Consider the following 72,089-nt stretch of genomic DNA (forward strand, 5'->3'; position numbering starts at 1 on the left):
GAACAAAATTATCTTTATCTTTAATTGCATTCCCTTCTATCTCTAGCTATACCAATTTGCCACTGAGTGATGATTATCTAAAACTATTTCACACATTAGTTCTATCTTATGGCCAAAATGATACAGGCTGTGTCCCCAAATGGCACCCTTTTCACTATATAGTGCACTACTTTTGACCAGGGCCCATAGGGTAGCCATTTGGGATACTACCACAGTGAAACATTCCAGTGAACATTCCACTCACGCCAAGCAATATTCATGTCCCACTTTGTTTCATGCTAGGTCTCGAATGACATACAGGGATGAGTTTGAAGGACAAGCCCTCGAATAGAAAGGAGAAAAACATCTTCCAAGAACAGGAAATGACTGTAGTATAAGTAAGACAAAATGGTGAGTTTGAACATCCATATAGTGTATTCACTGCCGTTGTTCTGACCTGTGGTGCCTGTAACATGCTAGTGTAACATGCTAGTGTAACATGGAGACCTTCTTTTTCCTTTTTAAAGTGCAACTGGGGTTGAGTTTTTTTCTTGAGTGTTTCTTTTTTAAATTACTGATCTTCCATCTCCTAAAGAAACAGCAGAAACCTAGTTTCAGAAAGCCAATTTGCATGATGATTCTTCAATATATTGGAAATTTATTTCTAAAAATGTCCTACAGTATATTAGAACAAAAGGACGTTTATTGATTAACAAACACTGTTCACAAAACCATTAGGAATAAATCAAAAATAATTATTTAGCAAATTAATTGATTTTGTACAGTGTATATAAGATATCAGTGTGCAGACAAAGGGCACATTAACTTTCAAACATGGAGAATTGGGGTGAAATATTTATAAATATCTGATCAGTATTTACATTTTAAAAAATTGCAATGTCTTATTATACCAGATATGAGGAGAGTTTAGAACTATTGGTTATATGGAAGCTGGTATTATTTTATCTAGAATCTAGATAGTAAAACCATTTGAAGGAATTTGAATCTTTGTCAGGATCTAGTTTTTCATATCAAGTTTGCATAGCTCAGATAAACTACAGTGAATGATGGGTTCATGTGTTTTTCACACTCAAGCATTGAATTGAGGCTGTTCTGTTAGGCTCTCTCATCTTATCGTACATACATTTTCTGTGACCGTATGAATGATGTTTTCAGTGTTACATGGTTTTATGATATCCCTGTTGCAAAGCCAGGTATGTAAGTGAAACATTCCTCTTGTTCTTGATGCTGTTTCATTTTAAAGTTGTTGAGTTCACGGTGTTTCCCCACTCTTAAGCAATCTTAACTATTGAAAAGATAAAAGCAATTCCTTATCAAGGGTCTCTACAGTTGTTGTTTTCATAGTTTTATTTGATAGCATTCCGTCAATACCAATCAGCATTCATTCAAACCATTCATCAGGACCAACTATCTGCCAGATGTTTCACTTTCATATGTAAAAAGGGATGGAGTTGAACCAAAGTATCAGACAATGAAGGATTAGCCTTGGAATATGTATTGTTGTGATAATAGATCCCCTTTGCACGTGATCGGAATGGTATAAGGACTGTGAAACGGAACTGTTGGAATGGCATGGCCTTGGAAACAGAACAGTTGGAATGATGTGGGGACTCTGAAACGGAAATGTTGGAATGATGTGGGGACTCTGAAACGGAACTGTTGGAATGATGTGGGGACTGAAGCGGAACTGTTGGAATGATGTGGGGACTCTGAAACGGAACTGATGGAATGATGTGGGGACTCTGAAACGGAACTGTTGGAATGATGTGGGGACTGAAGCGGAACTGTTGGAATGATGTGGGGACTCTGAAACGGAACTGTTGGAATGATGTGGGGACTGAAACTGAACTGTTGGAATGATGTGGGGACTCTGAAACGGAACTGTTGGAATGATGTGGGGACTCTGAAACGGAGACAGTTGGAATGATGTGGGGACTCTGAAACGGAGACAGTTGGAATGATGTGGGGACTCTGAAACGGAACTGTTGCGTTCTATGGCGCTGTGACTGAGCGACTGGAGTGCAAATGTCTTCGGGCGAGAAGAAACCGGCGTTGTCGTGAGGAGACAGTAGAGGTATTTTTAAGATTGTATATCTTATTTATTGTATGTATGTGTGTGTGCATACAGTCTGATGTTGATTTCTAGAAATGAAAATGAACTCATCATGCTCTATGGGCCCGAGCCTGTGGTATAACCTAGGCTAGTGACTGGGGTGATAGTCGTGTGCACTAGACTCTACCTCTGCATAGAGTTTTTACTTCTTCTACCTTTTCTCTTTCTATCTCTTCTACGACAATGTTAGGATTTACCAATGCAACTCTCAGTTGTCAATGATTTCCTGTGCTAATGAAAGAAACTGCTGTAGTTGTGTGAACTCTGTTTTTATGTTTTGTTTTATAGTTTATTTCTGGGATTTTATTGCTGTTTTATGTTGTTTGTCCCTGTTCTCAGTTTGCCCAATGTGGTTAGTCTGTATCTTTTTGAGTACTAATCTCTTAGTTAATTGTAGCCTACATTCTAAGAAGTGATCCCAGGACCAACAACCCTAAGGGACTGGAGTCTGAATAAGCCCCGGTCTCTCTCCCTATATGGACTGTTCTAACTATGATTTTAGTTTAACTGATGTGCCCAGTTCAGAAGCAATGTTTAGAAACCTGCACAATAAATAAACGTTTAAACCTTGCAATAAAAATACCATGGTGTCACTTTACTTGGGCGTGACAATGTAGCATTCGTAAAGTCTTCATATGCATATGTCAGTCCCTGTGTTTTATATCATCTTTTATAAATACTTAGTTGTTGTTTTTTGCTGTACTTGAACGGGATCAGTTCCATTTTCAATGGGGGGGCCGTACTCCTGTTTATGCTGTACGCGTCTCCAAGTCAACTGTATACCACAGTGTCCCTCATTTGACTATGAACCTTGCTTTGGTTCTGTGGTGGTCAGGGCTACTTGGCACGTCTATCGGTGTCTCTGATTGAACAGCCCTGGAAGAGAGACGATGATTATGTCATGTCGTCCCAATGTAAAGGACTGGGTCAATGTCGGTGAAAGAGAGACCGTTTTGAATGAGAAATATGAATGTAAAGTTCAATTAGTTGGCCGCTAGACTATCTTCCTTCAATGTTATGTCCTATTATGCCATTCAAAGTTGGTCACTCACAACGTTAGGTATCTGGAGTTCAAGCAGGGCTTATTCTTTTTTTTTTTAAAGAAGATCACCACTACACATGACTTCAGGCCAAAGTCAAAGTAGTTTTTTTTTGTTTTTTTTAAAGGAAAAGTGAGTCGTTTCTATTATTCTGCTAATGTAGCCTATGTTGTGATCGGTATGCGTGTTTTTTTTCTCTCTCCCTAAGAAACAAAGATTTAAAAGCCAGAAAAGCTCTCTGTTTACACTCGCACAGTCACATTGTCACTAAGGACCGTGGATAATCCTCCATATATTAGCCCAGATTTACATTTCAAATACTGAGTGGTAATTGCTGCGCTAGTCAATTGATTCTCTGCCGTGACATTTACTGAAGGAGAGCTGTAGGCTAATGAATAACATGCTGCCACATTTCTTATAAACACACACCTGCAGGACCATCTCTGCGCACAACCAGCCAGGAGTACTAATATGTTACACAGGGAAATGCTTCATTTGATGAAATATTGGTTCAAGTGATGTGTGGGTATGATATTAATAAGTCTACCAAGCTGAGGGAGAGATGATAATCAGTTAAAAAATCCTACATTTATTACAAGCCAATGAGGTTGAACAAGGACCAAAGCACTACAATCTGTTCAACTGACTGGTGATGCCCATCACAAAGTAAATGTTTTCCTTTGGTCCATTTCTTTTAGTATGGCCATTGTGTATCCTTAACTTGCACGTTTGCTGATCGAATGGAGCCATTCAAATAGCAACGTGCTAACCTGTTTCCCAACCTTTTTCAAATAAGTAATTATCCGTGTTTTACAGACATTTACAGCAAATCCACTGCAGTCCTCAAACACACATACAGACACACATGCAATGGGCCCCCACGCTCAACCTAAATCCCCCTGGGTATTTTCACCACAGCCCGTAACTTAATCCCCACAAAGCAGTCTCCACACATGGAACATGTTTCCACACAAGTACATGATAATAACTGGAACTCTTTGTTTATGTTTATTTATTTTAATTTCACCTTTTATTTAACCAGGTAGGCTAGTTGAGAACAAGTTCTCATTTGCAACTGCGACCTGGCCAAGATAAAGCGTAGCAATTTGACACATACAACAACACAGAGTTACACATGGAATAAACAAAACATACAGTCAATAATACAGTAGAACAAAAGAATACAAAAAGTCTATATACAGTGAGTGCAAATTAGGTAAGTTAAGGAAATAAATAGGCGATGGTGGCGAAGTATTTACAATATAGCAATTAAACACTGGAATGGTAGATCGGCAGAAGATGAATGTGCAGGTAGATACTGGGGTGAAAAAGAGCAAAATAAATAAATAACAGTATGGGGATGAGGTAGGTAGATAGATGGGCTGTTTACAGATAGGCTAAGTACAGGTGCAGTGATCTGTAAACTGCTCTGACAGCTGGTGCTTAAAGCTAGTGAGGGGGATGTGAGTCTTGCTTCAGAGGTTTTTGCAATTTGTTCCAGTCATGGGCAGCAGAGAACTGGAAGGACAGACGACCAAAGGAGGAATTGGCTTTGGGGGTGACCAGTGAGATATACCTGCTGGAGCGCGTGCTACGAGTGGGTGCTGCTATGGTGACCATTGAGCTGAGATCAGGCGGGGCTTTACCTAGCAGAGACTTGTAGATAACCTGTAGCCAGTGGGTTTGCGACGAGTACGAAGCACAGGTCGCAATGGTGGATAGTGTATGGGGCTTTGGTGACAAAACGGATGGCACTGTGATAGACTGCATCCAGTTTGTTGAGTAGAGTGTTGGAGGCTATTTTATAGATGACATCACCGAAGTCGAGGATCTGTAGGATGGTCAGTTTGGCAGCAAGAATGAAGGATGCTTTGTTGCGATATAGGAAGCTGATTCTAGATTTAATTTTGGATTGGAGATGCTTAATGTGAGTCTGAAAGGAGAGTTTACAGTCTAACTAGACAACCAGGTATTTGTAGTTGTCCACGTATTCTAAGTCAGAGCTGTCCAGAGTAGTGATGCTGGACGGGCAAGCAGGTGACTTTATGACTGCTTATTGCCTGGCATCTGCCAATGCTAATCAGCATAAATCTCCAGTCATTAATGGGGCAAGCCTAGTCTGTACCCCATGCTATGTGTCCAGTAAAGATGTGCTTCTCTGAGAGGATGAAAGGATTTATGACAGCAAGGCAACAATGCAGAGGAATACCAATGTGGGCCTTCTTTCCCATGGCAACGGTTAAAGCTTCCATCCTTGCTTTTCGTCTATCCTTTTGTTTATGATATATAATTCCCAAGTTTTTTTTTTCTTCAAGTCTCACACAAAAGCCATTTTAAAACTTGCCATGAATTATCCCGATTCAATACAATTCATCATTCACCATGGTATCCAGCCAACATGACAATGTGAAGAAGATGCCACATGGACCCTCGATGTCCTTGGCAGGGATATACATTGGGACTAGCTTTGCAGTGCTTTCCATTGTGCTTGAGAACTTAATACGGCAACTTTAATGAGTAATCCTGCAGCTTGTTATTCTCCTGGAAGGACACCCAGCCAGCCACCAAAATATCTCAGCAATGCCAGGATGGTGGACATGCCTCTCTTAACTGGTGGGTAAGAATAACCCTTACAATGGGGCTCACTCCCATCTCCTGTTCTGTTGTCTGAGGACAGTGGTCGCTGGGACAGGACAGACGTTGGGAAGAGACCAGAGGCAAGACGGGACTGACGTTGGGCTGACGTCAGGCACGGTCGACTCCACGGACTCTGGAGGTGTACGGACTCTGGAGACTCAAGAATTTGGGAAGATGTTCAGATTTGTATCCGTTGTGTTAGGAGAAACTAGCCACCTATTCTATCTGATCACCTGGAGCTGACTGGCTGATGTAGATTCTGGAAGAGTGATTGTGCTATTCTAAATGAAGAGAGATTCATCTGTTCGAACTGGACTCGAGTGTCTCGTTAATCTGCTCACCTGGAGGTCACTGGCTCCTGTGGAACCATTTTTGCCTTGGTGTGGAGGCGGGTTAGGGTGGACAGTGTCCTGGTGATCGAGGAGGAGAAGAGGCTCAGACAAGCCTGGAGGGCAAAAGCGTGGCTTCAGAGGGCCTTCATCATCTGCTAACATGGGCAGACAGAGCGCTTCCGAGGTGGTCTTCATCTGTCTAAACCACAACATAACGCTTGTAGGTGAGTATCTTGTGGATCTTTCACTGAGCGGAATGCGGACTGGATTTGTCATTGTAAGCGATTGTCAGTCAGAAAATATCAGAGAGAACTTCAGTTTGCTTTGCATATATGATTATGTATGTTTAATGCAGTTCTGTCAATTCTGGAAGTTATATCCTTCCATTGGTTTGATTTGACATCTGACAAGGGCTCATAGAATAGATCATCAGAATGCCAATGTCTGTCAGCCTGTCTAAGCTCAAACTCAAGGTGAGAACTTTCCCCTATCTGTTAGGTATGAATGATTGACAAATGTTTGACCCATATAGGTCAAATAAGTGCAACTTACTAAACTCCCTGTCAGACAAAATTCTGTTTTAAAGTTTTACATTTTGGGATATTTTCCATTTAGAATATTTTGATATTCCCCAAAATACCTAACAATTTTGATCAAAATGTACAGGCAAGATATATTTTCTTGGTAAGCTTATTAACACATTTATTATTAGCAGTTAAAAATAATTTAAGACTTTACCAGTCCTGCAATATGAAATTAAATTAAACTACGTGATTTCAACATATCTGTAATATTTATTGCAATATAAATAGCAAGTGTGAGTAGTTGTGACTAACTCTGACATTCTTTACTTCACCTTCACTGTCTTCCAGGGAAGATATGGTTGATCCTGATGATTTTACTGAGGATCCTGGTCCTGCTCTTTGCAGGATACCCCCTCTACCAAGATGAACAGGAACGCTTTGTGTGTAACACCATCCAGCCGGGCTGTGCTAACGTCTGCTACGACATCTTCGCTCCTATCTCTCTGTTCCGCTACTGGCTTGTTCAGCTGCTCGTTCTCTGTCTCCCATACATCATCTTCGTTATCTACGTCATCCATAAAGTCACATCACGCCTCACCGTCGACACTACTGACCCCTCAGATAGAGTTAGAGCTGAACCGCTCTACCAGATCCAGCAGGAGTCATTCGGGAAGATGGCCCTGGCCAAGACAGCTGGCAGGAGTCAGTGCTTCACAGGAGCATACACCCTCCATCTTCTGTTCAGGATACTGCTGGAGGCCGGGTTCGGGGTGGCCCACTACTACCTGTTTGGGTTCTATATCCCCAGGAGGTTCCTGTGCCAGCAGACTCCCTGCACCACTCAGGTAGACTGCTACATCTCCAGGCCCACGGAGAAGACCGTCATGCTTAACTTTATGCTGGGGGCCGGAGCCCTGTCGTTATTACTCAACTTGGCTGATCTCATCTGCGCCATCAAGCGCTCGGTGATGCAGAAGACCAAAAGGAAGATGTTGGTGGAGAAGATGTACGAGGAGGAGCAGTACTACCTCCCCTCCAGCGGGGGGAGCAGAGGCGTGGAGGCTAACATCCCTCTACTTCCCCAGAACCCGGTGGTGGAACCTATAACCTTCCGGAAGAGAGGGGCCAGTAAGTCCAGCACTGCTGACCAGGGAGCCTATCCCCATCTGGGGGAGGCTGAGAACACCTCTGCCCTTCGCTGTGGCTCTAGTTTCTCCTTGGGGCATCCAGGCGCCAACACCAATGGGAACAACCTCTACCCTGCAGCCCAGGAGGAGGGCCCCGAAGCAGAGGGGAGCGAGGTGGCTCTGTGCCCTGTAGAGCCCATCGGGACACCCAGGTCCATCAGGGTTTGCAAACGCAGTCGCCTCAAACCGCCCCCGCCCCCACGACGGAACATGTGCCCCCCAACGGCAACCGCTGCGGGCGTCCCACCAGGAACAGCGGTGTGCACCAGGAGAGTGGGTCAGTACACCCTGGTAGAGATGACAGCCTCGGACTTGCAGTCCAACACCAGCGAGGGCCAGGAGAAGAGGTCTGAGTGGGTTTGATTGGACTGAGATGATGCAAGAGCTGCAGCACTGAGGAGAGTGATTTTATTTATTTCCATGATGGAGACGTGAGAACCAGTGTTGGGGAAGCTACTCTGAAAATATAGTTTACGAAGTTAACAATTACTTCACACTGAAATAACTCAATTAAGCTACACTAAAGCGACCCTTAAAAATATAATTAACTTAACTAAAGTTACTTTGAAGAAGTAGTTCACTACATCCAAACTACTTCATGATAAATCATATCTAAATATGAAGTATCATAGACTACATATTGCAAGAACATATCACTCTGGAGTCAGATAATAACACAAAAACAATGTTTCAAGTGAGAACTAGAAAGTTCTGATGCCAAAAAGAAAGGAAATGATTGCCTACTTAAATAGTTAACCACTACATGGCTAAAATGTAATACAAAAAAACACTGCCAAGATTTGAATGTAGTTCAACTACCACTGAGCTACTGCAAAGGGTAGTTACATTACTAGTTGAACTAGATGTAGTTCACTACTCCCAAACGCGGGTGAGAATGTCAGGATCAAACCCACCTGCCTCTGTGGGATGTGGTGACAGATTCTTATGTGGCTAATACAGCAGCAACTGTTGGAGAAATGAAATCCTTTAGGCCCATTTTGTGCTGTAAGACTGAAGTTCATTCTGACATTCAGACTACGCTTTCACACCAGGATAATTACATGGAATACGTGTCTGTCATTTCTATCTGACCATGTGAAAAATGCACATAGTTATGGTGTTATTATACCATCAGTGCGTTGGCATAAACTGTATAATGTATATTCTTTTAGGAGGACGCAGAGAGAAGATAATCCAGTCGTGGATACTATCTTACTGCCAGGGACTCACTGCCTTGGTGCCTATCATTATAGCCGAGTGTCCTTCAGTAAAACCTTTAGTAAAAAGCTATAACTGTTCTGCCCACCTGTTCTCTCTGTCTACGTTAGATCCCCTATCACTGTCAGTAAACAAAGACAGGCCTTGACCTGTCCTTGTCCTGCCCCCAGCTAGGTCAAAGGTCAAAGATGAGTGTAGAGCCTAGCTCTTAGCTCTGGGGTCAAGGTGGACATGTACATATAGCCTGCGGATGGAGACGTGTTTGGATGGACACAAGGTCAGGTGGTCAGGTCGAGTTAAAAGACAATGACCCTGTAAGGTGCTACTCCTCCAGGCCAGGGTCTTCAGTAGGGAATGATATACCAGACCTGGCATCAAATAACATTCAAAGTCATTTCAAATACTTTCTGTGCTTTATTGAGCTTGACTGGCTTAATAGAACCAACAGAATAGTCCCAAAACTTCAAACCTTCTGCCTCTGGCATTTCAGGCAGGCTCAATGTATTTGATTTAGAATAGAATTTGAACCCAGGTCTGGAGGATATACTTCCCCTCAGATATGGCCCATCCACAGTTGGAATCTGCCACAGTTGGAATCTGTATTTATGGAGATAGATTGTCACTCTATTTCAAGGCCTCTGAGGGCTTCAGACATATACAGAGTCTGGAAATAGAGTGAGGTGGTGCAGGGTGTAACTCAACTATACACTAGAAGAGCTGCATCCCAAATGGAACCCTACTCCCTATACTTAGAATGTTTTTATTTAACCTTTATTTAACTAGGCAAGTCAGTTATGGAAAAAAATATTATTTTCAACGATGGCCTACCTCGGCCAAACTCTCCCCTAACCCGGACGACGCTGGGCCAATTGTGCGCCGCCCTATGGGACTCCCGATCATGGCCGGTTGTGATAAGGCCCGGGATCAAACCAGGGTCTGTAGTGACACCTCTAGCACTGAGATGCAGTGCCTTAGACCGCTGCGCCACTCGGGAGCCCTATATATAGTGCACTACATTTGGCCAGAGCCCTATGGGGTAGGTCGAAAGTAGTGCACTAAATAGAGAATAGGTTTCCATTTGGGATGTAAACTTGATGTGGCCTACCTAGCTGCCTTTTCTGGTGACCTAGTATGTCATTGTAGCATTTGTTTCACCTCGACGGTCAGATTAATTTGTGAGAGTCGGTGTGTGCACGGTGCAGTGTGCCATTACTTGTGGCTGACTGTCAATCGTAGTATGTCATGAAAGAAGCATTTGATTCCTTTTACACGTTGTTTGAACCCTGTCAGAGCATGACTGTTTAGTGTTTTATTAGTCTTTACCTTGGCTGACATGTCCTTTGGTTTAAAATAGTTTTTGTTGAGATGTCATTTATTTTTTTCTCTCGAAAGGTTATATTTCATTGTTTTGTTATACAATGATTTATTTTCTAGGGCAAAGAATCCAGTCATCGTCATTGTGACTGTCAGATACAGGTCATAAACACTTTATGCATATTTCTTAACATATCTAAACATGTATTTAACCAGTGACTAACCAACAAAGGATTGCACTGTATACCACCGCCCAGTTATAAATGATCCCCATAGATTGGGGTACAATCTGATTTGGCCATGGGGTGAACCTCTGTGTAAAGGGATAGCTCTTGATCTTGATTTGCCATTATGTCTCCTCCTATGGTCCCTTTGAAGGTGACAACAAAGCTGGCTCCTACCTCACTGAGTCTCTAACGACACTGTAATGTGAGTGAACTGAGCTCAGCGCCATAGGGCAATAAGCTCAACTCCTCTCTGGTGAGATGCTTGATGTCATATGATCTGTCTTCGTCTAGGGTACTTGTTGCAGATAAATGAGTTCTGTGAAACAGGATGTACAATTATAAAAGTGTTTTATTTGTTTGTATTAGAGACGAAACGGACGTTCAATTCCTCCTGTCTTCATCTACTTTTTGCAGGTATCTGATCAACTTCTTTGAAATACGACGCAACATTTTTAAAATAGTTTTTATTTGTTTGTATTAGCATGAAAGCAGGCATCCATTCCCCTCTGTTTCATTGGCGTTATGATTGGTTGGGTGAAATGGGTTTGGAGGCCATTCAATGCAATGAAAAGAGTCTGTGAAGTGACTACTGCAGGTGATTTGGGGTTTCTACAGATTACTATTTATTACTGTGCTATAACTACTTTATTGTCCAGCCACATTCTTTCAACAATTGATTTCCTAATATTTGTTTCATTATCTGTTTTGCCATGGTCAACTGAAGAGCTATGCCCTGGCCTAGTATTTGTATCTTAATGTTTACACTGAAAGTCAGCTGACAAAAGTTTATTAGAAATATCAAAACATGAGGTATCCTTTATTGAAATAAGGTCTGTGATAGAATGGAATAATGTTTTTTTTTTAAGACTAGATATAGAATTTGTTTGGATGTTTTCTTGTAACACCCCACTGCCCCCCAGTGGTATGAACCATGAAGTCTTTTTTTTCATTTACAATCATACCAATTTGGTATCTAACCACCTCATAATACTTTATTTATGATGATAAATATCAATGTTTATATAAATGTATATTTATATTTCATGAACTCTATGGGTTCAGTTCATTCAGTCTGAGTGAATGTGAGACAGTGCTGCGTTGATAGAAGATCAAAGCCTTTCTTCCTCAGCTTTCAGATTCAGAGTATATCTATCTATCTATATCTATATATATATACACTGCTCAAAAAAATAAAGGGAACACTAAAATAACAAAATACTTTTTTCTTTACATGAATGTGCTGACAACAAAATCACACAATGATCAATGGAAATCAAATGTATCAATCCATGGAGGTCTGGATTTGGAGTCACACTCAAAATTAAAGTGGAAAACCACACTACAGGCTGATCCAACTTTGATGTAATGTCCTTAAAACAAGTCAAAATGAGGCTCAGTAGTGTGTGTGGCCTCCACGTGCCTGTATGACCTCCCTACAACGCCTGGGCATGCTCCTGATGAGGTGGCTGATGGTCTCCTGAGGGATCTCCTCCCAGACCTGGACTAAAGCATCCGCCAACTCCTGGACAGTCTGTGGTGCAACGTGGCGTTGGTGGATGGAGCGAGACATGATGTCCCAGATGTGCTCAATTGGATTCAGGTCTGGGGAACGGGCGGGCCAGTCCATAGCATCAATGCCTTCCTCTTGCAGGAACTGCTGACGCACTCCAGCCACATGAGGTCTAGCATTGTCTAGCATTAGGAGGAACCCAGGACCAACCGCACCAGCATATGGTCTCACAAGAGGTCATATATATATATATAGTACCTGTCGACAATTTGGACACACCTACCTATTCATTCAAGGGTTTTTATTTATTTGTACTATTTCCTACTGTGGTAGCCACCATGCTAGTTAACTGTGCCTTGAATTCTAAATAAATCACTGACAGTGTCACCAGAAAAGCATCATCACACCACCTCCTCCATACTTCACTGTGGGAACCACACATGCGTAGATCATCCGTTCACCTACTCTGTGTCTCACAAAGACACTGCAGTTGGAACCAAAAATCTCAAAGGACAGATTTCCACCGTTCTAATGTCCATTGCTTGTGTTTCTTGGAACAAGCAAGTCTGTTCTTCTTATTGGTGTCCTTTAGTAGTGGTTTCTTTGCAGCAATTGGACCATGAAGGCTTGACCCACGCAGTCTCCTCTTAACAGTTGATGTTGAGATGTGTCTGTTACTTGAACTCTGTGAAGCATTTATGAGGGCTGCAATCTGAGGTGCAGTTAACTCTAATGAACTAATCCTTTTCAGCAGAGGTAACTCTGGGTCTTCTTTTCCTGTGGCGGTTCTCGTGAGAGCCAGTTTCATCATATTGCTTGATGGTTTTTGCTTCTGCACTTGAAGAAACTTTCAAAGTTCTTGAAATTATCCCGATTGACGGACCTTCATGTCTTACTAATCCTTTGTAAACTTCTGGAAAAAATTGTGATTGACCAGATACAATGCTATTTCACAGTAAACAAATTGACAACAGAATTTCAGCATGCTTATAGGGAAGGACACTCAACAAGTACAACACTTATACAAGTGACTGATGATTGGCTGAGAGAAATTGATGATAAAATAATTATGCGGGCTGTCTTGTTAGACTTCAGTGCAGCTTTTGACACGATCGATCATAGTCTGCGGCTGAAAAAACGTATGTGTTATGGCTTTACACCCCCTGCTATAATGTGGATAAAGAGTTACTTGTCTAACCGAACACAGAGCGTGTTCTTTAATGGAAGCCTCTCAAATATAATCCATTTAGAATAAGGAATTCCCCAGGGTAGCTGTTTAGGCCCCTTGCTTTTTAAAATTTTTACTAACGCATGCCACTAACTTTGAGTAAAGCCAGAGTGTCTATGTATGCGGATGACTCAACACTATACACGTCAGCTACTACAGTGACTGAAATGACTGCAACACTCAACAAAGAGCAGCAGTTAGTTTCAGAGTGGGAGGCAAGGAATAAGTTAGCCCTAAATATTTATAAAACTAAAAGCATTGTATTTGGAACTAAACACTCACTAAACCCTAAATCTCAACTAAATCTTATAATAAATCATGTGGAAAGTGAGTAAGTTGAGATGACTAAACTGCTTGGAGTAACCCTAGATTGTAAACTGTCATGGTCAAAACATATTGATACAGTAGTAGCTAAGATTGGGAGAAGTCTGTCCATAAAAAAACCAATGCTCTGCCTTCTTCACAACACTATCAAAAAGGCAGGTCCTACAGGCCCTAGTTTTGTCACACCTTGACTACTGTTCAGTCGTGTGGTCAGCTACAACATAAAAGGACTTAGGAAAATTGCAATTGGCTCAGAACAGGGCAGCACGGCTGGTCCTTGGATGTACACAGAGAGCTAATATTAATAATATGCATGTCAATCTCTCCTGGCTGAAACTTTTATTTATGAGAGCTATTGGCATGTTGAATGCACGGAGATGTCTGTCTGGAATACTTGCACACAGCTCGGACACCCGTGCAGACCCCACAAGACATGCCACAAGAGGTCTCTTCACAGTCCCCAAGTCCAGAACAGACTATGGGAGGCACACAGTACTACATAGAGCCATGACTACATGGAACTCTCTTACACATCAAGTAACTCATGCCAGCAGTAAAATTAGATTTTAAAAACTGATTAAGGCCTCCCGGGTGGCGCAGTGGTTAAGGGCCACCAGAGACTCTGGGTTCGCGCCCAGGCTCTGTCGACACCGGCCGCGACCGGGAGGTCCATGGGGCGACGCACAATTGGCCTAGCATCGTCCGGGTTAGGGAGGGTTTGACCGGTAGGGATATCCTTGTCTCATAGCGCACCAGCAACTCCTGTGGCAGGCCGGGTGCAGTGCACGCTAATCGAGGTCGCCAGGTGCACGGTGTTGTCTCCGACACATTGGTGCGGCTGGCTTCCGGGTTGGATGCGCGCTGTGTTAATAAGAAGCAGTGCGGCTTGGTTGGGTTGTGTATCGGAGGATGCATGACTTTCGACCTTTGTCTCTCCCAAGCCCGTACGGAAGTTGTAGGGATGAGGCAAGATAGTAGCTACTAACAATTGGATACCACGAAAAAGGGGGTAAAAATTCAACAACAAAAAAATAAAACATTTAAAATCAAATAAAAACGTATTAAAAAACTCCTTATGGAACAGCGGGGACTGTGAAGCAACACAAACATTGGCGCAGACACATGCATACACACACACGATAACATATGCACTATGCATACACATGGATTTAGTACTGTAGATATGTGGTAGTGGTGGAATAGGGGCCTGAGGTCACACAGTGCATGTAGTGCATGTATTGTGAATGGATTGTAATTTTTTTTAAATTGTATAAACTGTCCAGGAAGAGTAGCTGCTGCTTTCGCAACAGCTAATGGGGGTTCCATAATAAATACAAATACAAATGATGAGGTCGTTTTTCTTTGCTTATTTGAGCTGCTCTTGCCATAATATGGACTTGGTGTTACGGTTTTCTAGGTGTGAAGGATAGTCGGACCAAAATGCAGCATGTAGATTGCGATCCATGTTTAATGAACAACGTGAAACACGAATAAACACAAAACACTACAAAACAAAGAACGTAACGAAAACCGAAACAGCCTATACTTGTGTAAATAAATAAAGAGATAGGAACAACGACACTAAGGACAATCACCCACGACAAACTCAAAGAATATGGCTGCCTAAATATGGTTCCCAATCAGAGACAACGATAAACACCTGCCTCTGATTGAGAACCACTCCAGACAGCCATAGACTTTGCTAGATAACCCCACTAGCTACAATCCCAATACATACACACCAAAACCCCAAGACAAAACACACCACAATACAAAAACCCCATGCCACACCCTGGCCTGACCCAATACATGAAGAAAAACACAAAATACTTAGACCAGGGCGTGACACTTGGTCTCTTACCAAATAGGACTATCTTCTTTTTTGGTTACTACATGATTCCATATGTGTTATTTCGTAGTTCTGATGTCTTCACTATTATTCTACAATATAGAAAATAGTAAAAACATAAATTTAAAAAAACTTTGAATGAATAGGTGTGTCAACTTTTGACTGGTACTATATATATGAACACTTGGCCATACGGTCTGTTCACAGTTAGGCATCCCCCTGCAAGATGGTATGAGATGTATTCTTCATGTAGCATGTCTCCCCTCCTGAATATCGTAGTGGTCCGGCTATTAACTGTCCTTTGTGGAAGAACGTCTGGGAAATAGCTCAGTCCTTTAGATAAAAGGAGAACTTTTCCTTTTGTGTGTGTGTCAGTCACAGGGGGACCGAGGGAAAGGAGCACTGTGTTCCTCCTTGCCGTGTGGGGGACAAGGGGGTTGCATGGGAACTCTTGAGAGGCAGGATGTTGTACAGACCATTCTCCCTCTGCAGGGTCATTGTTGTCATGCTAACATGACATCTTTGTCACACACAATAACAGTTCTGCCTCTGCTGACACCTGTCCTTAAGTTAGAGAGGTACTAAAACGGCAAACTTCTTAGTTGGACTGTCGGACCACTTATCAAGTGGTCTTTGAAGTTTAAATCGCTTAATTGGATCAGAGGATACTTTGAAGAAAGGATGTGTCACAAAGATAGAATTTCCCATTTGGGAAAACAAACTGGGTGTGGCAGGTGGTAGAGTCAGGTGTGGGGGAAGCCTTCTTCTATGTTTCAAAATCACAAAGCAACTTTAATCCCAAGCCCAACTGTAACCGTTTCTGTGACGTTTATTTCCCTTGTGGTGTAACTCCAAAATCTGAGAGAACACAGATGTCGCTGAGCTCTTTATTTCTCAACATCTGCGTTTTGAACAGGCCTGTTGGGAATATGAGCATAAACCAGTCTACGGGGTCATGAACCCTCCCACTCCATATGAGCAAGTCACAGAGCACAAGGGTCAGGGCATGCTCTATCTCATACAGTAGATGTAGTCATACACTCGGATACACAGCTGTGGGGTCTTTTTTATTAAGTTGTAAATGTTGTCATCTTCACTGTAAATGGAAGGGACAGGGCAGCAGGTAGCCTAGCGGTTAAGAGCATTGAGCCAGTAACCGAAAGGTTGCTGGTTCAAACCCCTGAGCCGACTAGGTGAAATATCTGTCTGTGCCCTTGAGCAAGGCGCTTAACCTTGCTCCTATACGTCGCTCAGGATAAATGTTTTCTAAATGACCAAAAATATATAATTAAAAAAATATCCAAATGAGTATTCAACAAAGCTGTGGTATAGTCACGGATCACTGCGGTGAAATATTAATCTAATACCTAATTATATTTGTGTCCCTTTTACTCTTTTGTGATTTTCGCACACCACAACGTGTTGTTTGGGGTTGGTGACATATAGGCTGATTATAGCCAAGAGAACCGTTTAGATTTCTGGCTAGCAAATTATCTGAGGTTGGTGTCATAGTTGCTGTGTGTCCTCCATCCTCACTAAGGCTTTGTGCTAATGTATAGGCCTACTCCACTCCGCATCTCACCTCACGCACTAGGAGATGAAAAGGCTGTGTGTGTGTGCGTGCGTGCGCATGCTTGCGATCGATGGCGTTTAATAAGCATAACCTGGCTCTGACCCTCTGCAGTCCTCTGTGTTGCTCCTTCATCAAACACTGTGATTAATATTTAATGGCCTAGCCATGTCAGAATGCATGCATCTCTTACCACGTACGGCAGAAAAAGGAACAACATAAAGGCTACGAATGCTTCGCTTCACTGCATCCACTGATTAGGAAATCAGACAAGTCAATCGCTGCAATGCAATGGGAGGTTGTTTCTTGCCTCGCTGCACAAAGCTAGAGGATTCAAGATGAGTTCTTTAATCTTGTTGGTGAGGATTTCACTCTGTTAATAGTTGATATTAGGTGGAAGGTTAGGCTAGCTACCTTCTTCTCTGTCTGATACCACAGTGGTGATACATTGTAGGCTATTCACACTGTATATTGATTTTTTTTATTGACTATGTTTGTTTATTCCACGTGTAACTCGGTGTTGTTGCTTGTGTCGCACTGCTTTGCTTTATCTTGGCCAGGTCGCAGTTGTAAAGGAGAACTTGTTCTCTACTGGCTTACCTGGTTAAATAAAGGTGAAATAAAATAAAAATAAATGTGCCTATTATTCTGAGTAGAACACCAAGGTTATTTCCACAAAAAACACATGCATGCTTTAATAAATACAGATTTGAAATGGATTCCGGTAGCAATCCAATGTGTGAAGAAAAGTGTCATCTCAGAAAACAAAAGGGAACTATATGGAATCGGTAATTTGGCTTTCAGCAACCAGAGCCCAGTGTAAGGTCAGAGTGGACAGCCATTTGAAATGTTGGAGTCACTTCTGATTACGATGTGAAGCTCATCTTAACGACACTCCCAGGGAGTCGCAGGGTTCAGCTTTTACTTTCTTAGATAACATCCCAAGATTTGGGTTACGATCCTCTTAAGAAACAGACGGCTCTCCGATAATTACATCGTGTGACAATCAGCCAAGCCAGGGCTTGCCCCGTTGCCCTGAACCGCCCGCTTGCTCAATAGACGTGCGTGTTAAGAAGAAATCAGATGCACAGCTTTCTTTTTACCACTAGGCGGGAGTATGAAATCATGTCTGCGTCAACAAGGACTGGTTTTTAAATTAAACCTAAGTTACCTCTGCAGGGTAAGTTTGGCCAACTTCATGTGCGTAAAGTTGATAGTAACACAAATTAATAACTGTTTCCTCAAAGCTGATAGTTGAAGCTCCAGGTCAGAGCACAGATCCAGGTAAATGAAAACAAAAAGTGTCATAACTTTGTAATAACAGTGTTATAGCTGTAGGCTTAGTTGTTAGTTAATAGGCCTATCTTCATTCCAGACATTCTGTTATGGACACACCTCATTTAGGTCCAATGTTTTGACTCACAGAAGTTCGCTTTAAAACACTCTCAATTGACATCTCTGTCCATTGCATGGATCTTCATCCAAATAACGTTTAGCTGGGCCACAAAACACATAAGAGCCTTGAAAAATACCTCAAACATCAGAGGATCACAGTCACATTTGATATTTTGCTGAAAGAAATGTGCACCTTTTATGTGGGGTTATATTGTATCATCTTATGCCAATGCATTGGGGTTACTTGGACACAAAGATACATTTGCTGCAAAAACGTCTGTCCCGGGGCGTCCTAAGATGTGACATGATGTGAACAGACCAGCTGTGGAGCATTCACTGCCATTTCAATATCATGTCAAAACCCTACGGTCTTCATAATAGGCTACATAGAGAGTTGAGACAGAGATGTTTTGATTCAGCTTTATAAAATGGGACGAGTTGCAGCTTCAGCAGCTCTGCTCTGACAAAAACCAAAGCGAGAGAGGAGCCCTAAAGTTCTTTTAATTCAATAACGGCGTCCATCAAAGCAACAACAGCCGCGCAAATTGGACATTAGGGGATCCTTGGCGCATCTGAGGGACACTTCTAACTACATGTCACCTTTATCCTCTGCCATTAAAAAGTGAGATCAAAGTCTCCGACAGATGAAAAGAACCCATTCCCTACATTTAAACTCTATTCAACTTGGTCCTCTTTTAATCAATTAAGTAGCGGGCCTATGCAAGCATGTGAAGAGTTTAAACCCCTTATGGAGAGGGGATGCTTCAACTCAACCCCTGCCTCTAATTACGAGGCCGATGGTTAAAAGGGTTCTCTTTGCTGCTCAGATTCACAAAAGCATCTATTACAGCGGTCTTCAACATGGTGACTGACTGACCGCAAGGAACCATTGAGTACTGAGTACCAGTAAGGAGTGATTTGTAGAAGAATTAAATAGCTTTAGAAAAGTTACACGGAAGTTTTACATTTATCAAAATGTTTATTTTTATTGTCAAAATAAAAGTCATATTTGCTTTTTTACAAAGAGACATCTTCTACACTTTATACACATTTACAATAGCTTATACATTTTCTTTTATACAGAATTTACAAGTTTGTACATAACCATTATATAAATACATCTTTATAATTAAAAAAATGACACGTATAATATTTGGGCACTATTAAGGCTTAATTTAAACCATCTTTGATATTGTTCTGATTGATTTATACAATTACATCTGACTGGCACTATGTTAAGGTTATCAATCAGTCCTTATAGGGTTATGAACTAAATGTTTCTTTGCGTAAAAAGAAAGAACACATAATGCCCATGTGCCCAGAAATGTCAGTCTGCTCGTTCTATACATATGAATGGGTAGGAATGAACTCTTGTTAATGCCAGGTAGGCTACAATGTTATAACCAGTTCTTCAACAGTATGTTAAAATGCTAACTGGTATAAAAAAAGAGTGCTAGCCAAGCTCCGGAACAATTAGCCCATTAGTCCATCCATGGGTTTCTCTTCAAACCTGTGACAATGGCATCTGTTTTGGGCAAGATACAGAGCTGGCAGTACCCGATCTCCAGGTTAGTCCTGTGCTCACGTCACTGTACATTGAGCCACTGGTGCCTTTGCTACCCCAACAGCAGCGCGTGCAGAAGGTCCTCCATGATTCCAGGGTCTTCCCCGACCATATCCACACGCCGGACGTAATGCCCACCAGAAGGCACATAAAGTACTTCAACATGAAGACTGCATAGTCCGGCTTGTTCAGTTCATGCTCCGACAGACAGGAGCAGTTGTGGGTGATCTCCCAACTCTGTCTGTTGTGCTGCTCGTAGAAGTAACAGGCCACTATAATAGTGGCAGGTACGGTGTACAACACGGTGAATATCCCTATCCTTATCATCAACTTCTCCAGCTTGTCTGTTTTGGTGCCACCCTGTTTGATCACGCTGCGTATCCTGAACAGGGACACAAACCCGGCCAGGAGGAACATAGTGCCGATAAATAAATATATGACCAGGGGGGCCAACACGAATCCTCTCAGATTGTCCAAGTTTTGATTGCCAACGTAGCAGATTCCAGCCACTGAGTCCCCGTCCACAGAGCTGAGGGCCAACACAGCAATAGATTTCATACTAGGGATAAGCCAAGCAGCCAGGTGAAAATATTGGGAGTAACTGGCTATGGCTTCGTTTCCCCATTTCATCCCAGCAGCCAGGAACCATGTCAAAGAGAGAATGACCCACCAGATAGAACTGGCCATGCCGAAGAAATAAATCAAAAGAAACACAACAGTACAGAGTGCAGGGCCAGTGGTCTCATAGTGAATGTGTTCCACGTCATACTCCCGGTTGCAGGCCACCTTTTCGTGTCCAGCGATTAGTCTGACGATATACCCGATGGAAACAAACATGTAACAGGCAGAGAGGAAAATAATGGGTCTCTCTGGGTACTTGAACCGCTCCATGTCTATGAGAAAAGTGGCAACCGTTGCGAACGTGGACACAAAACATAACACGGACCACAGACCTATCCAGAACGCGGTAAACGTTCTCTCGTCTTGCGTAAAATAGGGGTTATGGCAGGGCATGGCGCAGTTTAAAAGCTGCCCGGTCTTCACCCGGTTGTAGAGGTGATGCCGGTCAGTGTTTACCGGGACCATGGGCGAAAGACACTTGCACTGCGGCTCGCAGGGAGCCGGCGGTTTGTATTTACCGGGAACACCGGGTCGATTGTGTCCTTTGTTGTTTTTATTAGGGTTAAACGCCTTACCCGGATAGTTGGTAGGCTTAGAAAGGACCGGTGATACTGTGGTCGAGTGAGTCCTATTGTAGTCCATACATAACATCTCCGGATTGCCTTGAACCGGTAGCGAGTCACATTTCATTCTGTCTGGCCAGGGAAAACCATACTGCCTCATAAGAGGCGCACAGCCTGCCTTCGCTCTCTCGCAGACGCTCCGGCACGGTGGCAGTGGTTTCTTATAGTCCTCTAGGCAAATAGGAGTGTACATGCTGCAAAGAAAGAACTTGAGGTCCGGCGAGCACTGGATTTCAACCAGAGGCCAGAACTGGTGTACCTCCAAACCCGCCTCGTCCTGGGTGTCGTGATTGAACTGGTTGGGCATGTAGGTATAGTTGTAGCCGATCCCCTTGCACAGAGGCACGGCAATCTCTTGGCAGGTGATCTCCTTCGCCGTGGTGCCGCTGGATCTCGGTAAAATAGCAAGTGAGAGAAGCAGGTATATCCCCGACAGGTAGCACTCCATCCTTTATCGGATCCCTCTCCTCTGTTGATAAAACAGCAGTACAGTAGTCCTCCTCTGCCTGCTCCTGTCTCTTGCCAGAGCCTGCGCAGTCTAATTAGATCGTGTACAGTGAACCCATCTCGCTTACTCTTTTGGCACGGAGTTGCAAGCGATTTGCAAACCGTGTATACTTTCAGAGGAGGAGCGGGAGGAGAAAATATAGCCTTCAGGCGAGCAGGAGCAGTCAAGATGGCTGAGGACTGAGGAGAAGCGAGAGATGCAGAACACCCGGCTTTATTCCCTTGTAAAAAAAAAAAGGGTGCTATGGTTATCCTGTAGCTTATCCTCGACTAGGCCTCTTTCCCCTGAATTGGTTTGCATGCTCCGTTTAAAACGACTATAGAAGTTTAAAAATCGTGGCTACTGTTTCTCGAAAAGCAGTGGCTACATTCGTTGTGTGTGCTCTATGTTCTATTGCCCATACAATTCGTTGTGCCACGGACGCCACGTTCAGTATTTATATTGGAGACGTGAAGTCCTCCCCCCATGCTCCGTTGACAAATCAGACAGCAGGGGCGGGACTTTGGGATAAGTCAATCAAGTTTTCTCTGAGCGTTTTGTTTAATAGCCTTAGTTTGTTTTTCAGTTGCCTACGGTAATGTTTGACCAATTCCATTAGAAATGCGACGGAGTGTTCGTGTAACACAAGGCGTAAAGGGAGGTGAAAAGGTTTACCAGGTGTAGAATAGCAATACCATAATAGTAACACAATAATAACACAATATTGATCACATTTATATAGGCTACTGTAATTTGTATGACGGTAGAATGAAAAGTAGCCAGTAGCCACACTAAAAGTGAAAATGCACAAAGTATTTTCATTTTATACCTTTGTCAATTTTCAGTAAAAAAAAAAAAATCACTATTCACACTGATAAAAATACGATGTTCAACAGAATTAAAATACCACTACGACCCATAATGGAATGGGAGCTCTTCTTCGGCAGGTTCATTTGCGCATGATAGGGCTGCCCAGGGGGTTGTCTGTCTGTGAGAAAGGGGTATTTATTGATTAATTGAGGTGCTGATGTTTTGTTTAGCGGTTGTATAGGGCTCACGCAGGGGGGGTAATTGCGTGAACGCCAAGAACAAGCACCACAGTTTGTAAAACACTGGCAGAGCACAACGTACCCCCTGCTTCCAACTAGTCCAGTCCAGTTTACTCTTTGTAAAGTGATGGTGTAGTTTGCTTAAATTAACTTACAGCCTACTGCAATAAACATTTACGACTTTGTTTCATGACAATTCAGTTTTTTTCGACATAAGCTGCCCTGATTAGTGTCTAGCTTTGTTAAGGCAATACAATTCATTAAACATTATATGTTAATGTGACAAACAATGGATAAATCAATGTATTTTTACAAAACATATTAAAGGTGTAATATGTTTATAAATAGCCAATGACTCGCCTGCCTTAGCCATATAGCCTACTCCTGGCACCGTCCTTTAGTATCTATTAGTATTGAATGCTTGCAGAACTAAAAACAAAGCCTGTTAATGGTTAGAGGCTGACAACAGGTGTTTGGTTTCTGAACAGACCATTATGAAACAAACTAGCAGAGAGCGAGCAGATGACTATCAGAATCACTTACACTGTGATAGGGTATTACTGCTGAACACATATTAATTAACATGGAAACGGGGGCTATGTGTGTTCCCTCCAACCACCAACTGGACCCTCACCACTCTGGCCCAGGATTTCATCCCAAATGGCACCCGACTCCCTTTATAGTGCGCTACTTTTGACCAATGCCCTACAGGACCTGGCCAAAAGTAGTGCACTGTTTCGGGAATAGGGTGCCATTTGATACAACCCACATCCGCAGACTAAATCCAGAGTTGGGTTACTCACAGCTCCAGCATTCCAAGTTTGAAAGGGTAGAAATGTGATTACTGCATCTGTTCAGAACTTTATTATTTTCAATTCACTACTGAGACTCTCGGGTGGTGTGGTTGGGTTCCAAAGGGACTTCAATGCTTCCCTTATTCCTTTATACTGCACTTCCCGCGTGGCAGACCCAGTGTAGAAGAGCAGAGCCCCTGTCTGAGGGGACACAGAAAGCATTCTGTTACCTAGATATGCAACCTCTGAAGATATTTTTTTTTATGTGGCCTGCATTTGGCTTTAAGTGTTTGATAAGCTCAAAAAAAAATTATTAAAGCCAAGTCAACTCAAATTGCACATGTTGACCTACAACTAGAGTAATATTAAATACAACGTTTATTTACACATAAGTCAAATGTGGTATCTTGTCGCGTTACGTGATGTTTAACAAGGATGATGAAAGAATCAGTGTATTTTATTCTCCCGTTATCATGTCCAAGAATTATGCCAGAGCTTGGGACTATAAGGTATTTTTGTCAAAATTGAGTTATTGATATAGCCTTGTTCTGTTCAATGTTCTCAAAAGAATATAAGATAAAAAATAACTGACATCATTCAAACCAATGAGGGTTCAGAACTTTCAAGCGAATCATCTTTTTGCAGATGGAACCTTATAGTCCCAAGAACTCGAAGGAATGATTGAAGCAGAAAAGTAGTGGCGTTAAGGTTGAGTAGTATTGTGTTTGGGTTGGAGCCAGGTCTTTGTCATGTGAGGGAGTTTTCACATGCAGCAGACACACTAATCTAATAAAATAAACACACTTTAATTCATCAGTCTGCCTGTGTGTGTAGAGAGATGGTACCTACATGTTCTTTAAAGACATAGTGTGACTGGGATTAGATCTGGTTTACTATATGAGATAAGAACAGTGTAAATGGGTGTTTACCTTTGATTAGGCTCAGAGGCAGAACAATACCAACCAGACGTGTGTGTGTGCGTGTGTGTGTGTGTGTGTGTGTTGGAGGAGAGATACCCATTACTCTTCCAGAAGCGCCAATAAACACCAATGATTGAGATGTGTGAAAATAACACACACACACACACACACACACACACACACACACACACACACACACACACACACACACACACACACACACACACACACACACACACACACACACACACACACACAATAACAATAAGGAGGGAGGAGGAGGGAAGGCATGGTCGAATAGGCGTGAGGTGAGACAGTGTGTTGTTGCCACTGTACTCAATCTGTTCCAACAACAGGTAATGATTCACTGTGTGGTAAAGGGTTCAGTCCTGATTTACAACCCAGACTGAGACACAGAGTTACTCAGTGTCAGGGAGCATGTGAAAATTGCCCCTATAAGACCTAGTCAACCAAAATACAATTGAACTCATTAAACTAATGAATGTGTTGACCCAAGCAGTTTTTTCTTCACATTGAAAACAAGACAATTTGTGTGCGTGTGCGTGTTGTATGTGTGTGTGTGTGTGTGCACATTGACTTAACCCATAGATGGTGGGAAAGATACGGTAATACAACTTTATCTTGTAAAGGGCTAAGCACTCAGACAGAGAGATGCTAGCCCAATCTACCAAACACAATTCCAAGAACCTATACGGCATTTAGCAGACTCGTGCTAAACCAGCAGTGCTTGTTAAGTCTTAATTAGCTGTGTTTGCTCAGCCTCTCCTTTCTATAGAGATGGAGGAGGTGGCTGGAGGCCTCAGTGTGCCCGGTCGTAGCCCCACTTGGAGACTCCCCATATGGGTCTGTGTGCTCAGGGGTTGGCCTGCTAATCAGTTTCAGGTGGGGCTTGGGGTGAGGCTGGGGTTGAGGCTTGTGGCTAGAGCTGGGGGCAGGGATGGGGGTGGGTGCAGGGGTTCGGGGTGGGGGCTGAGAGGGCTTGGTGGCTGGGGGTGGTGGTGGTGGTGGTGGTAAGGTTGAGCCTGTGGCTGAGGCTGGGGGAGGTTGAGGCAGGGAGTGGGGTGTAGACTTAGGGAGTGGGTGTGTAAAGTTGCGGGAGAGCCTCCTCCACTGTGGAACTCCGAGGTGTCGGAGTGTGTACCCTGTGAATTACCTCACCTTCGGTCCATTACCTTAACAAACATGGCCAACCCCTCATCCCCTCCAATCAGTCTACTGCTGTGAAGAGGCAGGGCAGGAAATCCTCCCTTAGCTACCTGTGTGTGTGTGTGTGTGTGTGTGTGTGTGTGTGTGTGTGTGTGTGTGTGTGTGTGTGTGTGTGTTTGTGTTCATTCACGCTATGGGCCATTAAATGCTGTCAAGGGAACTCTGGTGCACAAATCAACAGGGTTCATTGTTTACAACTATGTACTGTCAAAAAATGTTCAGGCAAGTAAACCAATTATGTTTAACGGAAGCTGTTTTTTGTTATAATCTTGGAACCACTGTGTGCTGTACGTTAAATGAAGCGTTGTGCTACATGACTATTCCGTTTCCCTATGTATTCTTCGGTATGTGTCTGGCTGGTATGGGCTGCTATTTGACACCCAGGTCAGATTTACCGCTCCTCTTGTAAAAGAGAATGCATCTTGTTCTTTCTTAGTGAGCCCAAAGGAAGTTCCCTTCCTCCCTCCAGGAAACACACACAGTGAAAAGCTTTTTTAACCTGGTCCGTAATTGGAGAGGAGGCCTAGTTTGCCTGACACATGGGGAGCGAAGTTGCCTTACAGGTAAAGAGAGAACAGATGGAGGGAATACTAACCTAGAGAACGCAATCCCATAATTACTTTTCCTGGCCTCAGTGTCATCATTATACCATAGATAGACATTAGACATTCTGGAGGGTGATATATGTTCTACCAGAGCTGACCCCTGACCCTGTCTGGATGTCCGGGTTACGTGCCTGGGTGTGTGATGTAGTGTCTCCTCTTTGTAGGGCTAGCGAGCTGGGGTGGGCTGGACAGCTAAATAACTTTCCTTTTTCGTATGCATCCAATTTTAGAATATTTGATAAATTCCTCTCTCAGTAGACAACACCTTTACCTGGGTGTCTCATAGTGTCAAAGGTCGCTGCTGAATAATTTGATTATTGTTTGTTTGTATCTCTCTCTCTCTCCCCTATCCTGTTAAGAACTGTAAAGATATCAGGTCCTCTCTCTCACTGTTTCCTGTCCCAAATGTTTGTTAATGGACTGAGCAATACCTTTCACAGCAGTGGTCTGCCGGTCCACTTCCTCCGTCTCTCTCTCTCTCTCCCCATATTTATGTGTCGACTGCAGAACAGATGGCGAGGGCAAGGATGACCACCAGACGGAAAACTACTATATAGAGGAGAGAACGTCAAAGCGGAATGACGGGAACCAAAATTCGGTTAGCGAAAGAGAGAGCAAGAGCAGATGTACAACACAACAACCTTGCAGACATTTCACACACACACACACACACACACACACACACACACACACACACACACACACACACACACACACACACACACACACACACACACACACACACACACACACACACACACACACACACACACACACACACACACACATACACACACATGCACACACAAACATATCACACAAACATATCACACCAACATATCCCAGGCAGGCAGACACCTCAAGCGAACCTCCCTGGGCACCTGTAATGCTCATTAGCACTCGGATTAAGCGATGTTTATTTATATAGAAAAACAGTGTGGGTAAACATCGGCTTATTTATTAATTTTGCCTTCATATCCAGTTCATATGATGACTGACTGAATTGGGGAATTGCAGACGAGGAGAGATCTGTGTTTGAAGTTCTCCTGGTGAACATCTGTAGTGAGTTGGGGTGAGCAAAGCAGAGAGGAGACTCTTGGTTGGGTGGGTGGTATTGGAGAAGGGGGACCATGTTCCCTAAGAGAGAGAGAGAGAGAGAGAGCTGGGGGAGAAGGAGAATGAGAAGGGTAGAGGAAGTGAGAGAGAGAGAGAGAGAGAGAGGGGGGAACATTAGGAGTGAAGGATCTGTTTCTCCCATCGGCCCAAACATAGGGACATGGATGACCTGAGACTACATGTGATCATGTGTTACACACACACACGCACACACACACCATGTTCCCTGAGAGAGAGAGAGCTGGGGGGGAGAAGGAGAATGAGAAGGGTAGAGAAAGTGAGAGAGAGAGCTGGGGGGAGAAGGAGAATGAGAAGGGTAGAGAAAATGAGAGAGAGGGGGGGGGGGGGGGGGGGGGACTTTAGGAGTGAAGGATCTGTCTCTTCCATCGGCCCAAACACAGGGGCATGGATGACCTGAGACTACATGTGATCATGTGTTACACACACACACACACACACACACACACACACACACACACACACACACACACACACACACACACACCATTCATCTCTCCATGGACTGGTAACACCCCCACACTTCAAACTGGTTCATCTGCCCCCTTCTACCCAGAGTGGCAGGCATGTTGATGCCATACTGAATAATGAATGATGGACATGATAATGAATACCACAATTACCTATGTGGCTTGGATATGTTTACCATATTATTATAGATGAAATACTGTGGGGGACTCACAACTAATGGTTGACTGCCTGGTGTTGATGGTGATGCACTCTGAGGTTGTTGAAATTCTGCTCACAGCTGTGTGTGTGTATTGCTTTCTATTGCTGTGTGTGTGGTTGTGTGTGTGTGAGTGTGTGTGTGTTTATGGCTCCCTGTAGCTGATGTTAACCTTTGAGCAGCACTAGTAAACCAAGATTTCTTTATTTAACCTTTATTTTAACAGGGAGCCATGCTAAGACCAAGGTCTCTTTCATAGATGAGCCCTGTAGATAAACCTTGACCTCTTTCTGGTCCTCCCACAGCAGTTGGCTGTGTCCTCTCACTGCATCCACCATGAAAACATTACAACCCTTTTACTTTCCTACATTCAATGTTATAAAGGCATTGAATACAGTTACACATTCAGAGCCCCTGGGATTTTAATGGAATCAAGAAGGGGTTATCTTTATTGCACAGTGCAAACTTAGTAACACATTCCAATTACAAACATAACGTGCTGTGCTCCATAAAATGTCCTTCTGTCGCTGCATATCTCTCCTGTTGTAAGTTTCCGGAACACTGAGTGTTACTTTTGCAGCCGGGGACACAGGGATAGATAAAAATGGGATACCACTAACTCAGCTAAAAGGTCACATAGGGAATATCAGTTTGTTCTCTACAGATAAGTAACATTTTACCAAAGAGATGATGATTAGACCAACCAGCCTGTGCAAATGTAAAATGTACAGAGTGAATGATTTGGATAATTATAGCATCAGATCATTAGACATGTCTTTGCCCCAAATGGCACCCTAACACCTTTACAGTGCTCTATGGGCCCTGGACAAAAGTAGCACCCTATAAAGGGAATAGGGTGCCATTTGGGATGCTGGCCACTACTGTCCTGATAAAGCCCGCATGACTGTTCGGTATCAGAAGCCGTGTTGGTGGTGCGATCCAATTTCTCCCCAGTGTCACTCTGGTTTGTCACAGACGTAATTAGGGGTGCTGGACTTTTCATTCACACGAGAACACGGAACACAGACAGTGACAGCAGAAGTGTGTTTGTGTGAGGGTGTGTGTGTTTGTGTTTTCTGGTGTATTTCCCAGACTAGAAGGAGTGTGTTCATGTTGATAGATGTTTAAGGAGTGTGTTCATGTTGATAGACGTTTAAGGAGTGTGTTCATGTTGATAGATGTTTAAGGAGTGTGTTCATGTTGATAGACGTTTAAGGAGTGTGTTCATGTTGATAGACGTTTAAGGAGTGTGTTCATGTTGATAGACGTTTAAGGAGTGTGTTCATGTTGATAGACGTTTAAGGAGTGTGTTCATGTTGATAGACGTTTAAGGAGTGTGTTCATGTTGATAGACGTTTAAGGAGTGTGTTCATGTTGATAGACGTTTAAGGAGTGTGTTCATGTTGATAGACGTTTAAGGAGTGTGTGTCCTGCCTTCCTCAGTCCTTGATCAGCTTCTATAATGACAATACAGATTAAAGCAGGATTTCAGCCCAATGATAATTGGACTAATTGAATTCACGTATAACGACACGGCTAGGCGTTTCTGTATTGGGGTGCATGGCACAGGGATGTTCCTTAAATTAGGTAGGGGGATGACAAAGCTGAGCTCCTTTGAGGTGAAGGACTGTTTTACTATGACTGATTGAATCAGCGAGGTATGGTAAGATTGAAACGTAATAAAGATTTCATTCTGAGTTGTAGATGTTATCTGGCTGTATAGATATAGAGGGAATCACAGAGGCCTTTATCAGTCAGGGACAACATTAAGATAGCTATCTCCAGACAGAATGGATTAGGTAAGTGGACCATTGCACCACAGACTGAGATAGTTGAAGTGCAAAGTCAAGATCAATATTGTAACCCAGCAGTAGTGTAGTAGTACACAAATGTTGCCCCAAAATTCTCAAAGGATCCCTGTGTGAAAATTTCTCTGAGAAAAAGTGACATACACTCAATGACCTTAAATTATGAATCCCATAGCAGTGTTTCTGTAGCACATGAGATTAAGTTTGCAATAAGTTTACTATATTGATGTAAATAATCATGATATCATTCTGTCAGGTAGACATAGGATAGTTTGTAGCTACACTGAACAAAAATATAAATTCAATATGCAACATTTTCCTAGATTTGACTGAGTTACAGTTCATATAAGGAAATCAGTCAATTGAAATAAATGTATTAGTCCTAATCTATTTGACATGACTGGGAATACAGATATGCATCTGTTGGTCACAGATACCTTTCAAAAAAGGTGGGGTCTTGACCACCATTTACCTCATGCAGCGCGACACATCTCCTTCGCATAGAGTTGATCAGGCTGTTGATCGTGGCCTGTGGAATGTTGTCCCACTCCTCTTCAATGGCTGTGCGAAGTTGCTGGATATTGGCGGGAACTGGAACATGCTGTCGTACACGTCAATCCAGAGCATCCCACACATGCTCAATGGGTGACATTGGGACATTTTAAGCTTCCAGGAATTGTGTATAGATCCTTGCAACATAGGGCCATGCATTATCATGCTGAAACATGAGGTGATCGAGGCAGATGAATGGCATGACAATGGGCCTCAGGATCTCGTCACGGTATCTCTGTGCATTTAAATTGCCATCGATAAAATTCAACTGTGTTCGTTGTCCGTAGTTTATCCATGCCCATACCATAACCCCACTGCCACCATGGGGCACTCTGTTCACAACGTTGACATCAGCAAACCTTTGGTCGACACAATGCCATACACGCTGTCTGCCATCTGCCCGGTACAGTTGAAACCGGGCTTTTATCCATGAAGAGCACACTTCTCCAGCGTGCCAGTGTCCATCAAAGGTGAACATTTCCCCATTGAAGTCGGTAACGACGAAGAACTGCAGTTAGGTCAAGAACCTGGTGAGGATGACAAGCATACAGAGACGGTTTCTGACAGTTTGTGCAGAAATTCTTTGGTTGTTGCAAACCCAGAGTTTCGTCAGCTGTCTGGGTGGCTGGTCTCAGATGATCCCGCAGGGGAAGATGCCAGATATGGAGGTCCAGGGCTGGCATAGTTACACGTGGACTGTGGTTGTGAAGCCGGTTGGACGTGCTGCCAAATTCTCAAAAACGACGTTGAAGGTGGCTTATGGTAGAGAAATTAACATGAAATTATCTGGCAACAGCTCTGGTGGACATTCCTGCAGTTAGCGTGCCAATTACACGCTACCTCATAACTTTAGACATCTGTGGCATTGTGTTGTACAAGGTGCACCTGTGTAATGATCATCCTGTTTAATCAGCTTCTTGATATGCCAGGTGGATGTAAACAAATATTTTTTTGATGAATACGTTTTTTGTGCGTATGGAACATTTTGGGGATCTTTTATTTCAGCTCATGAAACATGGGTGCAACACTTTACCTGTTGCGTTTATATTTTTTTCACTAATAGTTGACATTTAATTGACATGGTTTTGGGGGATTTTTTTCACTAATAGTTCATATTTAATCGACATGGTTTTTGGGAAAGCCTTTCCATCTACCAGAAGACGGTTAGCACCGCTACAGTATATTGTTCATGTTCCTATATTGTTTTAAACCCGGAAGTTTTACTTCATATTATGAGGCCTATAGTAAAAATCTCCCCATAGAAACATAGAGGCAATTATTTTAGAAAGACTTCCTCAAATGTGTTCTCCCGTTCTATTGGTTTTCTTTAAACTTTTTTCCATTTTCTAGCAGCCAAAGGCATTATCCTAGTCATATTAGCAACCCCTGATAGTTTCTGCATCTTAAGATCTCCCCTCTTTCAAAATGTATAATTCATATTTCCATTTCAGCCCATGAAAATGCTTGCATGTGTGCAGGGCATTTTAGAACAGTGTTTTCCCCTTGAATTGCATTTTTGAACATTCGCGCACAGGTCTACTGCCGTGTGCACGTTGCTGCGCCTAAATTATGAAGAAATAATAGTTTAGCAACATTTTTGGCTAAATATTCAAATCTGTTCCATCAACCTTATTTATTGATACGGTCTATACCTCCACTACAATAGTTTGATATGCACCGTGGGGATTAAGAAGTGAGTATACGCAATGGCCACTGAAAAAATGGCCACTGAAAAATACGACATATACCTGCGTATACCGTCCACTACACCACTGTAACCCAGCTCTTACAGTGTCGTTATCACTCAATTTAATAGAATTCTATTATCTCTATGGTGGTTACGATCGCATGAACACAATAATCTATAGAAAGGGGCTTAGTCTTCTGCCACCACCCCCAATCTCAAGTCTGCTATAGTTTATTATGACCTGTCATTCTAATGAATTATTACTGCTTTCTTAATGAATGACGAAGAAGCTGTTATTCCTATAACTCGTTCTCAGAATGTGCTGTTGCTCAGAGATCTTCTGCCAGTGTAAATAGAGGAATACTTGGGTCTGCTGTCCCAGTGTATGATTTATGGTTATATGGATCTTTTATATAGATCTCAATTCAACAGTGCCAGAATCAACACATTGAGCATAGAGAGATCAACAGGGAACGGCTAAAACAAAGAATTACATATGGAACTGATTTATAGGATCTCTGTAGGGTCAACAAACCCTAAAAAGTCCAAACCCAGTTGGTTTGTGTGGAATTTTGTAGCCTCATTAAAATCTCGTTGTTTTTTTTACCACAAAGCTTAATTCACATATGAAATAGCAGTTTGTTATTCTGATATTTCAATCTGTCAAAAAGTAAAGAAAAAATCACAGATTGTATAGTTTAGGCCCTGAATGCATTTGCATTTATAAAAGACATACAAAGAAAGAGGCTGAGAGAGACGTAATCTTCGGCCCAAATGGCACTCTATTCCTTATGTAGTACACTATATAGGGAACAGTGTGACATTTGGGACATCGACGTTACGTCGTCAGATCACAAGTTCTGCTGAGGGACAGGCATACTGCCATAGTGACTGATATTTGATTGACAGAGAACATGGTGGATTTACCTAAGCTTCTGAACCCTCTCTTTCTTCTTCCCCTTCTCCCTCCACCCCCCCCCTCACTCTCTCTCTCTCTCTCTCTCTCTCTCTCTCTCTCTCCCTCTATCGCCTTTTCTCTCTCATTCTCTTTCCTCTCTTCTCTTCTCCTTCTCTTTCCTCTCTTCTCCTCTCTCTCTCTCTCTCTCTCTCTCTCTCTCTCCTCTCTCTCTCTCTCTCTCTCTCTCTCTCTCTCTCTCTCTCTCTCTGAGAGGATGAAACCTGACGAGTGTAAATCCGGGGTGGAATGGCTTGGGGCAGCGACCTGCTCTAGAGAGGGTCAGTGGGAAACAAAGGCCATTCAGGTGAAGGATCCCGGAGACAGCTAGGGCTCCCATGGAGATAAGAATAGGACTGAGTGGAGCAGCTAATGTACTAGCGTTTGCATAGGCAACGCTTAAGTCTTAGCAGCGGAATGTGTGTGTGTTCGTGTTTGTGTCTCTGTGTGTGTGCGAGTGTGTCTGTGTCTCTCTATATCTGTGTATTTGTGTGTGTGTGTGTTAGAGAAGGGAAAACAGATTGACAGGTGAGTAAACACACGTTAAAGCCCAATAGACATTCCACACATTTCTACCAGGGTTGAACATATGCCATACAGGGGTGCTAATCCTCCCTATGGCAGCTTGGCTTGAGCAAATTCACAACATTTTTCAAATGCATAATAGACAACTTGAGAAGTCAACCCATTGGCCAATTGTAGTGAAATACTCTATAAATCTGTGTAACTAGCAGTCCTCGAATGGCTAGTTCCAGCCATTTCCCACTGTCAGTGTGTCAAGCCAAAGGCATTTTGTATGATAATGCAAAAGTAGATATTATTCCCTCTAACCTTTCCAAGTTACACACTGCAAAGGAAATGAGAGAAATCATGACTATTTAATAGTCACTGCAGTGAGTAGGCCTAGGCTATGTGTCAGGAGGAGTGGTATATAAAATGTAAACGTGTGTTCGCTGATTATCCTTCATTTGTGCCTACAGCTCTAGTGTTCCCTCACAGTCTCCTATCTGCTCTGAGCAATAACACTCGGTTCCCATGTGGAACCATACAGGCTCCGGTTGAGCAGAACTTTAAACATTACTGTCACTAGCATCAGCTGTTAGCGCTAAAGAACTCTAACTCACTCCCAGCACACAGAAATGTCTTCCAACAACTGTATAAGTCAAAATATAATTGTGCTTGTTTGAGTTTGTGACAAGCACTTTCGGGGGTCTCCCTCTCTCTGTGTCTCTCTTTCTCACTCATTGTAGGTCCTAATTATGAGGCAGCTTCAAATAAATACATTTGAGCTAGTTTATTGAGGAAAAATGTACTTGACTATGACTGAGATATGACTATGAATGAGATACTGTAAGTCACTCCGGATACGATTTGCCAAATGACTTAAGTGTTCTTTACCGTATGTTTAGAGAGAGAGAGAGAGCGAGAGAGAGAGAGAGAGAGCTCTTATTCAGTGCATGGGGGACCACCACTTAGGGATTGGCCGGACTGGAGGAAGGAAGGAGATTTCCTGGGTGCCGCAGTATTTGTGTCTTGTTAATTCTTACAGTAATGCGGGGTAATGCAGGCTAGCTATACAGGCTATGCAATTAGCAAGCTGAGCTCTGAATAGGCTGGCTAATCAGGGGACAAAGGCTGGGGCTCAGCCACCATTATAGCCAGGGGTGAGAGTAGATTTACTTTCTTCCCGGGAAATATTTTTTTGGGGGGGAGGGGGCTAATCATAGAATAACATAGAATCCCTATTAATTTAATAGGATCTCTGTGGGCCTAATGGTAAAGATATGTTGTTTATCTTTTAAAAGGTATTACCTTTTAAAAGATAATCTGATGTTTTCAACAGATTGTCAAACAATCACTTCAAACGGCTCCTGTAAGCCTGGCTATCTCCCACGTTCGTCCACTCTAAACAATTACCTCATCCACACAGGTCACTGTGCACCCGCCATTTGAGGAATGGAAAGAGACATCTCTAACAAAAGACCAACAAGTGTAATCAATCACATTCAGTTTTTTTTTCATTCAGTAGGCCTACACTTGGAACCTGAATTCATGAGTCCACTGTCTGCCCACGCCTCAGCCATCTCTGCGTTTTGGAGCGTATTCCACTCGTTTTCATGTTAATTCGCACATTTTTCATGTGGGTAACATGCAGTAATGATAAGTAATAGTGTAATAGCCTACAGTTTTCTTGGCATCTTTGTTTTAGTTATTATGATAAGCTCATGCTTTACCGGCAAAGTGTACCCCACTATTTAGTTTGCCGGTACGTACCGGTACCGGCTTACTTTCACACCTGATTTCAGCCCTAAGGAAGTTTTGCCATTGTCAGGAAAAGAGAGAGATAGAGAGAGAACAAGAACCGCCAGATATAGAGAGAGAGCTCTTATTCAGTGCATGGGGGACCACCACTTAGGGATTGGCCGGACTGGAGAAGGAAGGAGATTTCCTGGCTGCCGCGGTATTTGTGTCTTGTTTATTCTTCTAGTAATGCGGGGTAATGCAGGACCAATCAGAGAGAGTAGAATTGACCCGTTTTCTTTCGTCCTCTCTAAACCAAACTTGCTGGTTCTGCTGTGATTCAGGATAATGTGGTCAAATAATACCTAGATCAGGATCAGGACTGGCTTTTACCCCCCCCCCCCCAAATATTATATTACCAGGAAAGCTTTTTGGCATTTTGAGGAGCAATACAATCTTGTTCACATGCACCTTTTGAGATATGTGGGTTTTTAAGTAATGGCTAAATTGGGTGAAATACAAAAGGGGAGGGTATGCATGATGAATGAACCTGACTGGTATAGCTCATGTACATGTTTTCATTCTTACATTCACCTGCTCATGAAGACAAGAAGACCATATCTCTAGCATGCCCCTCTCCCTCCCTCCTCCTTCCTCCCCCCTCCTCTTCCCTATTCCCCCCCCCCCCCCCCCCCCCCCCCCCCCCCCCTGTGTGCCCCAGCCACACTCAAATCTGTCGACTCAGTAGTCTGGGGGACCTTTTGCCACCTCGGAAGGGTGAGGGAGGAAAAACAGAATAGCAGATCCTAACGTTATCTTCCCCTCCCGTTCTCTCCTTTTCTCTCCCTGCAGCTTTATCTTTCATCCCTTCATCCCTGCTAATCACATCGGCGGCCAGGCTCCGTTCCTTCCTTCGTTCAGCAGAGAATAAAGGAACTGAACTCTCCTGCATGGTCATTAAAATTAAGCATTGAATTATTGACATGTAATTAGCCTGGTCTTTATGTGGGAGACACTGGAAACTTTCCCCCTGCGGTGCGCTGAGGAGGAGAGAGAAGAAGGCTCAGTCTCAAATGGAACCCAATACCTATTTAGTGCACTACTTTCGACCAGGGCCTATAGGGGAATAGGGTGCCATTACGGACGTAGACATAATATGACTTACAGCTGTAGTCATCAGAACTCGGGAAAAAAAAGATGACAGAAAATCCCAACTCCCAACTTGAAAATCCTATTTATCTCATCATAATAATACGATTGAGGAACTGAGCCTGGTCCGTTGGTTCCATCTCATTTAACAGAGTTTCTAGTCCCATAAGGAGTCGAGTCTTGTCTTCAGCTTGTTATCTGCTTCTTCGTTGGATTATGTGGTGGATTATGCAAATGTGGGCAAAATATATGCACATAGATGACTAACATTTAGGTGCTCAATTGCCAAGCATTTATGTGTGTGGTATACTTATTTATACTAATCTTGTTTATCTGTTTATATTTAATTATATTGTTACATTCCATATTCTAATTCTGTTTATCCCCTGTCACTCAGATTCATAGTGTCTAATAGTCACATGTACAGGGTTGCAGGTGTGATTGCAGGGTACAGTGAAAATCTTACATGGACTCACACGCAATAAGTAAACGACAACATGTCAACAATACCCATCTGGGCATTATTATTGAGTGGAATCGTGCTAAATATACCCTTTTCACTGCAGATGGCAATTACAGTGACAAATGCCAAATAGCATTTCTCAACAGTGCGAAAGAAATAATTCCTTGGCTTGTTGACTAAGTCAAATACACATTTGGACTATTTTTAAAGGAGTTTGACAAGCTGTTTATGTTAAGCCTAAGTAAATCAAATTCTGAATTTGCTGTCCTAGTAATCTCATTTTGTTTACCACTAACGCTAAGTACATTAGCATCTTCATTGCCTTGACTTAATTTACCCCTACTGTATACAGGATTTATTAAGCTTAGCAGGGAGTAGCCTAATGTTGTGGAATAAGGCTAACCTACTGTATTACAGTTACATTTGAGTCATTTAGCAGACGCTCTTATCCAGAGTGACTTCTAGTAGTGAGTGCATACATTTTCATACTTTTCCGTATATTTATGAAGTGTTCACTGGCATAATCTGACATTGAGACAGGATAGAATTCATTGCTTGGAGAACTGGATGCCTTCTGGGTATGAAGTGATAGCAGAATATGTTTTTCCTTAAAGGCAAATGGACATATATTTGGGCGTTGAGGACCTGGCAAGTACTCCAAAGCACATTGTTGAAGAAAAGTGTCAAATTAAATCACACTGCCAGATTATAATGAGTTTTACAGTATTTTTTTTCACAGATATAAACTATCTACTGTACCATGTAGACGTGGCCGTTAGTTTCTCTCCTGTCTGTCTGTTGGTGTTTATAGGAGGAAGTGAGTCACCACTGAGAGGGAAACCACCAAACCCCTGCTCAGGAAACAACAATGTACACAATGGGAAATAATTATTTGGTTAGCTCATTCCGGTGGAGGACGTTTCTTTAGTGGGGGTTTAGTTGACCTTTAGGAAGGATGTAAACATTAGGTCAAAGGTCACAGTGTTTCCAGGTTGTTGTGGTTTACGTCCAGGCATCCATCCATTCAGAGCGAATGGGAGCAGGTTTCATGTCTCACCTAACTGTGGCTTTCCTGTTTATCCTGTTTAACCACAGTTCCAGTGGTTGACTACAGTCCTGGTTCCCATAACCTGGCAGTAATCTGGACTCTATGGATCATTAGGTAGCCATATCACAGCCCTATACAGCTTTGTGTCACACCCTGGATACTAACATCTTCCATTCTACAGGATCTAGTAGCTTCCGCGATGTAGCAGGAGGATAGATTGGTTCCATGTCAACAACTGTGTAAAGGTTTCTTTCAATGGCTTCTTTTTTTAATGGTTGGTGCGTGGCGAATGAACTAAGTAGACCAGACCCAGCTGCCATCGCATTGGTGCCTATTGGTACCTTATGTAGACTGGAACTGTGAACATTTTTTCAATGGTCAAAGGCCTTTTTGCGTCATCTTTATAATCCACCCTATTTGGTGCGGCCTGGCTTTTACTGACTGTGATGTGGTTGTTTGAGTGAGCTATTTACTAATAACCCCTGGCAAACACTAACCCCTTTTGTACGAATGAACAATGTTACAGACAGGTGTCTGGGAGAATAATAGTGCCATAGGCTAAGTGCCGTGTGTTGTTTACTCACTGGAATTAGGACATTATCTTTATAGATAGTACATGTTTCTGGCAATCTGCTCACACTGAAGCCGCCATTAGCAAAACAATGAGAATAGGTTCGCAGAGACAAACGAGGCAATTCGTTAACACTAACGTTAATCATTTGCTTGCGCTGGTGGTTGCCAAATAATCATTAGCACCTGTGATAGGACAAGGAGGGTGGGCTGCTACTTAGAATGGCAAGAAAATGAAGTGGAGCAACACTTGTCCATTCTCACAAGACAATACACTTTGTTGTGTTTTCAGGAGAAACTATACCCATCTTACACATTTTCACAGCTCTTCAAATGAAATATATATACATACATCACCAGTCAAAAGTTTGGACCAACCCCTACTCATTCAAGGGTTTTTCTTTATTTTATTATTTTCTGCATTCTAGAATAATAGTGAAGACATCAAAACTATGAAATAACACATATGGAATCATGTAGTAACCAAAAAAGTGTTAAACAAATCAAAATATATTTTATATCTTAGACTCTTCAAAGTAGCCACCCTTTGCCTTGATGACAGTTTTGCACACTCTTGGTATTCTCTCAAACAGCTTCATGAGGTACAATGTAGAAAATAGTTACAATAAAGAAAAATCCTTGAATGAGTAGGTGTGTCCAAACCTTTGACTGGTGCTGAATATGTATACTACCGTTCAAACGTTTGGGGTCACTTAGAAATGTAATTAAAAAAAAGAAAAGTACATTTTTTTGTCCATTAAAATAACATGAAATTGATCAGAAATACAACGTAGACATTGTTAATGTTGTAAATGACTATTGTAGCTGGAAATGGCAGATTTTTTAAATGGAATATCTACATAGGCGTACAGAGGCCTATTATGAGCAACCATCACTCCTGTGTTGCAATGGCATGTTGTGTTAGCTAATCTAAGTTTATAATTTTAAAAGGTTAATTGATAATTAGAAAACCCTTTTGCAATTATGTTAGCACAGCTGAAAACTGTTGTTCTGATTAAAGAAGCAATAAAACTGGCCTTCTGAAGACTAGTTGAGTATCTGGAGCATCAGCATTTGTGGATTCGATTACAGGCTCAAAATGGTTGAAACAAAGAACTTTCTTCTGAAACTAGTCAGTCTACTCTTGTTCTGAGAAATGAAGGCTATTCCATGCGAGAAATTAGTAGTACAACTCTGTGTACTACTCCCTTCACAGAACAGAGCAAACTGGCTCTAACCAGAATAGAAAGAGGAGTGGGAGGCCCCGGTGCACAACTGAGAAAGAGAACCATTACATTTTATTGTCTAGTTTGAGAAACAGACGCCTCACAAGTCCTCAACTGGCAGCTTCATTAATTATTACTCGCAAAACACTAGTCTCAATGTCAACAGTGAAGAGGCGACTCCGGGATGCTGGCCTTCTAGGCAGAGTTGCAAAGAAAAAGCCATATCTCAGACTGGCCAATAAAAGGAAACATTAAGATGGACAAAAGAACACAGACACTGGACACAGGAACTCTAACTAAACTGATTTCTTTGCTTTGCTATTGGCATAGGAGGTTTGAGTTTTAACGTGAAGGACAATCATAATTATTCTAGGAAGGTATTTACATTCAGAAACACAGTCAATTAAAGAAATGTTCACAATAAAAAGTAAAATCTTCAATATGAGTTGTGGATGTGAGTATAGGAGTATTGTCTTTCAGTTGGATGTTTCTATCTCCACAGTTCACATAGATCTATCTCTTTGATGTTGTGGTTTAATACCTTAGACGTGTTAGGAAGAGGATATAGTTTAGTTGATGACCTGTCTAGAGTTGCATCCCGCACACAATTAAAATCATCATTAATTCACCTTGAGTCGTCTTCATTTTGGCAATAACAGTTCATTTAAGTGACTTTTTCTTGTGCCAGTTTTCTTTGAATCATTATTAAACTTCCATTTTGGTCTGTAGTAATTTCTGTAGACTTAAATTTGACTTTTTTTTTATTTTTTAAATCAATGACAATTGACACTCCTCTGGATTTTGAGAATCTGGATCCCAAACTCACCCAAACCTTTCACTTTCCATTGCTGATTGGTGAGTTTCTTGTAAAAAAAACAGATGTTGGTGTTATTCTTTTTCAAATAACAAGTATCAAAACATTTTCAAAGGCCTTCATTATTATGGCTGTGCGCAATTTCATTGCCATCCCATGTCACACACATTAATGTGTTCATATCTTAATTATTATCCATAACACGTGATATTGAGATGGGTCTTTGCATATTTTTTGTTTCATATTGACACCATCCATTATATAAGGTGTTTGAAACACTACAGAAACAGCTACAATGAAAATAGTGTCGATCAATGTTCAAGCTTCTAAGCGGGACTTCCCATTTCCCCTTCGATGCTTCCCACATGAATCTGTCCTGTACGGTTGCAGAGGTAAGAGAGCGACCTTATTGGTGCCTCTGTGGTGGCCAAATGACATATCTTTAACAGTCATCCTTTCCATTTTACCGTATCACCTTTATCACTGCCTTGAATCATAGGTTGAATCAGACATTTTCACATAATAGTGTAGCATTCACAACTCATAATGCTAGTATTTTATATCTACAGCCTCGTCTGAGGAAAATGCATGTTTTTAGACAAATTAAATCCACTTAGATTTGTAGTAGGGGTACAGTATTCCACTTCAATATTTTCCATTGCTATTTCTATACTGTTTGTGCATCCATTGACTTTAGTGTACTATACATTGAAGGGGCTTCTCTATCTGTCTGTATGTATTGGTATGCATGGCTGGCTACACCAACAGATCACATGTTCTCTCCAGTGATGAAAGAGTAGAAAAAGGATTCTTCCACTTCATGCCGCCACTTGATTCTCTTCCATAATATGAGGATCAAACACAATCCAGACCAACTGTAGCTTTACTATAGTTTCATTCAGCCACCAAGGAGTTTTAGTGGTGGTGGGTTATGTTTCTGCCCTGTGGCAATGCAATCTCAATATCCCAATGCAATTATCAGGATGAGACATTTCATTTCTATAGCAAAGGCCAAAGTCTCAAGCATCAAGACTCAATTTGATTGAAAAACCATGCGTGCTTATTACGTCTCCACAGGCTTCAAACTAAGGCCCCTCAAACTTCAAACTAAGGCCCCTCAAACCCCATAACCCTTCCCTGCACTTCTCTGTCAAATTTATTTTATTCCAATTTCTCCATTCTCTGTAGGAATGTATTTTGATTTTTAAAAATCTGCATATGCTGTTTGGGAGGGAAAAAAAGCCTTCCCTATTTGTCTAATTTTCATCTGAAAAACATTGTGTGTGAAAACAAAAAGGCTGTTTCCAGGGAATATAGATGTGATCAGTATATCTTCTGTCTCAGTCAGTGTCCTTATGGGTAATAGAATGTAAGAACTTAAAAAAACAACAACAGCTTCAGAAAACTACAATGAACTACATCCATCATTGAAAAAGCCACCAGACACGAAACCAGCGTGTCCGTTTGGACTTTGTGATTCATTTTTAAATTCCCTGCATGCTTTCATGTTGTGTCCTAATTCTGTATGCTAAACCAGAAATGCCAGAGAACACAGCTGAATAAATTCCTGCTTGGCTGGTTAAAAATTAATACTGCTGTCAATGTTGGAGAATTATGTTACTTTTTAACCACACACTCTGTTAAATATTCAATCTCAGGAAAGCAAACAGTGCATTCCTTTACCTTCAGCTGTGCCTTGTCACCTGGTGTGTGTATATGTGTGTGTGTGTGTGTTGTTTGCGTGTGTCTTTGTGTGTTTTCATCTGTTTACTCTGATGCCAGAATTTCAACTTAATTGGGATATCTGTAGAGGTTTCCTTCGAGTGCGAAACACAGTGGACCTCCAACACCTCAAATATTTATTTGTTATTTGTACACACAGTTTTCTGATGGCGGGAATTCTTATTAGGCAACCTCATTTAAGGGGTGACTACCAATCCAATTAGGTGTAATTGGAGGCTGATAAAACAGTCTTCAGAGGTAACCTGTGTTGACACAGGCTACATCCTCACACCCCTACGCTCCTCTCTCTCTGTCTCTCTCTGTGTGAAGGCTGTGGACCTGCAGAGAGCGAGAGACCGAGATGGAGAGAGTGAGAAAGAAAGAGAGAGAGAGTCCGGGCAATGCCGAAATCCTTAGCAATTACATAATAATGAGAATGTTATATTATGTGTGGTGACAATGCTGTTCTATTCATCAGTGTTCAGCTGACCAGAGAACCAGTTGGTGTTGACAGTTTAGCTGACATCATGAGGAGAGAGGAGACAAGCAATGGCAGGGGCTAATTCAACCAGTCCTACTCCCAGTCTCCCACAAAGCCTCCAGGATCCCAGCACAATGCCCCAGGACCGGCCTATTGTCTCAGGGCCTGGACCACCCTGGACCACCCTGCTCAACCCTCAGTCACACATACAATGGACCCTGGTGTGGTGGTCCTTGTGGCTCTGTCTGTCTGTGGGCCATATTCACTGACAGAGACTGATAAGAAACCAATCAGACGTCATGTACATGTATATAGACTGGCGTGGTGATCGTATTGAGAAGATATGCTGGCCTGTTATGCCCCTTGGTCTGTGGCGATTATGAGGTTTCTCTGTAGGTGACAAGGGAATGTCAGGCTCATGTCGGTGCTACTGTTTCAACTAGGCCCATGTTAATGCTACTTATTTGGTAGTATAGAAAATGACAGATACACAGGTACATCACACACTAACTGATTTGACTGATGTGTTCTCTAATGAATCCTGCGAGATAGATCACTAGATCACTGCTCTACTAGATAGATCACTGCTCTACTGGAGGTCCCCATCCCAGCTCTCTGGACTATATAAACAGCCAATCAGAATATGGGAGTAAATACTAGTTCAACATTAGAGGTGGTGAGTGTAGTGTTGAGTTGGATATTTAGCGACGGAGCTCCAGACTTTGTTGAAGATGGACGAGCTGTCACTACTGACATCTCCCCCACTTTGATTATCCAACACGGAGGTCTTAATCACAAGGCTTGAGTCTGGAGTATCTGGGCGGTTACACCAAACCCTATCCAGCATGAAAGATTAAAGTCATCGCTGCTTCCTATCAGCACAGAGCCAAGTACCCGGGGAAATACTATATAGCGTTTCACTATATAGCGTTTCACTAGCGTTTCACTCACCCTAATGTTTCCTCTTTGGGATCAAGTGGGGATTTCATATCTGATTGGACGGTGTCAGGGTTTGGAACATGATGTAAAGAAACATTAGCTATTCTTAACATCCCAGTTTACGTTTCTCCCCTGTTGCTCCGCTCAATGCCTGCCTTGCTGTGTGGGGATGTGTCGGGTGTGTGTTTGGTTTTAAACGTGGTATGTTTCCATTTAAAAAGAAGCATGTGGTAAAGCTGGGGACTTGGAGGTTGTATTATTTGTGTGTGTGTCATTTGCATGACAAATGGGTGCACACTCTGTCGTCTCAATCTATGTAGATCATGTTAACCTGATTACCAAGGTAACCTACGACCTGACAGGCCACAACCAAGCATGCACACAAACACATACGCACACGTGCGTGTGCACACACATATACACACAGATAACCTCACACTTTCATTACAGTTTTTTGGATATGTGTGGAAAAGAAAAATCTGCATCTACAGTATATTATGGACGCGACGATAGTCCCGTCTATCTTAGGTTTTAGGCAATCCATGTTAAAGTGAGTTTTCCCCTTAGTCATTTCTCAGTCAACACTCCATATTACGGAATTAAATTTGGCACACCAGTTGAGGACTCAACTCCCTAAATGGTCAGCAGATAACACTGCGATCCGATCGCTAATTTTCTTGCTGGAAGGATGTATAGAAATTTGACATTCAACCTGTAGGAATTCTGTAGGAAGGCATTTAAGAAAATCCACTAAATTGTCAGTTACACTCGAATAACCAAGAAAGATTACATATCAGAAGTGCCTCCCATTTGAATATCCGAGAAAGATATTTTCTCTGCAGTTTTTTTTCCAGCAAAGAATGAAGGTAAGCTAACTAAATTAACTAAATTACATGGGTGCTATCAAGCAAATTATTTCATTTTTGTTGAGGGAGAAACAGAAAAAGACAGACAGAATTAGGATTACATACAGTATAATTCAAAGTGACAAAGGCAGCATGCTCTCATTGTAAATCTACAGTTGAAGTCGGAAGTTTACATACACTAAGGTTGGAGTCATTAAAACTGGTTTTTAAACCACTCCAAAAATGTCTTGTTAACAAACTATAGTTTTGGCAAGTCGGTTAGGACATCTAATTTGTGCATGACACAAGTCATTTTCCCAACAATTGTTTACAGACAGATTATTTCACTTATAATTCACTGCATCACAATTCCAGTGGGTCAGAAGTTTACATACACCAGTTGACTGTGTCTTTAAACAGATTGGAAAATTATGTTATGGCTTTAGAAGATTCTGTTAGGTAATTGTCATCATTTGAGTCAATTGGAGGTGTACCTGTGGATGTATTTCAAAGCCTACCTTCAAACTCAGTTTCTCTTTGCTTGACATCATGGGAAAATAAAAATATATCAGCCAAGACCTCTGAAAAAATGTGTAGACCTCCACAAGTCTGGTTCATCCTTGGGAGCAATTTCCAAACGCTTGAAGGTACCACGTTCATTTGTACAAACAATAGTACGCAAGTATAAATACATTCTTACCTTGATCCTCGGTATTAGCTCATTTTTGGCCGTATTGCGAATATGATTTTGAGTGGCATCACAAAATCATACCAGTTTCCAGGCAATGTTGTTCTGCACTAAGATGGCAGTTGACTGATGTTGCAGTACCTTAGCCTGATTTATCCAGACTTTCTGGCAATTGTGTAAACAGGGCCGGTTTCAGGCATAAGTGACATAAGCGGTCGCTTAGGTCCCCCGGCCGCTAGGGGACCCAAAACATGTAAACATTTAGGAACTCGGTGGGGTCTCAACTAACTATTGAAAGTAAGAATAGTAGATGTTATGACTGCCACTGACAGTCACTCAATTAGCCCTGCCAGCTAACAATTGTTAGATTGGTAGTTAGTCTAGCCAGCTATCTAAACTTGTAGCATAGACCGTATTCCAACTGGGCACGCAGGTCACATGCCCAGGGGCCCCGACTTCCAGGTGGCCCGGTGAATAATCTGCCAATGTGCCCTTGAGCAAGTCACTTAACCCTAATTGCTCCTGTATGTCGCTCTGGATAAGAGCATCTGCTAAATGACTAAAATGTACAAATGTAGGTGGTGGCCCTCCCAGAAGGCTAGATCTTCCACGGTGTGTAATTTATAAGCAACTTAGCTGTTGAAATGCAAACAACAGGTGATGAGACCAGTACACCCATGCATACCCCACAATACGTGCCACCAGAGGTCTCTTCACAGTCGCCAAGTCCAGAACAGACTATGGGAGGCGCACAGTACTACATATTGCCATGACTACATGGAACTCTATTACACATCAAGTAACTCATGCAAGTAGTACAATTTGATTTAAAATATAGATAAAATACACGTTATGTAACAACGGGGACTGTGAAGCAACACAAACACAGGCATAGACACATGCGTACACACACATACACATGGGTTTTGTGCTGTAGATATGTGGTAGTAGAGTAGGGTCCTGAGGGCACACACTTCATGTGTTATGAAATATGTTGTGAACGTTTTGTAATATTTGTAAAAATTGTATAACTGCCTTGATTTTGCTGGAAGAGTAGTTGCTGCCTTGGCTAGATTCAGGTTGGAGAAAACCTACAAGACGGTAACTCTCCAGGGGAGTATCAGATCAAGCACTCCAGGAGAGTATCAGATCAAGCACTCCAGGAGAGTATCAGATCAAGCACTCCAGGAGAGTATCAGATCAAGCACTCCAGGAGAGTATCAGATCAAGCACTCCAGGAGAGTATCAGATCAAGCACTCCAGGAGAGTATCAGATCAAGTACTCCAGGAGAGTATCAGATCAAGCACTCCAGGAGAGTATCAGATCAAGCACTCCAGGAGAGTATCAGATCAAGCACTCCAGGAGAGTATCAGATCAAGCACTCCAGGAGAGTATCAGATCAAGCACTCCAGGAGAGTATCAGATCAAGCACTCCAGGAGAGTATCAGATCAAGCACTCCAGGAGAGTATCAGATCAAGCACTCCAGGAGAGTATCAGATCAAGCACTCCAGGAGAGTATCAGATCAAGCACTCCAGGAGAGTATCAGATCAAGTACTCCAGGAGAGTATCAGATCAAGCACTCCAGGAGAGTATCAGATCAAGCACTCCAGGAGAGTATCAGATCAAGCACCCCAGGAGAGTATCAGATCAAGCACTCCAGGAGAGTATCAGATCAAGCACTCGGGGGCCTGATCGGTGTTACATTTTCCCCAGCCCCTGCTAACACACCTGATTAAACTAATTGCACTCGAGGACTAGATTCCCCCAGAGAAACACCCGGAGAACATAGTGTCACATTTACTTTGATTGCAAACTGTAGCAACATTGAAACTTAAAAAAAAAACAAGCAATGTTCTCATTCAACACATGCTTGTGGTCGGCAAAGAGAGCAAACAGGTGCACATAACAAACAAGAATTGATGTATTGTCAATGTGTTCACAGAGTTGGATCATGTTTACATACGGTAGCCAGGGAGAGGTGAGGTGGGGAATGTGATTAGTCTAGATAGAACAGTGTTTCTTAACTTAAGGATCTGACCATTTTTTACATTTTCGCCTGAAATGACATACCCAAATCTAACCTTCCTGTAGCTCAGGACCTGGAGCAAGGGGGTGGAGCCAGAGACAGTGGGGTCAAACTGTAGAACCCAGTTTCTACATTTAAGTTAAAAAATACAAAACTACACTATATTTTAACTGTGGGACCCTCAGGATGACAAATCAGAGCAAGATTACTGAATGTAAGTGTAAGGACTGACACTGGAATCGAGAAGCAGGTACGGGGAGTCAAACATTTAATGAGGAACAGATAAGGAACAAGACAGGAACAGTTTCAGCACACGGGTAACAAAACGACATACAAACGTTAATGCGGAAGTGGGGAACAGAGAGTTGGGGGACAGACAGATATAGGGAAGGAAATAACGCAGGTGATTGAGTCCAGGTGAGTCCAAATGATGGCTGATGCGCTGGACGAGGGAAGCAGGTGTGCGTAATGATGGTGGCAGGAGTGCGTAATGCTGGGGAGCCCTGCTCCCTCGACCGCCAGGAGGGAAGAGTGGGAGCAGACGTGACAGTAAGTGCATTTACCTTCAGAGGTGAATGTATCAAACCAGTTGCCGTGATAAAAGTGTTTTGTTGTTGTGCACTATCCTCAAACAATAGCATGGATTTTTTTCTCTGTAATAGCTACTGTAAATTGCAGACTGTAGTTAGACTAACAAGAATGTAAGCTTTTGCCTATATAAGACATGTCTATGTCCCAAAAAGTTGGCTGTTGTATATAATGTTTTCTGGTCACATTATTGTATATTGAGCAACAACCGTCCCGGTTTAGGGACACCTAACCTGTAGAGGTTTTAATCCTGTTCCTGGGGACCCAAAAGGGTGCACCCCCCCCCCCCCCCTAGCACTACACAGCCAATTCAAATTATGAACTTCTCATCAGGTGTGTAGTGCTAATGCAACAACAGTATATCTTCCTCCTTTGTCCCTGTTCCACACTCAAAAAAGTGATTCTCTGCTCACAAATACATGTGACCGTCCTCCTTGACAACGTACCAATGGTTTAAGCCACCCAAAAGGTACCACCTGGATGGCCCCATCTGCGACATTTCAAGCTAGCTGTGGAGTGAGTTTACGGCACGTTCTTAACTCTGTTACACGTTTGTATGTGATCATGTATTAGTGAATGTCTGTGATTCTTCTCGTGACCCACCAGCCTCCAGCACTTCTCATTCATGTCTACTCTCTCTCTCTTAGACCATGGTACTGTACTTGTACTCCTCAGTCTTGCCTTCGTCGTTCTTCAGTGAGATGACGTGGTGGTCTTGGGGGGTTTCCCTCAGTCTCATTCATTTGAGGCACGCCTCTACAGAGGAACACTGAGGGGGGAAAGAGGGATAGATGGGAAGGAGAAAACATTTACATTGTCTTATCAGTAAGGCATACCATTATAAATACAGTTATTCTGAAGTTATCTTGCAAATTCAGCAGGCTATGGTGTGAAATGGACTTTAAGAATTGCCATCTTTATCTTATTATTTATTGTTAATGGCGTCTTTGGTGTGCTTATCAATGCACTAGCACCTTTTTCCCCACTCCTGTCACTCCTTCTATCTGTTGAACAGCTTGTTGCATTGTTCCACAGATAGAAGGAGCGACAGGAGTGGGAAAAAGGTGCTAGTGCATTGATAAGCACACCAAAGACGCCATTAACAATAAATAATAAGATAATGATGATACTTCTGTATAGCACTTTGTGACATTGGCAGATGTAAAAAGGACTTTATAAATACATTTGATTGGTTTATATAAAACATAGAAGGGTTTTGGAACCTCTAACCCTGGCAATTTGACTGTTAAACTTATGGGTACAGTAGCAATGGCTGCCTGTCTTGACTTGAATGGGAACTGCCATTTATGGATTGATTATAAATTGCAGTCGGAAAGTATTCACACCCCTTGACTTTTTCCACATTTTGTTATGTTACAGCCTTATTCTTGAAAGGAATAAATACATAAAAATACTCCTCAATCTACACACAATATCCCATAACGATAAAGCAAAAACAGATTTTTGGACATTTTGGACAGTTTTTCAAATAACACTATGAGACTTGATTGGAGTCCACCTATGGTAAATCCAATTGATTGGACAGGATTTGGAAAGGCACACACCTGTCTATATAAGGTCCCACAAATGTACGTAGAACTCCGAGACTGTTTCGACGCACAGATCTGGGGAAGGGTACCAAACAATTTCTGCAGCATTGAAGGTCACCAAGAACACAGTGGCCTCCATCATTCTTAAATGGAAGAAGTCTGGAAACACCAAGACTCTTCCTAGAGCTGGCTCCTGGCCAAACTGAGCACTCAGGGCCGAAGGACCTTGATCAAGGAAGTGACCAAGGACCCAATGGTCACTCTGACAGAGCTCCAGAGTTCCTCCTTGGAGATGGGAGAATCTTCCAGAAGGATAACCATCTCTGCATAACTCCACCAATCAGGCCTTTATGGTAGAGTGGCCAGATGGAAGCCACTCCTCAGTAAAAGAAATATGAGAGCCCACTTGGACTTTGCGAAAGGCACCTAAAGGACTCTCAGACCATGAGAAACAATATTCTCTGGTCTGAGGAAACCACGATTGAACTCTTTGGCCTGAATGCCAAGCGTCATGTCTGGAGGAAACCTGGCACCATCCCTACGATGAAGAATGGTGGTGGCAGAATCATGTTGTGGGGATGTTTTTCAGTGGCAGGGACTGGGAAACTTGTCATGATTGAGAATTGAGGGAAAGATGAACAGAGCAAAATACAGAGAGATCCTTGAAAAAGCTGTTGCACGGCAACTCACTGCCTTCCTGAAAACAAACCATGTTTACGAAATGCTTCAGTCTGGTTTTAGACCCCATCATAGCACTGAGACTGCACTTGTGAAGGTGGTAAATGACCTTTAATTGACATCAGTCCGAGGTTCTGCATCTGTCATCGTGCTCCTAGACCTTAGTGCTGCTTTTGATAACATCGATCACCACATTCTTTTGGAGATATTGGAAACCCAAATTGGTCTACACGGACAAGTTCTGGCCTGGTTTAGATCTTATCTGTCGGAAAGATATCAGTTTGTCTCTGTGGATGGTTTGTCCTCTGACAAATCAACTGTAAATTTCGGTGTTTCTCAAGGTTCCGTTTTAGGACCACTATTGTTTTCACTATATATTTTACCTCTTGGGGATGTCATTTGAAAACATAATGTTAACTTTCACTGCTATGCGGATGACACACAGCTGTACATTTCGATGAAACATGGTGAAGCCCCAACATTTCCCTTGCTGGAAGCCTGTGTTTCAGACATAAGGAAGTGGATGGCTGCAAACTTTCTACTTTTAAACTCGGACAAAACAGAGATGCTTGTTCTAGGTCCCAAGAAACAAAGAGATCTTCTGTTGAATCTGACAATTCATCTTAATGGTTGTACAGTCGTCTCAAATGAAACTGTGAAGGACCTCGGCGTTACTCTGGACCCTGATCTCTCTTTTAAAGAACATATCAAGACCATTTCAAGGACAGCTTTTTTCCATCTACGTAACATTGCAAAAATCAGAAACTTTCTGTCCAAAAATGATGCAGAAAAATGTATCCATGCTTTTGTCACTTCTAGGTTAGACTACTGCAATGCTCTACTTTCCGGCTACCCGGATAAAGCACTAAATAAACTTCAGTTAGTGCTAAATACGGCTGCTAGAATCCTGAGATATCAGCTGATGTAAGAAGGGCTATATAAATACATTTCATTTTATTTTATTTGATGAAAACCTGCTACAGAGCGCTCAGGACTTCAGACTGGGGCAAAGGTTCACCTTCCAACAGGACAACGACCCTAAGCACAAGGCCAAGACAATGTAGGAGTGGCTTTGGGACAAGTCTCTGACTGTCCTTGAGTGGCCCAGCCAGAGCCCGGACTTGTATCCAATCAAACATCTCTGGAGAAACCTGAAAATGGCTGTGTAGCAACGCTCCCCATCGAACCTAACAGAGCGTGAGAGGATCTGCAGAGAAGAATGGGAGAAACTTCCCATATACAGGTGAGCCAAACTTTTAGTGTCATACCCAAGAAGACTTGTGGCTGCAATCGCTGCCAAAGGTGCTTCCACAAAGTACTGAGTAAAGAGTCTGAATACTTATGTAAATGTGATATTTCTGTTTTTGTGCAAAAATGTGAATGACAAATCTGTCATTATGCCCCTGAACAGGCAGCTAACCCACTGTTCCTAGGCTGTCATTGAAAATAAGAATTTGTTCTTAACTGTCTTGCCTAGTTAAATAAAGGTAAAAAAAAGAATGGGAGAAACTACCCAAATACAGGTGTGCCAATCTGTGGTGTCATACCCAATAAAACTTGATGCTGTAATTGCTGCCAAAGGTGTTTCAACAAAGTACTGAGTAAAGGGTCTGATGACTTATGTAAATGTGATATTTCAGGTTTTTTGCTTTGTCATTATGGGGTATGTGCGTAGATCGATGATAATCTTTTTATTTAAATACATTTTAGAATAAGGCTGTGCTATTTGTATTTGAGCAATATGATTGGCCGTTCATTCAAGCACCACTGCACTCCTGCGAGTGACAACTTCTCGAGCACTTGAGCAGTACATGAATTGATACTTTCACACAGCACAAGCAAGCTGTCCTGAGCAAAAATAAGGGCCCATCAATCTACTCACTGAGCTTATTTATTTTAGGGAAAGTGATTTACAAAAGTTAACTTTTAATAGTGAACATATTAGCAATATGCTTGCTACTGTTGATAGTTTACAAAAAGAAAGCAAAAAAAGACACTTTAGCATTAATCTCTCCTAGCCTATGGTAGCCAGGTTGATATCTCTTTTGAACACAGTTCTCTTAAAGGGGCAGCATACTATTTTGAAAAGAAAATGTATGCAATTAATACAATGCAATTCTTAAGAATAGAGTAATGACTCATAATGGCAGACACTGGCTGTGACCCCAATCTCCGAGGGTGTCTCAGGGAGAGTTGGGATATGCAAAAGAACACATGTTAAATTCACACATGCGTATGAATACACACGTATACATGTGTGAAATAGGACAAATATAACACCCACCAATTTAATTTAATTTATTATAAATATAGCCTATTAATATCTGCATTTAGAGATAAAGCATGCCAACCTATTGGCCCTGCATGACTCCAATGCATTACACACTACACCATGTCCAGGCCAGTCCAAATTCTTTTCGGGCCAGTATGTTTTTGGCCAACTGGCCCAGTTGTGACAGTGTGAAAAAAAGTTAGCGTTGGACCCTGTCATAGCCTACGAATAGGACCCAGAGTTTTACCTGACCAGGTCATGAGATCAGGAATAGTTCCAGGCCCCAGAAAAGACGCACATTTTCCCCCACAACATTTGAACCAGTGGTGCCTCCTCTGCTTTAAATACTATAACTTATATATGTCCCAATAGTATAGCGTAACTCTCATAACCCAAAATACAAGATTGCATTACTCCATTGTTTATGACAGGAACATAAACCATGTATAAAAGATGTCAGCTATCCTGTCCATTTCACATCTGAGTAGGCTTACGTCATTAGGCTATGTCAGTTTCGCAGTTTCAAGGACACCTAGTCTTGGACTAGAAAAAAATGTAGGCTGGAGATTTTCCGTTCATCTTGCTTTTTTAGTCCAGGACTAAGCTTAATCTGTGTCTGGGAAAACCTCCCCATACTGTTTAAAAGAGTGAAATGAGAAGATGTCACATGAAAAAACACGTTTACATTACCAAGTACATTAATGGGGTAAACCTACTCTAAGAGTATGTATTATACAGTTTGAGAGAACGTTTGAAACCTAATCAACCCATCCAACGTTAGTACATCTGTTGTTGAAGTACTTTTGAATTTAATTTGTTGTCTTTTTTGGCTTGAGACGAAAGCTAATATTTAACTTAAAACATAGTTTTTTTTGTATTAATGACACTTATAGACAGGTAACAGTCAAGAACATCCTGTCAAGCAGATACTCCGCACAATAAATGACATTCACTTCCTGTACAGTAATAGACAAAGCTTACAGTAAGTTACCACTGACTTGTGACTTTCAGCATGAAACGTACTGTAAATGCAGATTATTGGAGCCGATGATGAACAGATGACCAGAAAAAATACTTGTCTAGTTTTATGACAGAGAGGGAGGGCCCATGTCAGTCTAAAGTATAGGTCTGGGCAGATGTATTTCACTCATGACAAGCACCCCCAGTGTAATACAATGACATTGAGGGAGGGTAAGAATGTGAGAAAGGAGACAGTTTGGAGGATGTACTGTAGCCGTGAATTATGTTGCACAGCATGACTCCTCAGACCATTTCCTTCTTCTTTCATAAGAAAAAAAACGATGCATGTTAAAGCATTTTGTCTCCTTTTATTCCTTATTTTTGCGTTGGAATTCATTCAATTCTTCTGAGTGAGTTCTGAACACTGGAACTCATTTGAAATGGTATGAAGGTTTTATCATTGACATTTATTTACCTTCTCGGTTTCTTGGGATGTAATTACTGATACACAAACACCATTTAAAAAAAACAAACATTCAAATTCATACAGTCTAATACATGCGGTGCATTTTAGCAGCTTGTGGAGGTGTGGACAGATAGACAAGCTGTCAGAACGAGTATCTACTGGAACTCATCTCGTTAATTCGGTAGATGGGAGACCGGGTATTTGCCCTGTGGAAAAAATAAACACATTCACAGGGGTTTCTCCTAACTCTCCCCAGTGCAGACAGGCAGACAGACATACGGGCAAGCAGGGAGGGAAGGAGGAAGACAGACAGACAGACAGGCAAGCAGGGTGGCAGGCAAACCACAGACAGACAGACACTAGCCTAGATGGATACTAGCCTAGACGGCAGCCAACAGACAGACAGGCAGAAGCCAGCCCACACATAGCCTGCAGTCATTTCAGCCCTGGCTCGACAGCCTGCAGTCATTGCAGCCCCTGGTCCCGGCAACCTAGCCTGGCTGGAGTCAATATGACTGGAGGCTACATGGTGGAACTGGTCCCCCTCAATGGAGAAACACTCATTCACCACTCCTCTCTCTCTCTCTCTCTCTCTCTCTCTCTCTCTCTCTCTCTCTCTCTCTCTCTCTCACTCATCCTCTACCACTCCATGATTAACTCTCTCCTTCTCTCCTTTCCCCTCTGTGTCTCTCACTCTCCCTCTTTTTTTCTTTATGCTGAATATTTTGGGCTGCATAGCAAGATGGCAGAATTGGTCGCCTCGCTTCGAGTCCTTAGGAAACTTGTTTTTTCATGTATTATTGCTTACATTGTTACCCCAGGAAATCTTAAGTCTTATTACATACAGCTAGGAAGAACTATTGGATATAAGAATGATGTCAACTTACCAACATTACGACCAGGAATACGACTTTCCCGAAGCGAATCCTCTGTTTGGACCACTACCCAGGACAATGGATCTAATTCTAGAAGCCGACCAAAAACAATGGCAACGCAGAAGGGGCAGACGGAGTGGCAACCTGGTCAGACTCCGTAGACATCGCCCACCGCTCCCGAGTATACTACTCGCCAATGTCCAGTGTCTTGACAACAAGGTAGACGAAATTCGAGCAAGGGTTGCCTTCTAGAGAGACATCAGAGATTGTAACATCCTCTGTTTCACGGAAACATGGGTCTCTCGGGATATGTTGTCAGAATCGGTTCAGCCACCGGGCTTCTCCATGCATCGCGCTGACAGAGATTTTATCAGCATATTGATTGTAGTACTCGCCAGGGTAATACACTCGATCACTGCTACTCTAAATACTACGATGCATACAAAACCGTCCCCCGCCCTCCCTGCGGCAAATCCGACCACGACGCCATCTGGCTTCTACCGTCTTATAGGCAGAAACTCAAACAGGATGTATCAGTGACTAGAACCATTCAATGCCTGTCTGACCAATCGGAATCCACACTTCAAGATTGATTTGAAAACACAGACTAGGATATGTTCCGGTCAGCCTCAGAGAACAACATCGAGATCGATGATACACTGACCCATGAGTGAGTTTATTAGGAAGAGAGGTTGGAGAGGTACCCACTGTGACTTTTAAAACCTACCCTAACCAGAAACCGCGGATGGATGGCGGCATTTGCGCAAAACTGAAAGGGCGAACCACCACATTTAGCCATGGAAAGAGGTTTGGGAATATGGCTGAATATAAAGAGTGTAGTTATTCCCTCCGCAAGGCAATCAAAAAAGCGAAATGCCGGTAGAGTGACAAAGTGGAGTTGCAATTCAATGGCTCAGACACGAGACGTATGTGGTAGGGTCTACAGAAAATCACAGACTAGAAATAGAAAACCAGCCACGTCACGGACACCGACTTCAGGCTTCCAGACAAACTTTACACCTTCTTTGCCCGCTTTGAACATAATATAGTGCCACTGTCGTGGCCCGCTAACAAGGACTGCACCCCCCTTCTCCTTCTCCATGACCGGCATGTGTAAAACATTTAAACGCGTTAACCCTCGCAAGGCTGCTGGCCCAGACGGCATCCCTAGCCGCGTCATCAGAGCATGCGCAGACCAGCTGGCTGGTGTATTCAATCGCTCCCTATCCCAGTCTGCTGTCCCTACATGCTTCAAGATGGCCACCATTGTTCCTGTACCAAAGAAGGCAAAGAAAACTGAACTACGTAAATAGCTATCGCCCGTAGCACTCACTTCTGTCATCATGAAGTGCATTGAGAGACTAGTCATGGATCACATCACCTCCACCTTACCAGCCACCCTAGACCCACTTCAGTTTGCATACCGTCCCAACAGGTCCACAGACGATGCAATCGCCATCACACTGCACACTGCCCTATCCCATCTGGACAAGAGGATTACCTATGTAAGAATGCTGTTCATTGACTACAGCACAGCATTCAGCACCAAGCTCATCATCAAGCTGTATGCCCTGGGTCTCAACCCCGCCCTGTGCAATTGGGTCGGGCCGCCCCCAGGTGGTGATGGTAGGAAACAACACCTCCACTTCACTGATCCTCAAAACTGGGAACCCACAAGGGTGAGTGCTCAGCCCCATCTCATACTCCCTGTTCACCCACGACTGCGTGGCCATGCACGCCTCCAACTCAATCATCAGGTTTGCAGACGACACCTCAGTAGTGGGCTTGATTATCAGCAACGACGAAGCAGCCTAGAGGGAGGAGGTGAGGGCACTCAGAGTGTGGTGTCAGGACAACAACCTCTCACTCAACGTCAACGTAACATAACAAAGAAGATGATCGCGGACTTCAGGAAAAAGCAGAGGGAGCACCCCCCAATCCACATTGAAGGGACAGCAGTGGAGAAGGTGGAAAGTTCCTCGGTGTACACATCACGGACTAACTGAAGTGTTCCACCCACACAGACAGTGTGGTGAAGAAGGCGCAACAGCGCCTCCTCAACCTCAGGAGGCTGAAGAAATTTGGTCACCTAAAACCCTCACAATTTTTACAGATGCACAATCGAGAGCATCCTGTCTGGCTAAATAATGCCACTTTAATAATGTTTACATATCTTACATTACTCATATCATATGTATATACTGTATTTCATACCATCTATTGCACCTTGTCTATGCCGCTCGGCCATCACTCATCCATATATTTATTTGTACATATTCTCATTCATTCACTCATTTAGATTGGTCTGTATTAGGTAGCTGTTGGGGAATTATTAGATTACTTGTTAGATTTTACTGCACTGTCGGACTAGAACCACAAGCATTTCACTACACTTGCATTAACTTCTGCTAACCATGTGTATGTGACCAATTCAATTTGATTTGATTTGACTTCCCTGGTCATATATGCAGACACACTCTCTTCTCCCTGCTGAGCATTATGTCAAATCATTTGAAGAGGAGGGAGGAGGGTGGAGAAAATGGGAGGGAGGCCACTGGGAAATCAAGCACATCACTGCTTTTCTTTGCACTGTTCTGCTCTGCTCCCCCTCCAAAAAAACAAGTTACTTGTGGAGCAGCATTTCACTTGGAGACAAAAACTCAGAGAAGTTCAATCACAGCAATTTGGGCGGAATAATAATTAGAATTAAATAGCAATGGCAGCCTCTGAGCTCTCTCTCTCTCTCTCTCTCTCTCTCTCTCTCTCTCTCTCCCTCCCTCTCTCCCTCTCTCCCTCTCTCCCTCTCCCATAGACAGACAGAGTATTGAAATCCTCGCCTGAGTGATCAGAATGCTCCTTTGCCAAACAGGAAAAACAAAAATCTAATTTCTCTCACACGCTAATTTGAGTCTGCAGCCAGGTAACTCCCACGTGACATAACCAAAAGGTAAATAGAAGAAAACATCAGTAGTGATAGAGAACCTCGTAGATTCACTGCTTATAAAGCCTACTGTTTGGCAGACTAAGTATAACGTAGACTACTTTATAAGTTAGATTTACTTTGGAAGTTAGATCATTAATTAATAATATAAATCTTTTGTAACTTTCTGTATTTAAATAAGAATCTTGGCAAAAATGAATTAACATAATGGTTTCTGTGTTGAAGCATAAGCAGAAAAGTGATGAGGGTTTTAAAACAGAAGTAAGGATTCCTCTAAGTCATTATTATGACACTCATAAGGGACAACTTTCAACGACAATCCAGAGCATTCATATTGCAGTTGAAGAACAGCTAGACAAACCACTAGTGACATATACTTTTGTTTATGTCTGCTTGGTTTCTCTCGATTAGAGGTAGTTTGGACAGCTCTTTCAGTGAGATAAGACAATAAGAGTGAAATCTCCACAAGCCTTTAGTCTTTGAATATGTACGACTGAATGTGTGAGGAGAGGATAACAGGTACATTTTTTTGTACATTTTAGTCATTTCAGTAGACGCTCTTGTCCAGAGCGACTTACAGTAGTGTGTGCATTCATTTTCATACTTTTCATACGGACCCTTGTGGGAATCGAACCCACAACACTGGCGCTGTAAGCCACTAGTCTAGAAGACAGATACAGTACAGTGCATTATGATCATTGTTTCATGGCAAACACGATAAGTATATAGAATATAGATGTTATTGTCATCTATAAGTATGCAAACGATCCCCCTTTGTTGCCATTATATGGAAGGCAACATGGCTGCCTTCCAGGCCCACGCACTTCAATTCCCTAATCTACTACACTGCTCCTTTGTAAATGCAACGCATTGACTCGCAAAAACAAAAGTCAATAATTTCACCGCAGCAGAAATAGATGGCGACAATCCACCAGTAGCATTTTTTTGTTTTCAACATCAAATGCAGAAAGTTAGCAGTGATAATTAGTTGTGTGGTAAAGAACCTGTTTAAAGAGACTTCAAGAAGCCCCCCCCCCCCCCCATGTGCTGTTATGGAGGGACGGCATCTTTCACAAGTACCCCTCCACTTCTCCGCTGTCAGTCAGCATTAAGTCTGTTTTGCTAGTCATATTTGCCTTTGTAATCTAAAGCACTGTTCCTTTTAAATCCGAATTCGCTAATTACTTTATTTAATCACAGAATAGCCAAGGAATTATTTTGTAGCCGTAGGTGATTTTGAACCTGTAATAATAGCTTTAGGAATATCATTTAAAAAAATGATTCTCGACTAATCTGTAGGCATATTAAATCAACAAAGTCATAGATCTATTTAATGTGTTTTTCAGGTTCCTGGGACTTAGATACTCCTGTACTCCTTGTTCACCCATGACTGCATGGCCACGCACGTCTCCAACTCAATCATCAAGTTTTCTGATGGCACAACAGTGGTAGGCCTGATTACCAACAATGATGAGACTGCCTACGGGTAGCCGGTGAGAGCCCTGGCAGAGTGGTGCAGGAAAATAACCTCTCCCTCAACATCAACAAAACAAAGGAGCTGATTGTGGACTACAAGAGACAGCAGCAAGAGCAGGTCCCCGTCCACATCAACGGGGAGGGTCAAAAGCTTCACGTTCCTGGGTGTGCACATCACCGATGACCTGAAATGGTCCCTTCACACATACAGTGTGGGGAAGAAGGAGCAAAAGTGCCTTCTCAACCTCAGGAGGCTGAAGAAATTTGTCTTGACCCCTAAGACCCTCACAAACGTCTACAGATGCACGATTGAGAGCAACCTGTCGGGCTGGTACGGCAATTGCACCATCCACAACCGCAGAGCTCTCCAGAGGGTGGTGCGGTCTGCCCAACGCATCACCGGGGGCACTCTGCCTACCTTCCAGGACACCTACAGCCCCCGATGTCACAGGAAGGCCAAAAAGATCATGAAGGACATCAACCAACCGAGCCATGGCCTGTTCATCCCGCAAGCATCCAGAAAATGAGGTCAGTACAGGTGCATCAAAGCTGGGACTGAGAAACTGAAAACTGCTTCTATCTCAAGGCCATCAGTAGCCAGCTACCATCCAGTGACACAACCCTGCACCTTAGAGGCTGCTGCCCCATATACATAGACATACAGTACATAGACATGGAATAACTGTTCACTTTAATAATGGAACACTAGTCACTTTAATAATGTTTACATACTGCTTTACTCATTTCATATGTACAGTTGAAGTCGGAAGTTTACATACATTTAGGTTGGTCATTTTTCCAACAATTGTTTACATACAGATTATTTCACTTATAATTCACTGCATCACAATTCCAGTGTGTCAGATGTTTACATACACTAAGATGACTGTGCCTTGAAACAGCTTGGAAAATTCCAGAAAATTATGTCATGGCTTTAGAAGCTTCTGATAGGCTAATTGACATAATTTGAGTCAAATGGAGGTGCACCTGTGGATGTATTTCAAGGCCTACCTGATGTCCTTCATAGACCTCCACAAGGTCTATAAAATTGTAGACCTCCACAAGTTTGGTTCATCCTTTGGAGCAATTTCCAAATGCCTGAAGGTACCACGTTCATCTGTACCGACAATAATACGCAAATACAAACACCATGGGACCACGCAGCCGTCATACCGCTCAGGAAGGAGACGTGTTCTGTCTCCTAGAGATGAACGTAGTTTGGTGCAAAAAGTGTAAATCAATCCCAGAACAACAGCAAAGGACCTTGTGAAGATGCTGTAGGAAACAGATGCAAAAGTATCTATATCCACAGTAAAACGAGTCCTATATAGACATAACCTGAAAGGCCGCTCAGCAAGGAAGAAGCCACTGCTCCAAACTGCCATAATAAAGCCAGACTACGGTTTGCAACTGCACATGGGGACAAAGATCATACTTTTTGGAGAAATGTCCTCTTGTCTAAAAGCTGAAATAAATCTTTCTCTCTACACTTATTCTGACATTTCACATTCTTAAAATGAAGTGGTGAACCTAACTGATGTAAAACAGGGAATTTTTACTGGGATTAAATGTCAGGAATTTTGAAAATGTATTTAAAATTTACTTGGCTAAGGTATATGTAAACTTCCAACTTCAACTGTATATACTGTATTCTATTCTACTGTATTTTAGTCAATGCCACTCCGACATTGCTATATCTAATATTTATATATTTCTTAAATTCCTTTCTTTTACTTTTAGATTTGTGTGTATTGTTGTACATTTTTAGATACTTCTGCACTGTTGGAGCTAGGAATACAAGCATTTCGCTACACCCGCAATAACATCTGCTAAATATGTGTATGTGACCAATACATTTTGATTTGATTCGATTTTTTTTTACATCCCTGTTTGCCAAGATAATCCATCCATCTGACAGGTGTGGCATATCAAGAAGCTGATTAAACAGCATGATCATTACACAGGTGCACCTTGTGCTGGGGACAATAAAAGGCCACTCTATAATGTGCAGTTTTGACACAAAACACAATGCCACAGACGTCTCAAGTTTTTATTTTATAAAAAAAAAAATCTAATTCTTTACCCCTTTTTCTCCCCAATTTTCATGGTATCCAATTGTTTAGTAGATACTATCTTGCCTCATTGCCACAACTCCCGTACGGGCTCGGGAGAGACGAAGGTTGAAAGTCATGCGTCCTCCGATACACTACCCAACCAAGCCGCACTGCTTCTTAACACAGCGCGCATCCAACCCGGAAGCCAGCCGCACCAATGTGTCAGAGGAAACACTGTGCACCTGGCAACCTTGGTTAGCGCGCACTGAGGATGCGCATGCTCTGAGGACGTGGCTAGGGATGCCATCTACCCCATGTCGCAAGGATCTCTACACAATTCCTGGAAGTGGAAAATGTCCCAGTTCTTCCATGGCCTGCATACTCACCAGGCATGTCAACCACTGAGCATGTTTGGGATGTTCTCGATCGACGTGTACGACAGCATGTTCCAGTTCCCTGCCAATATCCAGTAGCTTTGTATAGCCATTGAAGAGGAGTGGGACAACATTCCACAGGCCACAATCAACAGCCTGACCAACTCCATGCAATATAGAAATATGAAATACAGAAATATCAAATTTACATAAGTATTCACACCCCATGAGTAACACCCCTTTGGCAGTCATTACAGATGTGAGTCTTTCTGGGTAATTTTCTAAAAGGTTTGCACACCTGGATTGTACAATATTTGTACTTAAATACAGTTTTTATGTTCTTCCAACTCTGTCAAGTTGGTTGTTGATCATTGATTGACTGTCATTTTCAAGTCTACCATAGATTGTCAAGCCTATTTTAGTCAAAACTGTAACTAGGCCACTCAGGAATATTCAATGTCGTCTCTACAACTCCAGTGTATACAGTATTTGGCCTTGTCCTGCTGAAAGGTGACTTTGTCTCCCAGTGTCTGTTGGAAAGCAGACTTAACCAGGTTTTCCTCTAGGATTTTGCCTCTGCTTAGCTAAAAAACTCCTTTGTCCTCGCTGATGACAAGCATACCAATAACATGATGCAGCCACCACCATGCTTGAAAATATGAAGAGTGGTACTCAGTGATGAGTTGTGTTGGATTTGCACCAAACATAACACTTTGGTATAAAGGAAATAAAGTTAATTTCTTTGCTATATTTTTTGCAGTTTTATTTTAGTGGCTTATTGCAAACAGAATGCATGTTTTGGAATATTTTTATTCTGTACAGGTTCCTTCTTTTCACTCTGTCGATTAGGTTAGTATTGTGGAGTAACTATGTACATTGTTGTTGATCCATCCTCAGTTTTCTCCTATCACAGCCATTAAACACTGTAACTGTTTTAAAGTCACCATTGGCCTCATGGCGAAATCCGTTTCCTTCCTCTCCGGCAACTGAGTTAGGAAAGACGTCTGTATCTTTGTAGTGACTGGGTGTATTGATACACCATCCATAGTGTAATTAATAACTTCACCAGGATATTCAATATCTGCTTAATTAAAAAAAAACATTCTACCAATACGTGCCCTTCTTTGCGAGGCATTGGAAAACCTCCCTGGTCTTTGTGGTCAAATCTGTGTTTAAAATTCACTGCACGACCCGAGGGACCTCACAGATAATTGTATATGGTGGGGTACAGAGATGAGGTAGTCATTCAAAAATCATGTCAAACACTATTATTGCACACACAGAAAAAAGGGTTCCTGAAGGGTTCTTCGGCAGATAGAACCCAAATAGAACCCTTTTTGGTTTCCAGTTATAACTCTTTTGGGGCACATCAAATCAAATCAAACCAAATGTTATTTGTCACATACACATGGTTAGCAGATGTTAATGTGAGTGTATCGAAATGCTTGTGCTTCTTGTTCCGACCATGCAGTAATATCTAACAAGTAATCTAACAACTTCACAACAACTACCTTATACATACAAATGTAAAGGAATGGAATAAGATTATGTACTGTATATATAAATATATGGATGAGCGATGGCAATATGCAAGATGAAATAGATGATATGAAATACAGTATATACATATGAGATGAGTAATGTAGGATATGTAAACATAATTAAAGTGGCATTATTTAAAGTGACTAGTGATACCTTTATTAAATCAATTTATTAAAGTGGCCAGTGATTTGGGTCTGTATGTTGGCAGCATTCTCTCTATGTTAGTGATGGCTGTTTAACAGTCTGATGGCCTTGAGATAGAAGCTGTTTTTCAGTCTCTCGGTCCCAGCTTTGATGCACCTGTACTGACCTCGCCTTCTGGATGATAGTGGGGTGAACAGGCAGTGGCTTGGGTGGTTGATGTCCTTGATGATCTTGTTGGCCTTCCTGTGACATCGGGTGGTGTAGGTGACCTCGAGGGCAAGTAATCTGCCCCCAGTGATGCATTGTGCAGACTGCACTACCCTCTGGAGAGCTTTGCCGTTGAGGACGGTGCACTTGCCGTATCAGGCGGTGATACAACCCAACAGGATGCTCTCAATTGTGCATCTGTAAAAGTTTGTGAGGGTTTTAGGTGACAAGCCAAATTTCTTCAGCCTCTTGAGGTTGGTCAGGGCGTGAGTTGGGGTGGGCATTCTATGTTTTGTTCTATGTTTGTATTTCTATGTGTTTGGCCTGGTATGGTTCCCAATCAGAGGCAGCTGTCAATCGTTGTCTCTGATTGAGAACCATACTTAGGCAGCCTGGTTTCGCCCTTGAGTTGTGAGTAGTTGTGTTCTGTCTCTGTCTCTGTACCAGACAGGACTGTTTCGTTTGTTCCGTTTTGTTACTTTTGTTCTAGTGTTCAGTGTAATTAAAAGATCATGAACACGTACCACGCTGCACCTTGGTCCTCTCCTTCTTCCACCTATGACGATCGTTACACCGAGTCAACGTATAAATTGATGTTATTGTCTGAGGCTTCCCTGGAACATTTTCCAGTCCGCGTGATCAAAACAATCTTGAAGCGTGGATTCCGATTGGTCAGATCGGCATTGAAGGTTCTAGTCACGGGTACATCCTGTTTAAATTTCAACCTATAGGAGGGTTTTCTAATGATCAATTAGCCTTTTAAAATTATAAACTTGGATTAGCTAACACAACGTGCCATTGGAACACAGGAGTGATGGTTGCTGTTAATGGGCCTCTGTACGCTTATGTAGATATTCAATTAAAAGTCAGCCATTTCCAGCTACAGTAGTCATTTACAATATTTACAATGTCTACACTGTATTTCTGATCAATTTGATGTTATTTTAATGGACAAAAAATGTGTTTTTCTTTAAAAAACAAGGACATTTCTAAGAGACCCCAAACTTTTGAACGGTAGTGTACTGTATATATATTCAGGTCTCTGACATAGCTTTTTCCGATATTTCTTCATTTAATCATTTTTACTTTGGATTATGTGCGTATTGTTTTGTATTGTTTTCTAGGTATTATTGCACTGTTGGAGCTAGAAACACAAGCATTTTGCTGTTCCCTCGATACCATCTGCAAATCTGTGTTAGCGATCAATACAGTTTGATTTGATTTGATTTTGATTTAGGGAAACACATCTCACTAAACAATCGAGACATTTTTCTTTTCCTGGCAATATAACTCCTCCAATTATGTACTCTCGTTTTCCATCCCACACCTGTTCCTTCTCTTCTTTTCCTCTCTTCTCCGCCCACCTCTCCTCTTTATCCTCTTTGAATTAGAGAAACCAAGCACAGGGCAGCAAATGGTGTTTGAAAGAATAAAAAATCAAAAAAATCAAAGCGAAATCGGCAGAATGCTTATTTTCAGAGTCTGGCGCCCAGTTGAACTGAGCAATGCCCAAGTTCCAGTGAATAGAAATGTAGACTGCCTGAATGCAAATTAAATCCCCCTCATTCCTGCAAATATTGTCTTATCCATTAGTGTGAGCTGACTAAAAAGGAGTGGTTTCTCATTGTCGGCTGTGGAGGGAGAAGTCAGGGGAAGAATTCTATTCAGCCTTCGGGTCTTGGGGGCTCAGTGCACTTGGGGTTTGTTTGGGACCATTCAGATGCCGTAGACCGTGGCAACAAAGAGCGCTTTCAGCGTACCTCACTGTAAAAGCATGTGAAAAAGAAGAATAAAGAGAGAGAGAGAGAGAGAGAGAGAGAGAGAGAGAGAGAGAGAGAGAGAGAGAGAGGGAAAGAGAGAGAGAGAGAGAGAGAAAGAGAGAGAGAGAGAGAGAGAGAGAGAGAGAGAGCCTGGTCTGAGTGAGCTAAGGTTGTGTATGTTTTCTATGTGTGTATGTTTTCTATGGTCCAGTTTATTTTGCTCTGTGGGATATTGGAGGACTTCACGCAATATGTGGAGTTCTCTGTAGCTGGTAAAGAGGTGAATGTGTGTGTGTGGCGGGGTTTTTCATCACGTCTGCCTCCCTCTTTGAGGTTGACACCAGTTGGCTTGCCTTAATGGAGCTTCTACATCTGGGGGAGAAAGCATTGTACTAGCATGGAAACACACCTTTCACATCCTCTCCATAGCAGTTTGTGTATATTCATGTATTTACAGATATTTTTTACAGCTACTGTCTTGCATGAGTGTTGACTATTTCAGTTAAGGTTTACACTTTCAGTCACTCGGTTTAATCATAAAGCACTTCTATAGCTTACTGTATAACAATGAAGGTTGGTACAGACACAAAGCAGAGATAACTTTAGAAATACTAAACAAACAAAAAACACAGACAGACATGATCTTTTAGTGTTTTTCATATGATTCGCCCCTTCGTTCAAACTCCAAGTTCTGCCGTCTGTTGTCTGTTCGTTTGAGTCCACATGAGAAAATGGGGCCTATAGCGCATTTACAGAGTTCAATGGAGTCAGTTCGTTCTCTTGAATGTTGCACAGTTCATATGGAATCCATTTGTTTCATGACAACAATCCCGTACTGTACAATATTTTTATCAAGTTACAGAGAAACTCTTGTGCAATATGTAGGTGTGTGTTTATGTGTGTAGGTGGAGAGGGGCGTGTGCAGCTAGCAGAATACCCTTTGGCATTCCAGCTTTATTTTTCTAGTTTGTCAGCAGCTGCAGTACTATGTAGCATGGATGGGTCAGGGAAGCAGCGTTCGACCAACCAAAGTAAAACCACCAAATTTGACTTTCTTCAGATTTTTTCTCTCTTGTTCTCTTTCTCTCCCTCTTCTCTTTTGGAGACCTGGCACCAGCCCAGCCAGCTGTATAATCAAGTCATTCATTTATTCTTTATTGACAGATGCTACTTCTAGAACTTGGACAGATTACAGATTGCTTTTCAAACCTCAGGGAAAGTTTTCATTCTGTGGCGGGTTGATATATAGCACGGAGAGCTTTGTTACTGTTGGACCAAACAGAGCTACTTGGTGAACGGGTGGAAGAGGGCATTCCTCTATTATTTTGTTGAAAGGGAGTATCCTCAGTGTAGAAATAGATCAGAAGATACATCATAGAACCATATGTGGGACTGGTGCTTTGGCAGTTAATGCACCTCTCAACGTTATATGCTATTCAATATTCAAATTCATGACGAGCCAGATTCCAAATTGCATTTCCTTACTCAGACTTTGTGGTGAGGCCCAAAGAGGCACATACCAATGCATTTGTCATGCATTAACAGTCTGTTACAGTGTTATACATAATATATTGTGTGGTCAGAAGAATTCATATTGGAGGTTACAATGACTCCAGGCTTAGTCTGTACATGTGTGTGTGTGTGTGTGTGTGTGTGTGTGTTTTTGGGTGTGTGTGTGTGTGTCTGCATGCATGTGGTAAAGACTTGGAGTCCCTGGTTCAGGTCTGTTTGGTGAAGACTCAGTGAGACAGTTGTTTTTCCAATGCTTTCTCCCCTGACAGCCCGGAGCAGAATCACTGGTAAAAACAGCCGGCTTAGGTTGACTTTTTCCAGTAGGAGTTCCTAGCAGTTTGTGTATATTCATGTATTTACAGATATTTTTTACAGCTACTGTCTTGCATGAGTGTTGACTATTTCAGTTAAGGTTTACACTTTCAGTCACTCGGTTTAATCATAAAGCACTTCTATAGCTTACTGTATAACAATGAAGGTTGGTACAGACACAAAGCAGAGATAACTCCCCTGACATGTCAGCTTCTTATAAAATATCACCTTAGGAGGGGGGCGACAGGTAGCCCAGTGGTTAGAGCATTGTGCCAGTAACCGAAAGATCGCAGGATTGAATCCCCTGGCTGGTAAAGGTAAAAATCTGTCATTCTGCTCCTGAACAAGGAAGTTAATCCAATGTTCCCCGGTAGGTTGTCATTGTAAATTAGAATTTGTTCTTAACTGACTTGCCTAGTTAAATAAAATACAAAAATAATTAGAGTCTATCTGGCTTTCCCTGCAGCCCTGGTACAGAGAGGGGGCCTCCCTCTCTGTCATGGATACAGATTTACCAGATGGGCTCTATCTTAGTTTGTGTTTGGTTAAATGCATGTCATACATAAAAACCTCACTTGAACATAAGGAAGCCGGCAGAGCCAAGACAACCTGAAGGAGAAGCGAAAACAGGTTGCTGGTGACAGATGAAATGAAGTATCACCTCTCTCTCTCCCCCTCTGGCAACCTGTCATTTATGAGTTTTCCCTAAAAAAAAAAGTTCCTCAACTAAGGCCTAGATTAAATGAGATCAAGCGTTAACTGGCAATAGCCGACACCCACATAGCTGATGTTTTGGCAGTGTTGAAGGTGTAACTGTGTTGGAGCTGTCAAATTGGTGAGCAGCTGCTCTTGGTCATTGTCACGAAGCCACACCTGTCCCATTTCGTTAGTAGTTCAGAACAAAAAAGTGTTGGCTATATAGAAAGAATGACGCTCAAATTGAAAATCATTAAACAAAATAATGAGGATTTCTATCAGCGTAATAGAGGTGTAGATTACATCTCACATTCCAGTGTTTTTAACATGGCTGCATGGGATTTCTCTTAATGCGACTTTGTGCAGCCAATGGCAATGTCCTCTTTAGGTATAATGCCAGGAGCCAGCTGTGGATTTCACAGCTCTAATGCAGTTTGACCTCCGACACCACGTATCGGATTGAATAGAGCCCTAAGAGTCACATGCAACACACGCACAATGATGCACATGAACAAACAAATGCACAGTAGGCCTATATGATGTACAATATCTCAGTTACCGATTAGCCTCTGGCCACACACAACATCCTTAAACTCTACCAATGTTTCATGTTACTGTCTCAAATGTGGGTGATATTTTTACCATCTTTAACAGGAAAAGTATTTCTGAATTCTACACCACTATGGTGACTAATGTTGAGCAGGCCCCTCCTTCAGCTGTCAAGAAATATGGTGAGAAATAAGACTGCAGGGTTAGAAATTGGGAAACGTTTGCTGACATTTCTGTTTTTCCACTTAAGGTAGAACTCTGCCAAACCGTGGAACAGTGACACCTCCTTAAAACCCACATCCACTGCTGAGGTTTACATGTCTGACAGACTATTTTACCATCTCTACTGCCTAAGAGAGTGTGGAGGTTTTCAAAGGGGAAATGAATACATTTTCCAAAGGAAACTGAATATGTTCGTCGACCATTGCCCTTCACCGTACCAAAGTTGGGAGGCTCTTTTCGATGATCTAGGCCTACATGTTAAAGTAGCCAGAGCTCACTGAGTCATCTCTAAAGAGTCATTATGTAAAACCCAGAGAGAAGAGCTGTGAACCTGAAGGTGATGTGTAAACTCAGCAGTCAGAGGTGTCTTCAGGGCAGTTCAGTTGCGGAGTCACGTTCCTTTGGCAGTCCAGACATCAGGCCCAGTACTGAACCTAATTAGGCAATTTAGACAGACAGGATCCCATTCCCACACAATGACCTGTCTGTCTCCATGTCTACTCAGCTATGTCTGAACTTTCTCTCCCCTTACCTGTACTAGACATCTCTCTCCCTCTCTCTCTCTCTCTCTCTCTCTATTTCTCTCTCTCACACACACACACACTTCTCCACATCTCCCTCTACACAATTACCCCTCCAGCGATGATAGGATTATGTCTAACGTGTTTAAGGAAGTGCTTTGGCAGTAGCAGATAGAGGAGGTAGGCAATAAAACACACACACACACACACTGTTACAGGCTTCAGTCAGTAACCTTGTACCAGGCAGGTTTGGACGGCGCATCTGTCTGTCAAGCCCAAAGTGGAATGAATATGTGTGTAAAGTGAGGAGGGGATGAGAAAGTGGGAAAGAGTGTTTTCGTTATCGTTACAGGTGTCAGGCAGGATGACAGAAGGGGATTGTACTGTTGGTAAACTGATCACTGCTGTTTGATTTGGGTCTAGAATTGTCAAGGCTTAGTTAGCAGGAAGAGTCAGGACAGGACAGTTGAAGGAGGGAGACAGGAAGGTAAGCTGATGCTGCCTGGTGTGTGTGTGTGTGTGTGTGTGTGTGTGTGTGTGTGTGTGTGTGTGTGTGCGATCTTCACTTGTCTGGTGTTCACCTAGCAACGTCCCTCCCTGCCAAGAACATGACAAACGGTAATGTCAGGGGAGAGATAAAAAAATATAACATATTGTAAACACACCACTAGCTCCTAGCTTAGCACGATGCAGCTCCATGGGTCCCATATTGTATTTCACAGCAAAAGACTAACTGAATTCCACAAAAATTACATAATTGCTGGGTAGTTTTCCCATTGATGACTTTCGGGTTAAACGATAAAATAGAAAAAGTCAGGATAAGCAGGGAATTCTCAAAAGTCGCTACTTTGGCAACCTGGCAGACGAAAACTATTACCATAGAGACCAAAGAAGACACATGGGGGGATAGAGTGAGAGAGGGAGAGCAATATTCCAAACCCAACCCAACCCTTGCCGATAGATAATTGTAGACAAGCAAGTCCAAAAGATGGGTGTCTACTACTCCTCTGCTCCTCTACTCTGTACATCCGACATCCTGTTGCTTTCAGAGGGGGTTTTTATCCCAGAGAGGGAGAACAATTGGCAGAAACTGGAGCAGCAGGACTTGAAGGAGGGCTCTCTATATACCTGCTGCTTTGAACTCTACTACAACGTGTTCCAACGCATTACCCTTCTGCTAACCCTGGAGGTGTGCTTTTATACAGTTGTGGAGTTGATTCAGGTAGTGAAGTTTTATATGAAGTCATGGACAAATAAATCAAAGTTATAGGACACGGGTTGAAAATATTTTCTTCAAAGTAGTTCAAATGTCCTTTCAAATGTTTGCTGAATCGCTAACAGGTGTTTTGATTTATGTCTTGTTTTTAATTGATGAAATGAGATGTGAAATGTTACGAACGTGGAAGGAGATCAGTTTATATTAGCTGTTGTATATGCACATTAGAAGATGGTGTTCTACACAGGATACATGAAAGAATCTATACCCAACATTTTCTTTCCTCCAATGCATGTTTTCTGACATGGAACACCTGTGGGGGAACATTGTAAAGGACACCTCGTGTAATTTAACCAATCATGTAGCTTTATAAATAATATGACAGGAAAGAATTAGCTGGAGGCTTGAGTATACCCCAGGCACTTTCCCCTCAAATCAAGTTTGTGATTTCGTATTATGAAATATATTTCCAGATGCCTAGAGTTGTACATTTTTACTGTCTATGATTTCAACAAAACCTTCAACATGGACGAGATGTAGGACAGCACCAATTTAGTGCATTACTTTTGACCATAGCCCGATGGGCGTCCCCATATTGATGTCCATTCTCTTCTTCAGCTGTTGTCCTCTACATTTCGAATAGATGAAATCAATCAGATCCTTAGGGACATTCTGTTGTGCTAGATTCAGAGGGTTCTTCAGTACTGGTAGACTCTTAAAAATGAAGTTGCAAGTTGGAACCAAATAAGATTCTTATGAGCGATGTCATATGGGAACCATTTTAAGGGTCTCTGAAGAACCATAAATGTGATGGTTCTTTAAAGAACCAAATACAAATTCTAAACCAGAAATGGTTCGACCCTACAGGACCAGAATTGAATTGCACTGCTGCAGGGTTTTAAGCCTTATTTGCATATTTCCCAGGGTGCCGTTAATATTAGAGTTACCAGCACAACCCATGACTATGTTTGCTAGCGAAAGAGACATGATTGGTGCATTATTAGAGAAACATTTTTTCCTGTGACCAAGTGAGGTCGAAGTAAATATATTGTCATTATAATTCCTTTATTTTAAGACAATACAACACATAAACTACCAATCAAAAGTTTTACAACACCTACTCATAACATGGGTTTTTCTTAATTTTGTACTATTTTCTACATTGTAGAATAATAGTGAAGACATCAAAACTATGAAATAACACATATGGAATCATGTAGGAACCAAAAAAGGGATAAACAAATCAAAATATATTTGAGATTCTTCAAATAGCCACCCTTTGCCTTGATGACAGCTTTGCACACTCTTAGCATTCTCTCAATTGCTTCACCTGGAATTATTTTCCAACAGTCTTGAAGGAGTTCCCACATATGCTGAGCACTTGTTGACTGCTTTTCCTTCACACTGCAGTCAGACTCGTCCCAAACTATCTCAATTAGGTTGAGGTTGAGGGATTGTGGAGGCCAGGTCATCTGATGCAGCACTCCATCACTCTCCTTCTTGGTAAAATAGACCTTAAACAGGTGTGTTGGGTCATTGTCCTGTTGAAAAACGAATGATAGTCCCACTAACCACAAACCAGATGAGATGGCGTATCGCTGCAGAATGCTGTGGTAGCCATACTGGTTAAGTGTGCCTTGAATTCTAAATCAATCGCAGATAGTTTCACCAGCAAAGCACCCCCACACCATTACACCTTAACCCTCCATGCTTTACGGTGGGAAATACACAATGCGGAGATCATCCTTTCACCCACACCACATCTCACAAAGACACGGCGGTTGGAATCAAAAATCTC

The 72,089-nt window shown here is 42.3% G+C and overlaps 3 protein-coding genes across 6 annotated transcripts in view; 2 read left to right on the plus strand and 1 right to left on the minus strand.

Annotated features, from left to right (window-relative positions):
• The window catches only part of ccny (cyclin Y), a 73,853-nt gene extending 71,160 nt beyond the window's left edge, over positions 1 to 2,693 (plus strand). For all 4 annotated transcript variants that reach the window (XM_020507356.2, XM_020507354.2, XM_031796391.1 and 1 more), the window contains one exon: positions 1 to 2,693. This exon is cut by the window's left edge and continues 981 nt beyond it. The gene's annotated coding sequence lies outside the window, so the exon portion shown is untranslated.
• Positions 2,694 to 6,282: 3,589 nt separating this feature from the next.
• gjd4 (gap junction protein delta 4) lies at positions 6,283 to 8,196 on the plus strand. Its single transcript, XM_020508693.1, has 2 exons — positions 6,283 to 6,346; positions 6,995 to 8,196. Exons 1-2 carry the CDS (start codon positions 6,283 to 6,285, stop codon positions 8,194 to 8,196), a joined length of 1,266 nt encoding a protein of 421 aa, XP_020364282.1.
• An 11,237-nt stretch (positions 8,197 to 19,433) lies between these two features.
• On the minus strand, positions 19,434 to 22,195 carry fzd8a (frizzled class receptor 8a). The gene has a single exon (XM_020507353.2). The coding sequence runs from the start codon at positions 21,722 to 21,724 to the stop codon at positions 19,973 to 19,975; it is 1,752 nt and encodes a 583-aa protein (XP_020362942.1). The 5' UTR covers positions 21,725 to 22,195; the 3' UTR covers positions 19,434 to 19,972.
• Positions 22,196 to 72,089: the final 49,894 nt, after the last annotated feature.

The sequence above is a fragment of the Oncorhynchus kisutch genome, linkage group LG18 (genome assembly GCF_002021735.2).
Source record: "Oncorhynchus kisutch isolate 150728-3 linkage group LG18, Okis_V2, whole genome shotgun sequence".
In the NCBI taxonomy this organism is placed as follows: domain Eukaryota; kingdom Metazoa; phylum Chordata; class Actinopteri; order Salmoniformes; family Salmonidae; genus Oncorhynchus; species Oncorhynchus kisutch.

Excerpts from the sequence above, each read along its gene's own strand:
- fzd8a (XM_020507353.2), bottom strand. The coding sequence starts at position 21,724 with ATGGAGTGCTACCTGTCGGGGATATACCTGCTTCTCTCACTTGCTATT.
- gjd4 (XM_020508693.1), top strand. The coding sequence starts at position 6,283 with ATGGGCAGACAGAGCGCTTCCGAGGTGGTCTTCATCTGTCTAAACCAC. Across the intron at positions 6,347-6,994 it reads CCACAACATAACGCTTGTAG|GGAAGATATGGTTGATCCTG; the intron begins GTGAGTATCTTG and ends ACTGTCTTCCAG.